The sequence below is a fragment of the Anguilla anguilla genome, chromosome 4 (assembly GCF_013347855.1).
Source record: "Anguilla anguilla isolate fAngAng1 chromosome 4, fAngAng1.pri, whole genome shotgun sequence".
NCBI classification, from domain to species: domain Eukaryota; kingdom Metazoa; phylum Chordata; class Actinopteri; order Anguilliformes; family Anguillidae; genus Anguilla; species Anguilla anguilla.
In genome coordinates, this window is record NC_049204.1 from 2,203,801 (window position 1) to 2,274,658 (window position 70,858).

Here is a 70,858-nt window from a genome sequence, read left to right on the forward strand (position 1 = left end):
TCAGGGGATCCTCCGGTTGCTTGTCGGCCAGGCGCCCCATTCGTGCTTGGCCCCGCCATTGCTGCTCGCAGCTATATTTATTATCGTTATTGTTATTGTTATTATTCATTTCATTTATTGTGCTTTCCTCACACTCAAAGCACTGTACAGTGAGGAAGGGAAAACTCGCCTCAACCACCACCATTGTGTAGCACCCACCTGGGTGATGGCCGGCAGCCATTTTGCACCAGAACGCTCAGCACACATCAGTGGAGAGGGAGATAATGATTATTAGCCACTTAAGTCAGGGGATGATTAGGTGGCAAGGTTGAGAGCGCCAGGTTGGAAATTTAGCCAGGACACCGGGAAACCCTCTACTCTTTGTGATGAGTGTCATGGGGTCTTTCATGACCACAATGAGTATGGATGAATCGGTTTAACGTCTGATCTGAAACACTACTGCACAGTGTCCCCATCACTGCACTGGGGAATTGGGGATTATTTGACCAGAGGGAAGATTTTCCCCTACTAGCCCACCAACACCACGTATTATACGTATTATAAGCTTTTTACATTATACACGCACACGCACACACGCACACACACATATATGTATATTTTACAAATTGGAGGGAAAGGGTTAAAATGCAAAATACAGGTTTTTCCATGGATTTGACTCCATACATTTTGCACTTACATACTTCATGCCAGCACTTTTCTCTTTTTTTTTAGGCGAACAAACTACTGCTGAAACATTTGAACGGAACCATTAAGATTACAGTGAAATCCATCAGGAAAAAATGTGAGTAACCTATGCCAAACCAAAACCACAGTGAATGACCAGTAACAGAACTGTTCAGCAACCTTGCCAATTGGGGGAAGGTGGACACAAAGTTAATAAGCCAATTAACATTTCAAATCAATGTTGAAAGTGCAGGTGTATCACTTTATAACTGTAAGAATTTGGGTACTGACACAATTTTTGTTGTTTTGGCTCTGTACTACAGTACAATGGATTTGAAATGAAACAGTGGTGCTAAATTGGGGGAACTATTTATAAAAAGGGCTGTAATTCCTACACTGTTCCCCCGATACGGATGTAAATACCCTCAGAAGACATCCGACAGTCTGCACTCTGACCTCATATTTATTGCTTTATTTCAAATCCAATGTGCTGGAGTACAGAGCCAAAGCAATAATAAATTGTGTCACTTTTCAAATACTTACAGACTGCACTGTATTATTTATGGCTTCCCTTGCAATTCATTCAATCATTAATTGACTGAAATATGTGCGAATGCTGGATTTTTCTCTCATTTTAAAGAACAGCCCCACTGACTACAAAAACCACTCCCACTGCAACAACCCCTCCTGCTACAACATCTGCTCCTACTACAGCAACCACTGCAACTACAACAGATCCTCTCATAACAACAACCACTCCAACCAACAACAACAAGCCCTGGAACAACAACAACCGTCACTCCAAATACTACAACAGCTGCTCATACTGAAACCTCTCCAATGAAATGGCCGCTTCTTCAACAACAACCACAGCTGCTGTGTTGTTGTAGGTTTTTTGCAGATCAACTTTATTATAGATCAACAAGATTATAATCACTCATAACTCTGTTACCTTTAATTTTGGGTGAACTTTGTGTATATGTATATCTATAAGTTTAGAGCTGGAAAGGACCTGTATGTTGTTTAATAAAAATGAAGGACATTTAAAAACTATGAACTTTACAACATCCATCATTTAATATAAAATTGGAATATGTTTTGTCCTGAATTTTTCATTTTCCTGTGGTAGGTACCTGGTTGTGTCATTAAGTATATTGCAGAAAGAGGACACAATTGTGTGAGAACTTAAAGAAATAAATAGTCCTTTATATGCAGCACGTTTATTTTTGACATGTGACTTAATCCTGATATAGGGGGCAGATCTTAATGTTAAGGAAAGCAATAAACAACCCACTACATTTGAGGGACTGTGAATTAGGGAGGTCTGGAAACACAGGACCGTGTTTGTCCTGCCCTGTAGGAAAAGGCATTTATTGTGGTCCAACGATTTCTTATTTCCTGTAATCCTGTGGACAATCCTCAAGACAACCACGTACACAACCACTAAGTCCTCAGTACAGCCACACAACCACTGAATCCTCAGTACAACCTCACAACCACTGAGTCCTCAGGACATTCATGTACACAACCACTGAGTCCTTAGGACATTCATGTACATAACCACTGAGTCCTTAGGACAACCTCACAACCAGAGTCCTCAGTACAGCCATACAACCATTGAGTCCTCAGAACAACCCTACAAGCACAGAGTCCTCATGATAACTATACAAGCAATCCTCAGACACAAGAAGATGCAAACCACTAGTTAGCTGCAAAAACAGTATGGCCAGGTTATTATAGTATAGTTTGCTATGAAGTACCTGAAAGAGCCTACCGAGTGTGAGGTTTTTTTATTAACACAATTTACAATACACAACAACGAGGAACAAGAATAATTGACAATACAGAACGTTACATTATGCACAACTGAACGTAATTAACAGTCTAATGGTATATATAGAATAACCAGTACACAAGACATATGGTGCAAAGAAAATGAAAGAAAAAGAGAGTATGAAAGGTACGTTGCATAAGTCTCAAGAAAGGAAGTTTAGCGCAATATGGTCTGTACGAGGCACCGTGACTGAAAGGGAAGGCGCTCGGCTCTCAGTCGCAGGCACGGTTGATTTGGGCGCGGGAGATAAAAAAAAAAAAGATAATGCCAGCTTAGAACATGTAATGTATTTTTCATTTCCTGGAAAAAACATACGCATATACAATATATAATTTTCTTTTTAATACGGTTTTTAAGTTTGTGATCACATATATTGTTAAATATATTAATTATTTTAACAAGTGACTTGAAAAACAATCAGGCGTATAATGGACAGCCCTAACACACTGAAAGGGCCCTAGACGCCGGGGGCTTTCTTTATGAAACAAAAATTTAGGTGGAATCGAGGTGCAGCGTTATTGTGTTGGTGAGACAAAAATCGCGTTTGAGAGGGTTGTTTTTTTTGCATTTCTTGTCAGGAAACACGTTTGGTACGTGTGGTGGTTGTGTGGAATAAAAAGCGGCTGATCTGCATCTAAACATGATAACTTCTGCGGGTAAGTGTTGAGCGAGTGTGAAAGAGACGAACCGGCTGATTTAGCTGAGTCACAGAGAATTAGCAATTGTCCTGTGAAATGACTGTAGCTGACAGTTTTTGTTCATGTAGGCTTAGAAACACTAATCGGTTAAATTAAAGTTAATGCACATTAGGATGTGCAATCGCTTTTACTGTTTGCCTTCTACATTAGCTACAGCGATGTCTTTTTTCGCACTGCGCTAACATTAGCCGGTTAGCTAATGAAAGTCGCTGGCTAACTTGCTACATTAGCACAATCCGACGTTTATTTCACATCACTTGTCAACTTCGAAATAAAATTTTATTGCGACGTTGAATTACGATTTTTGTTGGAAAACTGTTATTGCCAGTCACTAGTTGTAGCTATATTCGACATGCTCATTTGGATGTTAAGCTAGCAAGTTTGCCTACTGGCGTTGTACCCAACCTCAGCGAACTTGTGTATGGTGTAGCTTTAACCTTTTACCTGCTATAGCCCCTTACTTTACTAGACTAACGACTTCTGCATTTGGGCAGAAGTTTTAGTGCCCCAGTTATTAGCAGTCGAAGTGTGATACATTGGTGTTGTAACTTACACAGTGTAGCTAATACGTTTTGGGAATCACAACATGCCTTAGTGAAGTGCAAGTCATTGCAAATCAAGTGTCAAGTGCTGTTTACATGGGTCCAACTGGGTACGTAGCTCGCTAAAGCTAACGAGGTCCCTGCTATTGTGACTCAGCGACCACGCGTCCGTGTTTTGGTTGCAGCAGTAAAGCAATTATACTTGTTATGTTTTACAGCTGGGATCATTTCCCTGTTGGACGAAGAAGAACCTCAACTTAAGGTGAGCTCCTTTCCTGGTGATTTATGTTTTCATTTGGGCCGGCAGTGTAGGATGATGTTCAAGTAATTGGGCTCAAAAAGCCAAGTAGCGGGTTGGAGCGAGGAACATAACCTGAATTTGCTCACTAAATATGCTGCTCTAAATACTGATTGGTCAACGCTGTAAGTTCTAAGTCGTGCTGGATAAGTGTCTGTTAGATACCTAAATGTAAATCTTTTCATCCGTGCAGTTGACTACTGTAACTGCGTTCATAGTTAATTTTACCTAATGGTGTCTGTGTGTATTTTACTTTCTTGCCGCAGGAATTTGCGCTACATAAGCTGAACTCCATAGTCAATGACTTCTGGGCTGAGATTTCAGAATCGGTTGATAAAATGTAAGTGAAAAAAACTGTTTTTATTGTCCAAGGAAAATATAAGAAATTGTAAAAGCATTCAAATTGAAGTCTATAAAAAACAAGTCAAGCTATATTTATGAGAGCATTTTCTTACAGTGTCTGGTGAATGACTGAAATGAAAAATATTGTGTGCATATTATCACAACACTAAAATGAAGTAACAACACGTTTTGCGGGATAAGGGATACCCTTTCCCTTTAATTCAGGGTTTTGTAAATTTTCTCTTATTTTACTGTAATTGTAGCTTTTATTTAAACGTTGAAATGAAACATTGATAGTTTCCAATATCATTGTATTTAAACATATTCTTCTACATTGGCAGCTGTTGATGGGTTATAACGTAAGTGGTTATACTTTTTATGTTGCAAGCCACAAACAGGTGCAGTATGGAAGAATTGGTTTGCGTCATTGCGTGTAATGATATTGAACCAGGCCTCACACACAAGGAAAAGCTCATTTTTGTTTTTACTGTGCAATGTGGAGAGCAGTAGACTAATTAATTTGAAGAAAAATAAAGTGCAATTGCTAATTCCGACTCCTCTTTCGTTTCATCGACGATCGCTTGCTTTCCCGTTTAGTGAGGTCCTGTACGAGGATGAGACGTTCCGGAGCCGGGAGTTTGCGGCGTTGGTCGCCTCCAAAGTCTTCTACCACCTGGGCGCGTTTGAGGAGTCTCTGAACTACGCTCTCGGCGCCGGAGACCTGTTCAACGTGGCTGACGACTCGGAGTATGTGGAGACCATAATAGGTGAGTGGGAGGGAGAGTGGTGGGACCTCAAGAGGTTCCCGGCGATCGGGGGGTGGGGGGTGGGGGGGGTCTTGTGAATATCCTGAGGAGATGTGTCTGCACACTTGAGGAGGATTTAGCAAATGAGGCAGAACACTTTTCTGTTTAAAAAAAAGTGAGGGAACAGTAAAAAAAAAAAAAAAAAAAGTCTTTGTTTTCAGTAGTTGAGGGGGGGTTCAAATTGACATTTGATGCCCCAACCCTGATGGATTGATTCCCCAATCCTCTGAGCTTGCTTAATTTGGAATTCATCTGCATTTTAATGAGAAACCGTGCAGTGAACGTAAAAAAAATTTCCCCCGACAGCGAAATGCATCGACCACTACACCAAGCAGCGCGTGGAGAACACGGAGCTGCAGGAGGGGGAGGAGAGGAAGGTCATCGACCCCCGCCTGGAGGGCATCGTCAACAAAATGTTCCTGCGTTGCCTGGGCGACCACAAGTACAAGCAGGCCATTGGCATCGCCTTGGAGACGCGACGCTTGGACATCTTTGAGAAGACCATCCTGGAGTCTGTAAGTATTCGCTGAAATCCTTTTGACACCACGCCGTTCCATAAAGGCTCCCTCGCTGGGTCGCACCTCCTCTGTGGAATGAGCTCCTCGCTGCAGTCAGGACAGCGGAGTCACTGCCTGTTCTCTACCGCAGACAGAGGAGTCACTGCCTGTTCTCTACCGCAGACAGAGGAGTCACTGCCTGTTCTCTACCGCAGACAGAGGAGTCACTGCCTGTTCTCTACCGCAGACAGAGGAGTCACTGCCTGTTCTCTACCGCAGACAGAGGAGTCACTGCCTGTTCTCTATCGCAGACTGCAGAGTCACTGCCTGTTCTGTACCGCAGACAGCAGAGTCACTGCCTGTTCTCTACCGCAGACAGCAGAGTCACTGCCTGTTCTCTACCGCAGACAGGAGTCACTGCCTGTTCTCTACCGCAGACAGCGGAGTCACTGCCTTTTCTCTACCGCAGACTGCAGAGTCACTGCCTGTTCTCTACCGCATACAGAGGAGTCACTGCCTGTTCTCTACCGCAGACAGAGGAGTCACTGCCTGTTCTGCACCGCAGACAGAGGAGTCACTGCCTGTTCTCTACCGCAGACAGCGGAGTCACTGCCTGTTCTGTACCGCAGACAGCGGAGTCACTGCCTGTTCTGTACCGCAGACAGCGGAGTCACTGCCTGTTCTGCACCGCAGACAGTGGAGTCACTGCCTGTTCTCTACCGCAGACTGCAGAGTCACTGCCTGTTCTCTACCGCAGACAGCGGAGTCACTGCCTGTTCTCTACCGCAGACAGAGGAGTCACTGCCTGTTCTCTACCGCAGACAGCGGAGTCACTGCCTGTTCTCTACCGCATACAGCGGAGTCACTGCCTGTTCTCTACCGCATACAGAGGAGTCACTGCCTGTTCTGTACCGCAGACAGCGGAGTCACTGCCTGTTCTGCACCGCAGACAGTGGAGTCACTGCCTGTTCTCTACCGCAGACTGCAGAGTCACTGCCTGTTCTCTACCGCAGACAGCGGAGTCACTGCCTGTTTTCTATCGCAGACGGCAGACGGCAGACGCACCGGGTTACACCGTGTCATGACTCAACCCGTACTCAGCTCTGCCCAGTTTCAGTTGTTTACCGGCCTTACCCACGTTCCTGTGTTCACGTCTGACACTTCATTCTGAAATGCATTTGCTGCTTAAAGCAAAATATCTTCGACCCTTTATGGTGTGAGATCACAAATATGTAATTAGAATGTTCTCAACTGAACATTCCAATGTTGATGGAACATTGATAGTTGAAAGCAATGGAGTTCTAGAACACTTATAATTTTGAAGAAGAAAAAAAAACATTCCAAAAAACCTGTTTATCGAAGGGTTGCTCTCTCTTGCACCTTCTGTGGCTCTTGGCGTTATGTGATACGACTGCTTCTGTTGGCTGTGATGCCACTGACTTTATGCTTGTTTTTTCCCCGAAACCTTTGTGCACACTTTAGCCTGCAGCTCTTTACACATTATTCTGCTGAACTTAAATGTAGCACTAATTGCAGTAATTACTGAAGAGCAAACTCAATTCCAGATATTAAATTATTTCCCCGTCAATGCAGTATATGACTGTAATCAGCCATGCCGACTCCCTGTCTGGTAGTTGAAGCTATGCAGGTATGGGCTTGGTTAACCCCTGAGATGGTGAACTTCTCTGGGATAACAAGGCTGCAGCCGGACGTGTAGTGTAGTGGGTTGAGCCTGTGCTTGGAATTGATTAGTTGCGGGTTCGATCCCCAGGTAGGGCTGTGCAATATACCACAGCGATAATTATCAAATGCACCAGTGATCTTTGCCACTGTATGTTGTATTACTATTCTTTTTATTGTACACTGTTGGTCCATTGGGCGTTGATAACATGGCCAATCAGCAGCAAGGTCGTACAGCTTCCATGTGATCATGTGATGCGTTTTTGTCAATCGCGTGGAAGCTGCAAGGTCTTGCTGTTGGTTGGCTGTCTTATGGTCACCCAGTAGATAACACAGATGGATAATTTGTTCTGTAGGCCGTGACTTTCATCTATTAAACGCTCGTATGTGAAGTGTGTGGTGACGAGGTGAAGTGTGTGAATTTGTCGCTATCTTTCTTCTTCGCTCGCGCAGAACGACGTTAGCGGACTGCTGGCCTACAGCCTGAAGGTGTGCATGTCACTCATGCAGAACAAGCAGTTCAGGAACGAGGTCCTCAGGGTGCTGGTCAAGCTCTACATGAACCTGGAGAAGCCGGACTTCATCAACGTGTGCCAGGTACTGCCGCGCGCGCGTTTCAGAGAGCGCTAGCCTGACCGTGAGCTGTCACGCTTCAGCGTTTCGCTCTGATGTTTACGGAAGTTAGAACCCGCTCGGGTAGTGTTGCATTAGAACCTTCACACATTAACCCAGTGACATGCAACCAATTCTGACACCAAGCCATGATGCGTGATGATCAGTTGAATGTGGAGTAACAAGAAGACCCTGTGGCTCTCTGGGACCAGGGCTGGGGACCCCAGCAGACCCTGTGGCTCTTTGGGACCAGGGCTGGGGACCCCAGCAGAACCTGTGGCTCTTTGAGACCAGGGCTGGGGACCCCAGCAGAACCTGTGGCTCTTTGGGACCAGGGCTGGGGACCCCAGCAGAACCTGTGGCTCTTTGGGACCAGGGCTGGGGACCCCAGCAGACCCTGTGGCTCTTCGGGACCAGGGTTGGGGACCCCAGCAGACCCTGCGGTTCTCCAGAACCAGTGTTGCAGAGCTCCAATTTACCACTTTCTGCCAGTGGAGAATCTGCGGGTTCCAAAAATGTCTGACCTGGACCAAACTCCTCGGGGCTGTGAACGCTGATGTTGACCCCCCTCCTCCTCCTCTCTCTTTCTCTCTCTCTCTCTGTCTGTCCCGCACAGTGCCTGATCTTCCTGGACGACCCCCAGGCGGTGAGCGACATCCTGGAGAAGCTGATGAAGGAGGGCAACCTGCTGATGGCCTACCAGATCTGCTTCGACCTGTACCAGAGCGCCAGCCAGCAGTTCCTCTCGTCTGTCATCCAGAACCTGCACACCGTGGGCAGCCCCATCCCCGCCGTGCCCGGCTCCACCAACACCGGCACCGTCCCCACGCCGGACAAGGACAGGTGGGTGCGGCCCGGTCCGCTTCTCATTCCGGTGCAGGCGCAGAAAACCTGGCGTGCAGGAATACTGTGTTTTTATCACAGAGGACCCTAAATGCTTCTTCAGACCCTAAATGTCTCTCTTTTGAAACTCTAAATGGGCTGCTAGTATTTGACTTTCATTACTTTATGCTCTGCTGCTCTCAGCTGTCAGAGAGCTTAATCTGTGTGTGTGTGCGCTTGTGAGTGTGTGTGTGGGTGTGTGCGCGTGCGCGTGCGTGGGGGGGGGGGTGATTTCAGGGTGAAAGACCAAGGTTGTAAAGTCCATTCTGAATTAAAGGTATTGGATAATCAACTTACCGGACACGGTGAGCATAATTAGATTATCTAACGCTGTGGCGTCTCTTTAATTTTAGCGATGCCATGGAAACGGATGATAAAGCTGGCAGCTCCCCGACAGGAAAGTCCTCAGAGGTGGTGAGTTTGCTGATTACACTCCTCCAACTGGCCTTTCTCTGTGGACCACTGTTACAGTGGGTCCTTCCATCTTCCATACTATTCAAACATGGCTCTGCTTTTCTGTTTAAATACTGCCATTCTAGTTTTGTACATAACTAATGGCATGCATTAGTTTTGTGCTGACGTTTTTTCTGAATTATAGTTTTTATTGAAGCTGCGCATGATATGTAGGCATGTCGTGTGTATGTAGGACTTTTTTGCTAACCACTGTCATTCTTCTCTTCCCTGTAGAAAGAGGAACCAAAAGACCAGAACTCTAAGATGATTATGATACTCAGTGGAGAAATGGCCATAGAACTGCATCTGCAGTTCCTCATCCGAAACAACAACACAGACCTGATGATTCTCAAGAACACAAAGGTTAGCCCTGTCTGAGGCCCGAGCTCATGTTGCTTCCAGAAGTTTCCTGTGATTTTTGAAGTTCATTATTTGGCAGGATTAAACATGTAAAACATATTTGCCTGTTGGGGACCTCTGTACTGTTATGAGCCTATATCTAAAGTTTAAAATGTAACACATCTAAAGTTTAAAATGTCCACAGAGCGGTGTGTAATTGGCGGTTGCGTTGCCCAGGGTGTGGGAGGGTTCAGTCAGTTAGGGGGTGTGCATTTCACCGCAACCCCTACTGCTCGATTGGGCGCCCCTTGGGCTGCATGTGAAAAGCCGCATGTGAAAGGTCTTCCTCCTGCTCCGCTCTGTGTGAGCTTGGCTGTAGACTGCGGACGCCTACACTCTCCCGAGTCAGCGGTGGGGTTGGGGCATGAACACAGCTGCGCTGGCGGATAATGGGCGTTCCGAATTTGGCCGGGAATAAGGGATGGTTAAGGTCCTCGTCGGCCGCCAGATTTCTCGCTCTGTGCGCGTGTGAGAAGTGATCTTGATTGACGCGTTTCTCCTCCCACCCTTTCACCCGTTCGGCAGGATGCGGTTCGGAACTCCGTGTGCCACACGGCGACGGTCATAGCCAACTCCTTCATGCATACCGGGACCACCAGCGACCAGTTCCTCAGGTATGACCCGGCCTTTACCTGCTCAGGAGTTTCACCTGTGTGTCGCCATGGAGGTGTTCTGGTCCATCCTGCTTCCTCCAGACGCCGTGTTGTAGAACCTCAGAGATTCTGGTTAACCGAACTGTTCAAAACCTCTAGTAGCTTAGGCAATTGTGCGTTTATCAAACTCTACTCTCGCTGAGGCAAGAAGTCTAACATTCAAAACAAATACAAAAAAGTCTGTCAATTTTACTGCTATCAAACTCAGAATGCTGTAAATATTGGACCTAGGGGCTTGGCATTAGTGCTGAATGATGCCGTGTTTCATTGGGAGAAGTGAAAGCTGTATATACTCTGTCCCCACTGATCCGTCACTTGTGGATTATGGGACAGCAGAACTTTCTTAAGATCGTGTTCCAATGTTATATTGTGAGTAACTCAGTGATTCATATACAGCCTGGAATCTCTGGGTTGGTTTCTCGCTGATTGTTCTCCGTCACTGTGGAAAGAACTGAGGGGAAACGATGACTGTTACCCAGGCCGGAACAAACCCCCCGGAAGCTTCAACGCTGACTTGATTTTTGTGTTTGTCCTTCTGTGGTTATGTGATGAAACGCAGGTTGGTCTATAATGCCTTCTGTCTTTGAGCAGAGAGAATTTGGAGTGGTTAGCAAGAGCCACGAACTGGGCCAAGTTCACTGCCACAGCGAGTCTGGGAGTCATTCACAAGGCAAGATGAGTGTGTGCGTGTGTGTGTGTGTGTCTGTGTTTTTGTGTATGTGTGTGTGTGCGTGTATGTGTGTGCACGTGTGTCTTGTGCATTGTTTATTGTGTGTCTGTGTGTGTGCGTACATGTGAATTGTATTCGGGATAATCTCTGTGTGCGTCCGTGGGTCTGTGTGTGCACGTGGGTCTGTGTGTGCCTGTGTGCCTGTGTGCCTGTGTGTGTGTGTGTGTGTGTGTGTGTGTGTGTGTGTGTGTGTGTGTGTGTGTGTGTGTGTGTGTGTGTGTGTGTGTGTGTGTGTGTGTGTGTGTGTGTGTGTGTGTGTGTGTGTGTGTGTGTGTGTGTGTGTGTGTGTGCGCGTGTATGTGTGTGCACGGGGGTCTGTGTGTGCGTGTGTGTGTGCGTGTGTGCGCTGTGTTTTAGAGAAAGCCGCTGTGTAAAGTTAGTGTTCGCGTTCTGTCTTCAGGGTCATGAGAAGGAGGCATTGCAGCTGATGGCCACCTACCTGCCCAAAGACACCTCGCCCGGGTCGGCCTACCAGGAAGGGGGGGGTCTGTACGCCCTCGGACTGATCCATGCCAACCACGGGGGGGACATCATCGACTATCTGCTCAACCAGCTCAAAAACGCCAGCAATGACGTGAGTGGCTGACTGTGATGCACTGGCCGTGTTGAGGTGCTCACTGTGTGGAGCTACTAGCGCTGTGTTGAGGCCCTAGCTGTGTTAAACTGCATACTGTGTTGAGGCGCTCCCGTGTTGAGGCGCTCGCCATGTTGAGGCTCTTGCTGTGTTGAGGCGCTCGCTGTGTTACACTGAGCGCTGTGTGAAGGTGCCCGCCGCGTTAAACCGTGTGCTGTGTTGAGGCCCTAGCCATGTTGAGGCGCTCCCGTGTTGAGGCGCTCACCGCGTTGAGGCGCTCGCCGCGTTGAGGCTCTTGCCGTGTTGAGGCTCTTGCCGTGTTAAGCCGCTTGCCGTGTTTTCCTCCCCTCAGATTGTGCGTCACGGCGGGGCGCTGGGCCTGGGGCTGGCCGCTTTGGGCACCGCCCGGCAGGACGTCTACGACCTCCTCAAATCCAACCTGTACCAGGACGACGCCGTCACAGGTAACAACGCACCTGTGCACACCTGCTGCTCCTCACACCGCCATCTCCGCTGCCATTTCAGCCCCTCTCCTCCTCCCCTTCCTCTCTGCCTGTCTGTGTGATTGGCTCTGGGGTGGGGACGTGTCTCTGCCTGTCTGTGTGATTGGCTCTGGGGTGGGGGGGCTTCTTTACCGGTCTGTGTGATTGGTGCAGGGTTGTGGGCGTGTCTTTGCCGCTCTCTGTGATTGGTGCAGGGTTAGGGGCGTGTCTTTACCGCTCTCTGTGATTGGTGCAGGTGAGGCCGCCGGCCTGGCTCTGGGGCTGGTGATGCTGGGCTCTAAGTCTGCTCAGGCCATAGAGGACATGGTGGGCTACGCCCAGGAGACGCAGCACGAGAAGATCCTGCGTGGGCTGGCCGTGGGGATCGCGCTCGTCATGTACGGCAGGATGGAGGAGGCCGACACCCTCATCGAGAGCCTCTGCAGGGACAAGGTACGGCCGGCGCTGCCCTAGGCCCCTCCCACAAAGCACAGGCCCCTCCCACGCCCCACAGACTCCTCCCCCATCCCACAGGCCCCTCCCACATCCAACAGGCCCCTCTCACATCCTACAGACCCCTCCGCTGTCCTGTAGGCCCCTCCCATGTCCCACAGACCCCTCCCACATCCTACAGGCTTCTCCCATGTCCTGTAGGCCCCTCCCATGTCCCACAGACTCCTCCCCCATCCCACAGGTCCCTCCCACATCCAACAGGCTTCTCCCATGTCCTGTAGGCCCCTCCCATGTCCCACAGACTCCTCCCCCATCCCACAGGCCCCTCCCACATCCAACAGGCCCCTCTCACATCCTACAGACCCCTCTCACATCCTACAGACCCCTCCGCTGTCCTGTAGGCCCCTCCCATGTCCCACAGACCCCTCCCACAATCTACAGGCCCCTCCTGCAATCGACAGGCCCCTCCCACGTCTCACAGGCCCAGGAGCGTCACGTATGCCTCCAGGCCCCACCCACATCACCATAAGTTGATTGTACTCCTGTGATGTATGAGAGTATATCTATGTCAGGAATCTCACAATTAAGAACTTCTGTTCATAACTTCCCCTGCCCTCACAGTATAAACAAGCACATATTTGTTGAAATCCCCTGAAGTGTTTTGCTGTGGCCTGATACAGGAGTATGGCTGTATTGGCACAGCTGGCTGTTTAGACCGTTATGGCAGAACGGTCAGTTGGGATAGGTCAGCTGCCAGGCTCTTAAATCCGGGGCCTGGCAGCCTGTTCCTGCTCTTCCCGTTATGATCCATTCTCTCTGCCTGTTGAGCTGCTGGAATCGAGCCTGTTTAGTGGATCTCAACCACAGTGGCACGGGCAGGAAGTCCTGCTTGGCAGTCCTTTGATGCAGGTGACAGGGTTTATAAACGAACCGTATCTCTTCTCCCTGACGGTGAGCGGAAGGGGTCTGTGTGGTGCTGCCGCGCAGCGTGAAGTGAGACGTATTCCCCGACGGTCTGTTTGTTTCTCTTGCCCGTCGGCGTCGGCGGCTCCAGGACCCCATCCTGCGCCGGTCGGGGATGTACACGGTGGGGATGGCGTACTGCGGCTCCGGGAACAACAAGGCCATCCGGCGCCTGCTGCACGTGGCCGTGAGTATCCCTACGCCGCCCGCCCCAATCCGGGCGGGTCACGCGCCGCCCACTACTACAGGGCCCGCCCACTCTACAGACTCCTCCCACTCCAGGGCACAGGCACCACCCATTACCACAGACTCCTCCCACTCCAGGGCACAGGCACCACCCATTACCAGAGACTCCTCCCACTACTACAGTGCCCACCCACTCTACAGACTCCTCCTACTCCAGGGCACAGGCACCACCCATTACCACAGACTCCTCCCACTACTACAGTGCCCACCCACTCTACAGACTCCTCCCACTCTAAGGCACAGACTCCTCCTACTCCAGGGCACAGGCACCACCCATTACCACACACTCCTCCCACTCCAGGGCACAGACTCCTCCCACTACTACATGGACTGCCTACTCCTTTCTTTAGGAGCCGCCCACCCCACGGCATGTTGGCGTTGATCTTTATGAACAGGTACAGGAGAGTGGAGGTGATCTTTATGAACAGGTACAGGAGAGTGGAGGTGGTCTTTATGAACAGGTACAGGAGAGCGGAGGTGGTCTTTATGAACAGGTACAGGAGAGTGGAGGTGATCTTTATGAACAGGTACAGGAGAGCGGAGGTGGTCTTTATGAACAGGTACAGGAGAGTGGAGGTGGTCTTTATGAACAGGTACAGGAGAGTGGAGGTGATCTTTATGAACAGGTACAGGAGAGTGGAGGTGATCTTTATGAACAGGTACAGGAGAGTGGAGGTGGTCTTTATGAACAGGCACAGGAGAGTGGAGGTGGTCTTTATGAACAGGTACAGGAGAGTGGGGGTGGTCTTAGACATAAACAGATTTATGTCCCTCTTTCACTCTGGTGCTTCATTAACCACTAATATTCACATCAGTCCAGTGAACCACTGCTCCAGGTAACGTTGCATGTTCTGCAGTGGTTGCCATTCAGAAGCATATTTTAATATATTTGGTACATTTTAAGTGGTGGGAATGTAGTCACAAAGTGGGTACCAGGCTCTGTAACCATGGGAACCATATCCGTGTAATAGGCAGTCTGTGCGTAATTCTGCTGTGTCCCAGCAGGGGGCAGCATCTGCTCACCAGAGTACGGTTTAAACTGCTGGTGTGAATCACACTGAAGGATTTCCCAGAAGGCCATGGTTCTCACACTGAACAACCCTAAACATACCTATGGCAGAGTTTAGGAGATTTTTAAAATTATGGGGACAAAATTATGCAAGTCTTAAGCGACATTTGAGAGATGTGTGGCAAGCTGACTAGAGAACAGGTGATTTCTGTGCTCAGTGATTGTACTTTTCTGTGGAATGAGCAGGTACTCGTATTTTTTACCGGTTGCACTGTGCATCCTATGGCTTTTGTCTGTGTGGTCACGCAGTTGTATGGACCTGTATGTTTCAGCGTAAGCAGGGCATTTTCTCAAATTGACCTGTGTTCGGGGTGTCTCGTGGTGTAGCCCGTGGAGCGCTTTCCATATGCTCGTTGCAAGCCGCAACGTCGGTGGCTTGAGTCCGGCCGCCGACCTTTGTCGCATGTCTCTCCCTCTCTCTCTTCCTAGTTCTTCCTGTCTGTCTACACCGATCTGTCAAATAAAACTGAAAAAGCCCAAAAAAAAAATTAAAAATTGACCTGTGTTAGTCGACCGGTACTGTCTGCGTAATTCAGGATCGTTGGGTTGTACCAGCTGTAATGAGCCGTTGTAGCACAAGTGGTTTCTCAGATCTTTTATTTGTTTGGCATCATATCACAGAACAGTAAGCCCTTGACCTGGATTGGGTGTTTTTGTTTTTGACATGAACACATCTGTGAATTCCTGGGAGTCGTTGAGGCAGCATGTTACTAACTGAAACACACAATATCACCTGGAAGAGTTTGCTTCTGTTGTTGTGGGAGTTTGCGTCACTGCTACTCACCACAGTCCTGCTCGCCCGAACAGGAGGGACAGGCAGATCTGTGGGCACCTAACGACCAGGTGGGGTGGGGGGGTCCTTTTGTTGTGGCCGACTAAACCTTCTCAGTGTCCCTCCTGACCTTCTCAGTGTTTCTCTGCTGCTTTGCTGACAGCATTCCTCTTCCTCTTCATCTCTGCAGGTGAGTGATGTGAACGATGATGTCAGAAGGGCTGCCGTGGAGTCCATCGGGTTCATTATGTTCAGGTATGTTCCCCTTCTCTCTCATTGGCTGGGCATCTCCACGGAGACGCCATGTCCCTGTAATCCCCCTCTCTCTCATTGGCTGGGCATTTCTTCGGAGACGCCATGTCCCTGTAATCCCCCTCTCTCATTGGCTGGGCATCTCTACGGAGACGCCATGTCCCTGTAATCCCCCTCTCTCTCATTGGCTGGGCATCTCCACGGAGACGCCATGTCCCTGTTATCCCCCTCTCCCTCATTGGCTGAGCATCTCCACGGAGACGCCATGTCCCTGTAATCCCCCTCTCCCTCATTGGCTAGGCATCTCCATGGAGACCCCATGCCCCCACATGCTCTCTCGGACTCTCCTCAATCTCTCTGCTGTGATTAACTGGCTCGTGCGTGTTTACACAAAGAGGGGGCGGGGGAGAATTCCTGCGATAGTTTTGGGAGAGTGTGCGTTCCATGTGCGCCCCCCCCCCCCCCTCCCCTCCCCCATTAGAACTGGCCTGCGGTTTCTTTGCCTTGTTCTTCACCTTGTCTGTGGTTTGTGCTCTGGCCTCCTTGTTTAAACTCCCGAAACGGCAGCAGATCAATCTGGTTTCCCTGGTGCTGTCACTAGCTGTGGTTCGATTCTCCATCCGTCACCCTAAGCATGCTGGGAACTGTGCGCGGGACCGTTTGCTTTTAGCGCAACAGTGTTAAATGCCCTGGAATACCCGTGTTTAGTCAAGGTAAATTCCGGTCTTTGAAACGTATAGGTTTTAGTACGCTGTGTGCCAGGATCAGTTGAGCATGTTGCTTTGCCATGGAATTGAATATTTTTGGCATCGTGGGAAAAAAGAGGAGAAACTCATCTGTAGAAAGGTCGCTGTTCTGGTATTGTGACATTAATCTACATCCTGCTTAGTTTTAGTCACATGGTGTTTTAGTCACATGGCATTTTAGTCACATAATGTTTTAGTCACATGGTGTTTTGAGTCGATGTTTTATTGGTCACAGAGCCCTGACACATTGACCATACATAACTGATGGAAGACATGGAGATGCAAGTTTGTTTTTGTTTTTAAGCAAACCCACTGCTAATTGTGTTGTTTATGAACCTGCTGTGGTGTCCAGACCAGGTGCCTTTTCCATGCTCTGCGTATTCAGGGGTTTTCTGCGGGGGGATCAGACATGCACAAATGGAGAAATGACTTCACCGTGCTTTATGGCGTCCAGCGACGTCTCCGCGGAGAACGGCGTTCCGATTCCGGAATCGCCTCGGTGGAAAACGCGCCGTGGCGCTTTTGAAGGAGCGAAGCTGAGAAATGACGTCGGCTGTCAGCCTCAATCGTGTGGAGTCAAATTCGGCCAGAAAGGAGACAGCGGTGGTGTCCTGGACCGAGTTAACATGGGCTACGGCGTTTGTTATTCTACATTACTGCGTTTCGGATGTGAGATTTATCCTGCCACTGGTGAGGGTGAGGTGTTTTATGAGTGAAGTATTCAGTGGAAAGTTTCTAATTGCAGCCTGTATCAGACTGCAGAGAGTGGTGCCCCTGGCTGCATCTAGGTTCTAGACCAACCACAAAAGCATTAAATAATATTTTATTTTTTAATTTGATTAAAACATTGGCCTAGAGAAAGGGGATCTCTTTCTCCATTTCTGGGGACTTGAGTCTGGCCTCCCCACAGGGCTGTCTAGTGCCCACTGGTTTCAGAACTGGGTGAAAGGACAGAATACTCTTATTATCGGCACTGAAGTGCTTACATAAGTCTGCGTATGTTTACAGCGCGTTGGCCGGTGTCTTCATTTAATTTATTTTCCCAGGGACCGTTTTTCCAGTTCTTTTGTTTATGCGTTAGGCCCTGACCCCCCCCCCCCAGACTCACACACCATCCCATAAAAAATTCTCTCTCTCTCAGACTCTCCATTGCAATGCGTATCGTGCATACCCACTCCTGGTGTTGTGAGTGTGTGGTGTCAGTGGTGGGGCGGCAGTGTAGTGTAATGGGTAAGGAACTGGTCTAGTGACCTAAAGGTCGCTGGTTCGATTCCCAGGTAAGACACTGCCATTGCACCCTTGAGCAAGGTACCTAACCTGCAGTCTTCAGTGTATATCCAGCTGTATAAATGGATGCCGTGTAAATGCTATGTCAAATGTTGTGTAAGTCGCTCTGGATAAGAGTGTCTGCTGAATGACTGTAATGTAAGGTGCTGCAGTCTGTTATGTTCCTTTATCTCATCTCCATGTCAACGCTTTGGAATCGCCGAACGTTCTGTTCAGTTTAATTTCAGAGCATTCTGATTTTTGCGGAACAGGCTACGGAATGACCCTGCGTGCTGCATCCCTCGCTCGAGTTTCCTGTGCGTGCTGGATCCCTCGCTCGAGTTTCCTGTGCGTGCTGGATCCCTCGCTCGAGTTTCCTGCGTTGCCGTGGTTCTCGTTCTCTCGGGTGTGGGACGGCAGGTTCGTCCCCAGGAATATCGGCGGCGAGGTTTTATACTGACGATTCCGGGCATTCCTCTGTCTGAGGTACTGCGGGTGGAATGTCTGTCGGAGAAAATAGAAATGTTTCCAAGCAGCCCTGCGTTTAAAAAAAAAAAACGCTCTTATAATCCCAGTGTGACCGATGGCAGATATTGTTACTGTTATTGAACGGGATTGTTAACGCCGTTGAAATGCGTCGCTAATTTTAATTGAGGCGTAACCGATCGGGGCGTCCCGCCTGTGTGTCTAGCGCACAGCGGAACGTCTGCCACGCCCGCTCACACAGAGCAGGGGGGCACAGCCCGTTCACACAGAGCAGGGGGGCACAGCCCGTTCACACAGAGCAGGGGGGCACAACTCGCTCACACAGAGCAGGGGGGACAACTCGCTCACACAGAGCAGGGGGGCACAAGTCGTTCACACAGAGCAGGGGGGCGCAGCCCGCTCACACAGAGCAGGGGGCACAACTCGTTCACACAGAGCAGGGGGGCACAACTCGTTCACACAGAGCAGGGGGGCACAACTTGTTCACACAGAGCAGGGGGGCACAACTCGCTCACACAGAGCAGGGGGGCACAAGTCGTTCACACAGAGCAGGGGGCACAGCTCATTCACACAGAGCAGGGGGGCACAACTCGCTCACACAGAGCAGGGGGGGACAGCCCGTTCACACAGAGCAGGGGGGCACAACTCGCTCACACAGAGCAGGGGGGCACAACTCGCTCACACAGAGCAGGGGGGCACAACTCGTTCACACAGAGCAGGGGGGCACAACTCGTTCACACAGAGCAGGGGGGCACAACTCGCTCACACAGAGCAGGGGGGCACAACTCGCTCACACAGAGCAGGGGGGCACACCTCATTCACAATGGGCAGGGGGCACAACTCGCTCACACAGAGCAGGGGGGCACAACTCGCTCACACAGAGCAGGGGGGCACACCTCATTCACAATGGGCAGGGGGCACAACTCGTTCACATTGGGCAGGGGGGCACAACTCCGGTCCCGGACGGCCGGTCTGCCTGCTGGTTTTCGCTCCAACCCGTTACCTTGGTTTTAGTTTTCTGAAGCTCTGTAAGCTAGGCTGGCTCTCTCCTGTACTTGCTCAGTAAAATCTTTAGGATGCACTTGCAGCTATGAAAACTAACACAGATGCAGCACAAGCCTTAGCTGTGATTCGGGACTGGGAAATTGTGAGGCTTTATCTCAGATAGACTATGCTGATAGAAATCCGTAGTTGTAAATTGTTGGGATTGCTGACTGCCTAGCAAATGAGGCGTGCAGTGTGTGTCTGTCTGTGCAGGTGTGTGCCGGCTAGCGCCTCTGTGTCTGTGTGCAGGTGTGTGTATGTATGTGTGTGTGTGTCTGTGTGCAGGTGTGTGTGTGTGTGTGTGTGTGTGTGTGTCTGTGTGCAGGTGTGTGTGTATAGGGAGAGCACTTTGGAACGACAGGTTATGACTCACGCAGTGTACTCTGCACGGCCAAGAGAAAGTTCTGGAAGCTAGCGCATTGACGGCTGAGTGCTTCTGGGTAGCCTCTGGGTTGTGCGTTTCTTCTTATTCATTTGCTTTGTATTTGTTCTTGTTTTGCTGTGAGTGTACCCTTTGGTCAGGCCAGTAAGGTTAATCACAGCAGCAGGCCCAGCAGATGGACTGGGGTGCGAGCCCAAAAAAGGCTGTCCCTGCGGCTGATTGGCTGTGGGGTGACATCACATGACCACGAACAGAAGGCTGCTTTTAGTTTGGGGTCAGGATCAGCCCTCCCCCCTCCTCCTCCCATACATACTGAGGGAAATGTTCCCCTGTGAATCATTGATTTAACAGGTTATTTGATTGTAACCGAGAGGTTGCAGTTTCCAATCCCAGGTTGGACACTGCTGCTGTGCCCCTGAGCTAAAGGTACTCAACCTGAACAGCTTCAGAAAATATCCAGCTGTAGAAATGGACTGTATGTAAAGAATGGGAGTCACCCTGGATAAGAGCGTCTCCTAAATGCAGTAAAGGTATTCAATACCTCCGGGCTGTGGCACTTTCGGTTACTGTCCGTAACCCTCTCCGCTCTCCCAAAATATTTTACGGTGAGCATCCCCTTTAACACGCTCACTGAACCATGCCTGTGAAGCTACAAGCTCATGTACTGTATAAACCTGCATGAAGACCCCAATGAGTCAGCACCGGAATCAAGGCTGTGTGTTTTTTTTATGGTGCAGTGAAGTAATGACTCCCAGTGTAGGAGACGACAACGGAACTGACACACACTCTTTGTAAACCAAGCAGCGCTTTGTGTTTATTCTTTAAACCAAAGCCATTCTTGCACAGGATATATTTGTCTGTATATACTTCCATTTGTAAAAAAAAAAAAAAAAAAAAAGTCCCCAAAGCTTCCCATTGGCAGATGTGTTGTCTCTGTTAAGCTGCAGAGTTGTTTAAGTTCAGATATTTTGGGGGGGGGGGGCCTGTGTATGGCACCCCAAGACTGCTGGGGAGTTGACGAGACTAAATGATTCTGCCCGATTTCACCGGGAAGTTTGGTGTACGGAGAGTATGGCGGTCAGGAGAGCTCGTTGTATGGGAGCGTGTGAAGACGTGGAGCGGGCGGTACATCTGTGATCTGTGATTGGTGGGTGCTGTTTGATACCCTTTCCCGGCTGTCGTCCCGCCGCAGATTCAGGTGGGCCGGGGCGATGCCGCCGCGTAGCCAGGCGTGAGTTGTCTGAACGCACAAACGCGCTCTTATTCCACACCCTCTCGTCTGGGATCCCGTCTGAATGAGAGACCCACGCCCCCATTCTGTACTCCGCGGGCCTAGTCTTTTCTTGGCTTTCTTTCATAATACTTTTTTTTGTTTGTTTGATGTATCCATTTATTTCAGTTCCCTTTTTTAAAGAAAAATCTGAATTTCTTTCTTCAGCACTGGAGCTCCCTCATTTGGTTAAATTACTGTCGCCTTGTCTTGTGTGCAGGTGAAAGTTTGAGTTTGTGCTGTGATTCGTCTGCATGTGCAGTTCTGGAAAAGGTCAGTTTTTCCCTTTAGCACCCTCACCTGGAAGCTGACGGTAGTGTACTGAGGGAGTTTTAAAGCTACAGGTAGCTCAAGTGCTCCTTGTGTGTGCAGGGTGTGTTTAGAGCTACACGTAGCTGACACGCTTCTGGTGTGTGCAGGGCGTGTTTAAAGCTACACGTAGCTGACTCGCTCCTGGTGTGTGCAGGGCGTGTTTAGAGCTACACGTAGCTGACATGCTCCTGGTGTGTGCAGGGCATGTTTAAAGCTACACGTAGCTGACAAGCTCCTGGTGTGTGCAGGGCGTGTTTAAAGCTACACGTAGCTGACACGCTCCTGGAGTGTGCAGGGCGGGTTTAGAGCTACACGTAGCTGACTCGCTCCTGGTGTGTGCAGGGCGTGTTTAGAGCTACACGTAGCTGACACGCTCCTGGTGTGTGCAGGGCGTGTTTAAAGCTACACGTAGCTGACTCGCTCCTGGTGTGTGCAGGGCGTGTTTAGAGCTACACGTAGCTGACTCGCTCCTGGTGTGTGCAGGGCGTGTTTAAAGCTACACGTAGCTGACTCGCTCCTGGTGTGTGCAGGGCGTGTTTAAAGCTACACGTAGCTCACACGCTCCTCCCGTGTGCAGTTTTGGTTCTCGGTGAGGAGCGAGGCGTCCAGCAGGACGCAGGCGGACGGGGGGGCGGGGGGGACGTTCGTGGGGTTTGGGCGCCGGCGGAGGGGGCTCTGGCACCCCGCCGGGCCGATGCCGTTGCTCACGCCCCTCTTCATGAAGAGCTTGGAGTTCTCGGCGACGGAGGAGCGGAAGGACGCCGGCACGGCGATGGCGGTGGCGGTGTTCTTGCGCTGCAGCTCCGCGGGCGGCGCCGCCGCGACCCCGCCGTAGCTGCAGGTGATGTAGCGGGCGAAGGCCTCGCGGAAGGTCCTGTTGAACAGCGTGTAGACCAGCGGGTTGATGCCCGAGGACACGTAGCCCACCCAGACGAAGATCTCCATCAGCCGGGCGACGGCGGCCCCGTCGCAGGCCGTGTCGCACAGCGCCGACGTCACGTTGGTGATGAAGAACGGGCACCACATCACCACGAACAGGAGGAAGACTATGCCCAGCACCTTGGAGGCCCGCTGCTCATTGCTGAGGTTCTGCATGGACCGCTTGCCCATGGTGGACATCCTGCGCAGGGGGACGTCCTCCAGCGAGGGCGGGGCCGGGTGCGGGTGCGGGCCGGGCGCAGGGGGGGCGGCGGGCCGGGCGGTCCGGCGGAAGGCGCGGGAGCGGAGCAGGCAGGCCTTGCGGCGCAGCGCGCGGATGGTCAGCAGGTAGATGACCATCATGATGGTGAGCGGGATGAAGAAGGCCACCAGCGAGCCGAACTTGATGAAATCCCGGAAGCTCTCCGGCTTCAGCACGCAGGCGTCGTTGACGAAGGTGACGTTGTTGGGGAAGTGGAAGTTTCGCAGGCCTTTGATGGGGATGGGCGTGGCGATGCCTGCAGGAGAGAAGGGAGCAGAGAGGGCCGGTTATTAGCCCGGAATGTTCCGGATGTTCATCTCAGATGAACTGCCTGAATTAGCTGATTGTTTCCATGCATCAGTGCCAGGTCATTCATAGATTAGACGGATCACATTTATATGTCAGGGACACAATAAACTCATCAATAAATGATAAAGGTGATAAGGCCCTGCAGGACGAGGCTTGGAACATTCAGTCTGTTTACTGTAAACTTGGCCGATGGGAAAAGCGGCAGGACAGCTGGCACTGTTTTAATCAGGCTTTTTGTTTAGCCGCCTGTTGTGGGCCTGCGGCACACACCTGCCAGTTCTTTTATATGCTTTTATATTGAGCTGCTGTTCTTAAGGAAGGGAAGGATGATGTCACAGTAGCAGAGCCAGCGGCTGCTGTTCTTAAGGAAGAGGAGGGCTAACTGGATGATGTCACAGTAGCACAGCCAGCGGCTGCTGTTCTTAAGGAAGGGGAGGGCTGACTGGATGATGTCACAGTAGCAGAGCCAGCGGCTGCTGTTCTTAAGGAAGGGGAGGGCTGACTGGATGATGTCACAGTAGCAGAGCCAGCGGCTGCTGCTCTTAAGGAAGGGGAGGGCTGACTGGATGATGTCACAGTAGCAGAGCCAGCGGCTGCTGTTCTTAAGGAAGGGGAGGGCTGACTGGATGATGTCACAGTAGCAGAGCCAGCGGCTGCTGTTCTTAAGGAAGGGGAGGGCTGACTGGATGATGTCACAGTAGCAGAGCCAGCGGCTGCTGTTCTTAAGGAAGGGGAGGGCTGACGGGATGATGTCACAGTAGCAGAGCCAGCGGCTGCTGTTCTTAAGGAAGGGGAGGGCTGACTGGATGATGTCACAGTAGCAGAGCCAGCGGTTCTAACGGGAAACCGCACGGAATTGCACTCCTGGAAAATGTCTGATCAAAACAGTTTAAGTTCAATAAATGAACCGTTAATCACGGCCGACGGTAGTTATGACAGCGCAGTGAACTTGGAAGCCCGGCCTTCTGGAAGAATCTTAAGAGTCCGTGTGCCGATCTCGTAAATCCTAAATGTCCCTCATCTGGCTACACTCACATTAAAAACCGCTGGGTCAAGAGAGATGGTGTGTTACGTCCGACCTCAAGCAATAGCAGGAATATCCTGGCGTGCCATAAAAACGGGAATATCTTGGGGTGCCATTAAAAATGGGAATATTCTGGGATGGCGTTAAAAACGGGAATATTCTGGGATGGCATTAAAAACAGGAATGTTCTGGTGTGCCAGTGAAAATGGGAATATTCTGGGGTGCCGTTGAGGTTGTCTGGGGCTGTGAATCCCGGACTGGGAGCAGCGACCGAACAGCCGAATCTGCCGCCTTCCCAAACCAAGCCAGAGCAGTAGTCTTCAGTTCATACCAACAGGCCCGGCTTGCAGAGTGTTTAATTTCCCCGAAAGCTGAAGAACAAAGCTCAGGCGCTGGTTCAGGCTGACCGCTGTGTTTGTGTAACAGACTGTGGGTCAGCTGACCGCTATGTGTGTGTGTGTGTGTGTGTGTGTGTGTTTGTGTAACGGGCACTGGTTCAGGCTGACCGCTGTGTGTGTGTTACAGACTGTGGGTCAGCTGACCGGTCATTTTTTACGTTTGCATTTTGGGGGATTTAGCCGATGCTCTTTTCCAGAGCGTCATGCACAGCTTGCGCTCTTTTGCACACGTTCCATTTATGCAGCTGGGTATTTTACTGAGGCAATTCAGGTTAAGTACCTTACTCTAGGGTACAACGGCTGTGCTCCACCTGGGAATCAAACCTGCAACCCACTCCCTGGCCGTTATACTACACTGCTGGTTAACTTTTTTCTTTACCCATAATGCGGTTCTCCAGTTAAGAGTATGCAAGACTCCCTCAAGGCTGTTGTGGGACTTTTAAAGCGCTTATCTCTGATTTGAAGTTCAGCATGGCTAAATAATCTGATGCCCTTAAGCTAACTGTCCTGCCTCAGGCTTTACATAGATTATGATCCTTAGATGGCGAGTCTGATCTTCAGGCGCTCATCTCTCCAGCTCTTTTGATTCAGAGTTGGGCAGCAGCTTTGCCAGCTCAAATCTTTTGTAATCGCAAAGCTTGACAAAGCGATCATGGGTTAGTATTTATGTAAAAAATTAGCTTTCTGACTAATTTATAGCGCATTTTATGTTTAGACAAGAAGCAGTTTGAATAATTTGTGTCCGGCCGGTCTGAAAAGTGTGCGCTGGCAGTAAAAGGCTCTGGACCGGTGACTCAGGAGAAGACCGCTGACGGTGAACAGTGGCCGCTGGCGACTGAACGGTAGGCTTTATGAGCGATGAGCAAACGAACGCGGCCGTTTTAATTGTATTTGCTGATTTAAGACGGTGGGGCGTGTTTGGCAGTCCCAGGGGTCTGTTCTCTTGGCTTCCATCGCCGCGCGTCTAAGCACCGCAAATAACAGCCCTGCTTTACTCCCGATCGAGCGGCTTAAAGCTGTGGAACGGGGCGAATCGGGGGGGGGGGTCGAGCGACGTCCACCATTTCGCCTGTCGTCTGTAGTTCATGCCTGATAAATGTTTTTTGCACACGTCTAATGGGCTGTAAGCAGTGTATGTGGCAAATTTGAGGGAGCTTCGGAAGTGGTGTCAAGAGTTAAACCTGGAAAAGCAGGAAGTAATGAGAAAAATAAAATGGGGGGGGAAAAAAACGTTAAATTGAGTAAATAAACGGAAGGGTTCTTACTGCAGATTTATCAGCCTGGACAGGATTCATTTGTCTGTTTGTTTTTATATAGCCTCAGCTCAATTAATGGCATTTTTCATCCAAGAACTGCTTACACAATACTTAATGAGCCTGGTGACTGTGCAGTTGTGTACAGGGAGTGTTTAGCAGCTGTGTGAGCCAACTTTGCTCTGGGCTTTTATTTTATACTTTTATTACATATCCCTTTAGTTACATGACACATTACATATGGTCTAATACTCATTGTAGTCTCTGAGTAATTTATTTAGGTGAAATTGGGATTGTTAGAAACCAGAGGTTTTCGGAGGCTTGGAGAATTGTTTCCAGAATGTTCCGTGATAAAAAATAGCCCCCCCCGTTCTCCTTGGCCCTGTGTTCCGCATCGTGCGTTGTGTAACGCTGTTCATAAGGGCGTTGGTGTGAAACGAGGTACTGATTGATCTGCAGCAGAGGCCTCTCGGTGGTGCGGTCTGCGGGAAACCTTGTCTCCTTCTCGGCACTCTTCGGTGTGAACCTGTCTCGGGACGGACGGCTGGTCTTCTGCACGCCGGTCACCTCGGAGGTCTGGTGCAGTGCAGCCCAGTGAAGTACCGCTGGTCCCCTACTGTCTATGTCGTCTGCTTTTAAAAATGTGGGTCTGAGTTATCGGCGTGTATGGTCTTGGATCATTTCACGTTCTCTTTCACGTTTTGTTCAGGTATTAACTAAAGGCAGATTTACGTCTGTTCTTTTAGTTTTTTTTTTTTGTTTTTTTTTTTTTCAGACCAATCGTGTTCATATTTATTTCTCGTAAGAGTCAGGAGGGTAGAACAGTGTGATGTGATGTCTCCTCCTGCCCTCCGGTATCCTCTGTACCCAGAGGAAGGGAGATTTCTCTGCCCCTCCTCCCTGGTGAGGATGTTTGAGCCTGGCAGAGTCGATGTGTTCCGGTGAGATGTGACTTACCGATGGATATGAGCCAGACCACGGTGATCTTGGCCAGCGCTTTCGACCGGGACTTGTACTGGCTGTGCTGGATGGGCCTCTTGATGGCGATGTAGCGGTCCAGCGAGATGGCACACAGGTGCATGATGGAGGCCGTGGAGAACAGCACGTCCAGGAAGAGCCAGATTGGACAGAGGTATCCGGGCAACGGCCAACCAGAGTCTGAGATACAGGGAGAGAGGATGGCATCACAGTTTTTTTGTTTTTTTTTGTTTGTTTGTTATTTGGTAGACCCAACAGATACTCAACTCCATGTTCTTAACATTGAAAATTCTGTCTCTCCACTGCTGAAGCCAAAAATTCTATTTACATTATATTACATTTATTTGGCAGATGCTTTTATCCAAAGTGACGTACAAAAGTGCATATCATGGTCATTGGACAACTACAAAACACAAGTTCAATAAGGTACGATACTCATTTTGTACAGCTATTTCTAGCCAAGAACACAGTTCAGTTCACACAGCGAACACTATTCAGACCTAACTTATGCCAAGCCAAACTAGGGAGAAGAACATGCTACAATATTAGGACAAATACAAATGACAAAAAGTGCTGGAGGGTTACATGCAACATGAGTGTCATGAAAGGGGGATGCATCTTCTGGAAAAGTGGTGACCAACCCTGTTCCTGCAGAGCTACCATCCTGTAGATTTTCACTCCTGTCCTCACAAAGCACACCTCATTCAACAGCTGCTAATTAGTGGAGTCAGATGTTAGTTCTGCTAATTAGTGGAGTCAGATGTTAGTGTTGCTGATTAGTGGAGTGAGGTGTGCCAAATTAGAGTTGAAAGGAAAGCGGACAGGATGGTAGATCTCCAGGTCCAGGTTGATTTCCGCTCCTCTAGAAGTTCATGCATGAAATTCATTAAGGGTCTGCACTGTGATATAGCGCCTTAAGTTCCTGCCACCGATCGTAAACCTCCTCTAGTGAAGAAGGTGAGAAGGGATGCGAGAGCTGATCTCTCCTGGGTCTGTAGAATCAGACATTTTAGTGAACATGACCAAGGTCCTGCAAGTCCATTGACCGCATTGACGAGGTTTGCCTTTAACCGGTACAGTAGACCAGAGGTCTGCATGACATTACAGGACGAGGAATTTGCTCTGAGCACTTTCTCGACATGTTTTTATGCGCTTCAATGATGGCGGTGAATTTTTTTTCCTCTCTTTTCCAACTCCCCCCCCCAAAGAAATAGTTTTGTCTTGGGAGTGGAAATGTCATTTGTAGAAACGTCTGTCATTTTTTGAGCCTTTTGAAGATTTACGTTTGAAGGTTGAATGTTCATCGGCTCTTCGGTAGCTCGTTGACGTCGTTGCCGCCTGACGTCGTTGCCGCCTGACTGTTCCGTCTCATGTAGGGTTCGGTTTCAGATGTAATGTCTACCTCCTTCCAAAAAAAAAAAAAAAAACAGGAACATGGTGGATGGTTGCGGCTGTGTGTGCTGACGTTTGTCTCCTGGCTATTGTTGACTGTTGTTTAATATTGATTTGCAGGGGGTTTTAAAAATATGTACTTGGCCGTACTCTAAGACCGCTGACTCACAACACGCAACCCTCGTGCGAAAGAAACGGCTTTGAAGTGCATGCAGACATTCTGTTAAGACCAGGCTTGTGCTGGAGTCGTGTTTTAAAAACTCCTTTTTATCAAGTCACGGCAGCAGTAGAAAATGTGTTAAAATATGACTTCATTTGTCTTTTCACCTGTTTGAAAATTGCAAGTTAACTTCTGTTTACTGCATCACATTGCAATTGTTATATTTTTCTGTCCTTGTACGTTTACAGCATATGAATAACATATTGAGAAGGCCTTGCATACGGTTTTGCCAGGAAGCACTAAATCTATCCTTAATTTCTGCTGTTTACTTTCCTTGTCTTTAACAGACCTTTGCTTCATATAACAAGATTGATTGTAGTGCATGCCAACAACATGACAGGCCTAGCTTCAAACGCGAGAAATGAAAACTCCCGATGTTGAGGTTGAGTTTATTTTTTAAGTGGTGTGTGCGAGGAATGAATTTGCTGGAAAATGGGTCTCGTGTCCCTGCAAGGAGCTGAAGGTCGGTGATCTCCATTTTTGTTTTGGTCAGGTTCCTCCCGGAACTTTGTTTGTTTTGGATCCCAGACGTGAAATATGGCGGGAAATGGGGTGGGATTGATCGACTCCTAAAAAGAGGTTTACATTCGGGGTGCTTTGGTTGGAAAGGTTGTGCCATCGTCTGAACGTTCTGCGTTATGCTTGTTTGCTGATTTCAGTGAAGTTGTGAAATGTGTTAAGTGATCCTTCATGGAAGCGGAGATCATTTCTGTTTGTCCCTAATTCACTCCAAAGGTCAGTCTGTGTAGAGTTGGTAATTGGTCGGTTTGACTTTATACATTTCTAATGTAAGTTTGAAATGGAACTGAATTGAACGGTACACTTGGTTCATTATAGCTTTTGGTGGGGTTATGTACCTTTGTGTGTCTGTTCTTTTTGATTGCGGTCTGGATTTGTCCATGCAGGTTAGTTTCCTGTCTTCTCAGCATTATTTTGCGTGTGTTTATTATATTTTGGAAATCCATATTTTGGAAATCCATAACAAATAACCGCTGTTATTTTATTTATTTATTTTTTGCTGATGACTTGGGATTTTGTCCCCACAGAAATCATTCCCCTCTGAAAACTGAAACACATCTCTGCTGTTTATCAGTGCTAATGCTAGTCTCCCCCCCCCCCCCAAAGCAGGCTCTACTAAACGCTGCAGAGCTCCTGAGTTCATAAGCGATCTGCCCTTGAACCGGTGCGTTGTGGCACTCTGTGGTGGCGTGTTCCGTGTTCCGTGTTCCGTGTTGCTAAGCGGAGCGCTGGGTACTGAACGCTTCGCTGAACACCGGTCAGCACAGGCGGGAGTCTGAGGTTGCGGCCGTCTATACAAGCCCCGCCCCTTTCCCCTGCTCGTGGTGGGGACAGTCTTTTAGGGAGGTCCTCTTTATTAATAAACATGTTTTGTACTTATAAGTCATGTTCTTGGCTTTAAAAAAAAAAAACAATTTTAAATAAAAAAAATCCTCCCAGACTTTGAAATACGATTTTGTTTGAAGCTCAGGGAACTCGCTGCACAAAATGGCTTTTTTAAAATGATTTATTTAATGGCTTTGGACAGAGAAACGGTCGCTGTGATATTATTACAGACTGTCTGGACCTCTCTGCACCTGTCAGACTCCTTGGCCTCAGATCTCCGATCTCACTTCGTTCTTCTGTTCTGCAGTTATTTTGGGTCAGTGGAGACGGTGGCCCGGGACGTTTCTGTGGTCAGTGACAGGGCTCGTTTTGCAGTGATTCATTTTTTTAAAAACACTCAGCCCATCAATCTTTAGGTACATAAAATAATTAAAATGTGCAGGGATGGTTGTCTTGCTTGTTTTTTAAGGAGATTTGCGAGATTGCTCTCGAACTCCCCGCAAGAAAAGTGCCAGATTTCTGCTAAGACTCAGCGCAGTAGATGTTGCAACTTCGGGTTTTGGACAGGTCACCCGTTCTCTCTCTGCTGATTTTGTATGGTCCAGGTCCCTGATGGGTGGCCAGTTCTCCCGCTGGTTTTTAAAATATTTTCTACACTGTTCTCAGGGGCTTCAATCGCTATATTTCATTTTAAATTCATACGTTCATGTTTGGCTACTCTGTAAATCACACAAGATCGCATATGAAACGATGGGGAGAACTGTGGGGAATGTTGACTATCAGTTAGCAAATAAAGGAAGGAACGATCTGTAGCCTCTTCTGTGAAAGTATATATTTTTGCATTTTGCCAAATGCAAAAATATGTTTTAAAATTAAGAAATAAAAAAACTGTTTTTATTGCTACAGTGCAGAATGTTTGACGTGTGTGATTTATACGGCAGTGGGTGACCGTTGTGTCTCACATTGTTACTCTAATCTTCCTCTAAACATTTCTGATGTGGGCTTGGGTGTGGAACTGGGCGTAGATAGACCCCGCCCACATTCTCTCAGGTGTGTGTGGCACAGGAGCGGAACGGGGGGGGGGTGTCACCAGTGAGACGGGTAAAGTCTGGTGGCCAGGTGCGTTCCCATAATCCACGGCGGTACTTGTCCGTTACAGGCTGTCCTGCCAGCTTATTATTTCATTGGCTGTGTTGCTTCTTGATCCCTGAAACTGCGCTGTTGATGATAATGAGCTGTTGAGTGACTGTGCCCGTGAGCCAGACCTGTAATAAGCTGGAATAAGTGTAAGTGCGTAATTCTGTTAGAAACTAAAGGCATGTTTTCAACAGAACTAAGTGATGAAGATGTTGGATGTGACCGAGACCGGTGTAGGCAGTTAGGGTGACTGCCCTAAAACGGTCTGTTTTTTCTCTACCGGGGGCCGTCAGCTCTCCTCTCGTGTGATTGGACGGTGGTTTCCCTGTAGATTTCTAGCAGTGGTGTAAAGCTGTAAAATTAGACGCACTAGCACACTGACAGACACTCAGAGACGCACGCGCAGACGCACACGCACACACACACACACACACACACACACACCCTTCTGTACAGCCACGCTCCACCAAAATAATGAGCAGCACTGGACTGCTGAAGGCAGTGCAGACCGCAGCAGAGGAAACTGATTGGCTGTTGGGATTAGCGCCACTACTGGCTGATTGGCTGTTGGGATTAGCTCCACTACCAGCTGGTTGGCTGTTGGGATTAGCTCCGCTACTGGCTAATTAACTGTTGGAATTATCTCTACTGCCTGATGGTTGGCTGTTGGAATTATCTCTGCTACCTGCTGGTTGGCTGTTGGAATTATCTCTGCTACCTGCTGGTTGGCTGTTTGAATTATCTCTACTGCCTGCTGGTTGGCTGTTGGAATTATATGTGCTATCCACAGAGAAGTACAGCTCTGCGATTTATGTTGGCTTCAGTAGAGTAGATCTTTAGATTTTTTTGTCGTGCTGTAAAAACAGAGGAAGTGTGATTTGGACAGAGAGATGTTTGCGTATGTCAGCGTGGCTGAAAGGCTGCTCCTCAGGGGAGTGAACAGCGAACACCAGGCCGTCTGTCCTAACCGCTGCTCCGCAACACACTCACACAGCTCTGAGAGAGAGACCGCTCTTCTGCTCTGAGAGAGAGACCACTCTGAGAGAGACCGCTCTTCTGCTCTGAGAGAGAGACCACTCTGAGAGAGACCGCTCTTCTGCTCTGAGAGACCGCTCTGAGAGAGAGACCGCTCTTCTACTCTGAGAGAGAGACCACTCTGAGAGAGACCGCTCTTCTGCTCTGAGAGACCGCTCTGAGAGAGAGACCGCTCTTCTACTCTGAGAGACCGCTCTTCTGCTCTGAGCGAGAGACCGCTCTGAGAGAGACCGCTCTTCTACTCTGAGAGAGAGACCGCTCTACCGCTCTGAGAGAGAGAGAAAGAGAGACACGCCGCACTGAGAGAGACTGCTCTTCCGCTCAGAGAGAGAGAGAGAGAGAGAGAGAGAGAGGGAGAGAGAGACACCGCACAGAGAGGAGCCTGCTAAGTTTTGCGCAGGCACACTGAGGACGATCCGTTAGACCCCGGAAGTAGCGGGCAGGAAGTGACGGGCTGTTGGATGCGCAGGGCGTACTTACTGAAGAGCACGGTTACCAGGGCGATGGGCATGACGAGCAGCCCCACCAGGAGGTCGGCCACGGCCAGCGACATCAGGAAGTAGTTCGTGGCGTTCTGCAGCTTCCTCTCCAGCGCCACGGCCAGGATGACCAGGATGTTGCCCCCGATGGTGGGGACGATCACCGCGACCATGAGCAGCGACGCCCAGCGCAGCTCGCCCCCGCCGCCGCCGTCGCCGCCGGCGATGGGGTTGTCCGGAGAAGAGCCGTTGCCTGGCAACGGGGACATCTCTGGCGGGGGTGCGAAGGGGACGCTGGCCTGCGTGTGCTGGGGGGCTGTGCTGTGAGTGCCTCCGTGGGCGAGGCCAGCATGGTCACACAGGGGTCCCACGGGCGGGGCCAGAGAGGGCGGAGCCAAAGTGGGCGGGGTTGTTGAAGGTCCGACTCACCGGAGGGGCATTCCCCTTTTGACTTCCTCTCCCTCGCCCCTCAGAAAAAACGCCCCTTCTCCTAAACCACCTCTGCCTCTGGCTGCAGTTTTCAACACACTATTCCCTCTTCAAACGCAACAGTAATCCGCCAGTTGGCTGTACTTCCCGGAGGAACCCAAAGGGGGTGCTGTTCAGCGGGTAAGAGTTGTAGTCCTGACTCCTGCAGTCTCTGTTCGGGGCCAGAAGTCCTTCCTGATCCCCTATTTAAAAAAATAAAAATTAAAAATTAACACGAACAAGATAACAGCCTTTTCAGCAACACAAAAAAGGACACTCCCAATAGTTCTCCATCTCTCTGTAGTGAAGTCTTTAACAGTAACTGGCCTGGAAGTCTGTTACTGTTGCTGTTTTATGAGGAGTTCATGAAGCACAGTGACTCATGTGATGTCATCAATCCTCTCATCGTTTGCAAGTGTGTGTTGCGTGATTTTTAAGTTCCGGCTCTGTTAATAATCTCCGATTTTAATTTTTCAACTCTGTTAATAATCTCAGGACATGCGTGTATTTAAATTAATCTTTGGGCAAGATGGCCGCAAGTGGAAATTGATAAACCAAAACAAATTACTGCAGGCAATTTGTATAATTAATGTAATTTCCCTTCTAACCATATGGTGCTCAGTTGTGCATGTTTTGTTTTGTTTTTCGACAGATGTAATTCAATTCAGAGCCACTCTGAATGATATTTATCATTTTCAGATGTGCAGTTTAAATTGTTTTTTTTTTTTTGGAAAACAAATTCCTTCCCGTCATTACATTTGCACTCAAAAATAACAGGTACACAGGAAAATCACCCAGACTAATTGTGAATTTCTGTTCAGTATGTGAGCAGACATCTTAAATGTGCAAAAAAAAAAAGGTGAAATATTTCTTTGCTTTTTAGTTGTGCATTTTTCGCAGATTTCTGCTGTATTGTGGATATTACCCATCTTACGGAAAACATTTTCTGTTCTTTATATACCCTTTACGCATTTAGTATTCTTTACATTGTGTCTGTTGTTATAGTTTCTCCTCAGTATTTTAAGTTCTGACTCGAGACCTGCAGTTCTCTTGGTGTCTTTGAAGGGCTGGGAAGCTATTTGACCCTGCTTAGCCCTTGTCCCTCTGGTTCAAGCTGTTCACTTAAAATATGTTTTTAGTTCTCTCCCGTACGCTTTCATGGGTCTAAATTTTGTTTTCCGTAACTTTTTTAGGCACTTAGCAGATGGTTGAATGACTTGCGCAGCTTATTTTTTATTTTTCTATTATTTTTTTTTTAGTGCAGTCCATTTATGCAGCTGGATATTTCCTGAAGCAATTCGGGTCAGGTACCTTGCACAAGAGTGCAGCAGTAGCACCCTACTTGGGAATAAAACCTGCAACCCTAGAGCTGCAAGATAAGTTTGCTGACCGTTACACTGCTGTTTCATAAGTCATAGAATACCTGGTCATCAAAATATTCACACACTGCCAAATCAACTCTAAAACCCTTTCTAAATTACTAAATGATAATTTTTGACACGAGTATAGGACTTAATAAACTGAAATAACGCATCATTAGTATTAATCGTTATATTGCAATGAGAGCGGTCTTGTAAAGATGGATTCTGATGCTAAGCTGTACTGAAAGGTGTTTATTATTAATCATCGGAGAACATTTTGCCCTGCTGTACACATGCATTATAACTGAGATACAATCTGTCCTCCCCTTTTTTTAGAATCCATTTTATTTGAAGACTTTTAGAAAAACTAATAGTGCACATAGATAACTGAGGTGTGGTATAAATCCCCGGTTTTTGGGTTTAAATGTGTGACAGCGTGCTGTGCGGGTTATTTTCAGTCGGGCGTTTTTTTCCGTAGCGAATGTGAAAGTTTAATTTGGGCTGCGGCGTGTGAGCGGCAGCGGCGCTCTCTCTCCGGCTCCTTACCGTGCTGGAACTCCGCTGTCGCTCCGCGGCGTGGCGTGAGCGTGTGCGCGGCTGCGAGCGGCGCTGTTCCCCTCGGGTGAGCGTTCCCTGGGGCGACCGTACGGAGCGGCGGGGGTCTCCGCTGAAACTCGGCCGAACCGCGCGGCGGGATGTCCTCCTCCTCCTCTTCGTCTTCCTCACTGAAGCCGCGGTCTTCCTCTCCTCCGACGCACAGACGGCCTCTTTCAGCCCCTCTGACGCGTCTGCGCTTTTATTTTATTTCTTTTAAATAGCGGCGCGCGCCCGACGGCCCCTTCCGTCGCAACGAGTCGTAAATATTTAAATATCGCCTCGCAGGAATCTGGAGAATTGTCTTCCTTCCAAAGTGTCGGAAAAGCACCCATTCCAGTTACGCATCATATACTGCGATCACAGGTTTAGAGCTCTCTGTCTGAGTCTGTTTCTCTTTCTCTCTCTCTCTCTTTCTCTGTTTCTCCCTGTCTCCCCCTCTCCCTCCCCCTCCCTCTTTCTATCCCTTTTGCTCTCCTTCTCTGTGTTTCTCTCGTTCTCCATCTCACTCTCTCTCTCCCTCCTCCCCCCCCTCCTCTCTAGCTTCCCTGTGGGTGGGTCTGGGGGTTTGGGTGGTGGGCGGGGTCAGCAGATGAATATCTCTGCTCTGGCTCTGTTCCAGCAGCCATGGGGGGTAATTTGGGTGGGGCTGGGGGTTTGGGGTGGGCGGGGTCAGCTCTGGCTCTGTTCCAGCGGTAGTCGTGGGGGGGGGGGGGGGAATTCCTTCCGCTCAGCCGACCTGCTGTTAGTGCGTGTCACTCTTCCTCAGTCCGCTGATCTGCCGCGGCAAAGGGGCTGTTTCCAGGGGCTCCCCCCCCTCCCCAGAAACCCTCAGTCTACTGCAACCCTGGTGTTCCCAAAATCTCAGAGCCCCCAGTTACCTGCACTGCCCTGATACCTGCCCTGATACCTGCCCTGTTACCTGCCCACTTACCTGCACTGCCCTGATACCTGCCCGGTTACCTTCACTGCCCTGATACCTGCCCTGTTACCTGCACTGCCCAGTTACCTGCACTGCCCTGATACCTGCCCAGTTACCTGCACTGCCCTGATACCTGCCCAGTTACCTGCACTGCCCTGATACCTGCCCAGTTACCTGCACTGCCCTGATACCTGCCCTGTTACCTGCACTGCCCTGATACCTGCCCAGTTACCTGCATTGCCCTGATACCTGCCCACTTACCTGCACTGCCCTGATACCTGCCCACTTACCTGCACTGCCCTGATACCTGCCCAGTTACCTGCACTGCCCTGATACCTGCCCTGTTACCTGCACTGCCCTGATACCTGCCCGGTTACCTGCACTGCCCTGATACCTGCCCGGTTACCTGCACTGGCCTGATACCTGCCCTGTTACCTGCACTGCCCTGATACCTGCCCTGTTACCTGCACTGCCCTGATACCTGCCCAGTTACCTGCACTGCCCTGATACCTGCCCAGTTACCTGCACTGGCCTGATACCTGCCCTGTTACCTGCACTGCCCTGATACCTGCCCTGTTACCTGCACTGCCCTGATACCTGCCCAGTTACCTGCACTGCCCTGATACCTGCCCAGTTACCTGCACTGCCCTGATACCTGCCCTGTTACCTGCACTGCCCTGATACCTGCCCAGTTACCTGCATTGCCCTGATACCTGCCCACTTACCTGCACTGCCCTGATACCTGCCCACTTACCTGCACTGCCCTGATACCTGCCCAGTTACCTGCACTGCCCTGATACCTGCCCTGTTACCTGCACTGCCCTGATACCTGCCCGGTTACCTGCACTGCCCTGATACCTGCCCGGTTACCTGCACTGCCCTGATACCTGCCCTGTTACCTGCACTGCCCTGATACCTGCCCGGTTACCTGCACTGCCCTGATACCTGCCCTGTTACCTGCACTGCCCTGATACCTGCCCAGTTACCTGCACTGCCCTGATACCTGCCCTGTTACCTGCACTGCCCTGATACCTGCCCAGTTACCTGCCCTGCCCTGTCCTGTCAGCAGTAGGAAGGACCTCCTCCGGGCTCGGTTCAGACGCACACCTTGTCTCTCAGATCACATGCAGGTACTGTCAGGACTGCAAGCCAAGCAGCTGCTGGTTTTATTCTCTTAAGTTGTTTCTGATACGTGAAGGCTGCTGTAAGCAAGCCGTCGTCCTGTCAGGGTCCTGGCTCGGTCCGTACGGTTTTAAACGTGTGTGTTTGTGTGTGTGTGTGTGTGTGTGTGTGTGTCTCTGTGTGTGTGTGTGTGTGTGTGTGTGTGTGTGTGTGTGTGTGTGTGTGTGTGTGTGTGTGTGTGTGTGTGTGTGTGTGTGTGTGTGTGTGTGTGTGTGTGTGTGTTTGTGTGTGTGTGTGTGTGTGTGTCTCTGTGTGTGTGTGTGGAGCGCACCTTTATGGAAATGGATCATTTGGCAATATGTTGAATTAAAATGTGAAGATCAGAAATCTTTATTGGCACGGTCAGATTTCGGGTTTCGTGCTCTGGTGAGGACTGAACACACTCACGCACTCGTGCGCGTGTGGGGTTCATATTCCAGCCCAAGAGCTCCGTTTGAAGTGACTGTGAGAGAATTCCGATGTAGCTTTCCAGCGCACATGGCTCATGAAAATGGTGGTGCACTGTGCATGGCTACGGCGTAAAAACTTTTTGTTCACTTTTATAAGTTGTGTGTGAGAGAGTGTGTGTGTGTGTTTAAAATACATGGTTGTGAATTGTATTTCTTAAATTTTTCCAAGAGGTCCACATATTTACCATATATTGTAATATGTTCCATTTCCACCATGGTCAGAGTAGGGGGGGGTGGGGGTGTGCAGTCATTCTGGGCACCCCCAGTACCCCCCTGCCCCCCACCCAAATTTGCCACGCTGAAGCACTTCCTGACCCTCAGATGTAGCGCTGACATGGCTGGAATGCATTTGTGCTCAGATGTTCCAGAGTGCTTTCCTCTCCCCTTTCCCCGTGCCCGGGGATGCCCTAACACAGGAAGTGATGTCAGCGACCGCGTTCTGCTTTGACTTCGCTTCTCCTTAGCGCTCCTGATCCGGTCTTCAGCCTGGCAGTCCCAGAGTGCACTGTGCTTCACAGTGCACGTGAAACCTGGAAAATACCCCCTGACTGTCACCGGATCCACTTCCGATTGGCTGTTTTGATAGCCAATAGAATAAGAGGACGAGTGCATGTGCGTGTGCTTGTGACGTACCCAAGTCCTTTGCCTCTGGCTGAAGCATTGACTTATCTGATAATCTACATTTGCGTTCATTCCGAAAATCCACACCCCTGCCCCGGGTCCTGCCCGCCTCCGTTTACCTCTGTTCTTCAGCGGGTCATGGTGACGCACCCCCGGCAGGTTGGGCGGAGTTGTTTGTGTGTGGGGGGGGGGGATCGGGGAGGGGGGCCGGTCCTGGAGAGCGTCAGGCCCTCAGCCTGTTTATGGAAGGCTGTGAGCAGAAAGGCTGAAGCAGACCAAAACAAGCTGCCCCGGGGGAGAGTGCTGCTGAGACTGTCCAGATACGCCGTCCGTTTGGGAGCTGGAGGTGGCCCGGGGAGGCGGGGCGGGGGGGGGGTGACAGGCTGTCCCGTCCTCGGGGCCTCTGGGGCTGGGCACCCGGGTCTGTCCCATGTGCAGAGGCCGTTGTGACGCCCCTGGGATTCTCTAGTGTACAATATCAGTAAGTGAAACGGAGCAGGGTTGATGAGGGACACTGATGTGTGGTGACCCGTGGGGGTTCAGGGTCAGATTTGGACTCTGGGGACTTCAGAGCCCTGTCCCGTCTTCGCCACTGTGTCTCAGAACACCAGGGAGTTTAGCAATGGATCGCAGCTGGCGTTTCCGGATTTGTCAGCATTCCCACATCCCAGTTGGCATTCCCTTATCCCAGTACACATTCCCAGATTACTTGGCATTCCCAGATCCCAGTCAGCATTCCCAGATCCCAGTCGGCATTCCCAGATCCCAGTCGGCATTCCCAGATCCCAGTCGGCATTCCCAGATCACGGTCGGAATTCTTGGGCTAATGCGGCTCATGGTGTGTTTCCCCCACACTGGTGTTACAAGTGAATTCCTCTGCAAAGTGGATTAAACAGCAAAGATCGGCCCGCCTGTTCCTAACCACAGAGTCCTCGCGTGCGTTTTCGGGGTACGCCCCAAACGTGAGGTCCAGGCTCAGACAATGGACCCTTGTTTCCAGCCCCGACCCTCCAGCCTGAGCCGCGTGCCGTGGCCAGTCTCAGAGAGCATTATTACCAACAGAGGGTTTGCCACACATAAACAAAGCGTGCTCCAGCATCGCGTGTTAAAGTGTCCTGTTTTATAACTCTCATTTATTCTCCCGCCCCTCTTCCCCCGGCCTGAATGCCGTCTGCCCGTTTATTTTACACCGTATATTTGAGTCATCGGGGGCAATATTAATATCGTCTTGTTCTCCTTATTTATTAATTATTTTTTTACGAGGAAGGACTGCCGTTCGCTACCGTTCGTCCTTTTTGACGGGGCTCGTGTCTGAGATTCCGAGGCGTGTGGAGGACCTCTCGCGCGCGTTTACGAGCGCCTTCGCCCTGATTTACTCTCAGGGTGCGCCTCCGGAGCCCGTTAGCCCGTTAGCCCGTTAGCCTCGGTCTGAAAGCGGAGAGTCCTTCCGCTCCCATGGGGCCGTTCATATAAGAAAATGGAACATTTTTCAGTGGAATGGGCCCCCAGGTGCTAAAATCACGGTCGCATTACCTCTCTGTGTAAGATGGCCACCCGCGCTGCCGCTTCTGTCCTCGCGGCAGGCTGAAGGAGGAAGTGCTGTGTTACTGTGAGTGTGTGCCAGCGTGCCACACCCCTACCTCTGGTCTGCTCTAAATGCAGCGATAATTAGTTTGTCTTTGTACCGTTTTATTTTCGCCTTTTGCGAAAAGCAGAAATCACTTCTTTTTTAAAAATAGATCTTAGCCTGTAAATGTGTCCGCGTGGTGTTTTAAAAAAAAAAAAAAAAATTTTTTTATAAACCCTGCTGTGTAAGATCAGACACAAGTTTGACTTCTGCAATGGATTCAATGATTTGAGAATGTTCTGCTGCCGATGAGTGTTCTGACCGATTTCTGAAATTGGTTTAATGTTAACTTGAAATATTTCAGATTTGCTTCCGTTTTTTGTCCATAGGCAAGACCAGTGAGATTTCATTTATGACTGATTTGTCAGCTAGCACCGCAGATTACCGGCTTCATGGCTAGGAAGCATGGAATTATGGGTAGGAGAAACGGACTTTGAGGTAAAGGTTTGCACACTTTCTGTAGATAGACCCTGACTAGTAGGGTGGTTTTTGTCAGAAAGTGATTCAGATAATTTCCTGCTGCCAGTCCTGGTCGTCCTTGGCCCCAGAACTTGGGCTTGGCGGGCCTCACCCAGTTACCATGGTAACTTTAGCATTTTAAACCCCAGCAGCGATCTCCCAGCAGGCTTCTCTGCGTAATCAAACAGGGCAGCGTGTGTGGGGGGGGGGGGGGGTTAAAGCTCTGGGGTTTAATTTTATTTACACGCCGTCGTCTCTCCTTATCTGGGGCCGAAACGGCACGGCAGACTCGGGCCGGTCCCGTCCGGTTCGGGCTCTGAGTTAGCAGGGATTCCACGCATTGTTAAACCCCAGCGGTGTGCCAGAGTCTTTATTTCGCCGCTGTGTTTGTGTTGGGCAAACGTGAGGCCCAGGGCTTTAATTGGGTGTTAAATCGTGGGTGGGCTCTTCGAGGTTAAAGCACTAGAGAAGATTTTTTTTTTTCCTTCGGTTGTTCCTGCTGCCAGAAGTTCTGACCGGTTCAGTGTCCAGTTCACTCCACTTCCCACGGTCACCGGCTGCAGTGTGTGTGCAACCCCAGGTCACACATGATGCTCAGAAATGTGACTTAAACATCTGAATTTATTACTTTTTTTGCACTCTTGCACTTTCTAAATGGACAGTAGAAAATGAAAGAGAAGCATAAAACTTTGGAGAGACAATGTGCTTAAGTTCTTGGGGCAAAAAAAACCGTCCTCCTCCCTCCTCCTCCTCAGTGTTTTTGTGATGGATTGGCTTGTTTATCTGGCTCTTCCACACTTGCCATATTAAGTTGACTTGGACCTGATTGGGTTTCTGGCTGCTGTGAGAAACGCATTTAACGCCCGGAACAGAAAGGGAGACCTGCACTGTCTGCCAACAGAACTGCGCTTTTAAAACGAGCTCCTGAATTTAAACGAAGTTCTGACAAACTGCTGCTCTCAGATTCTGCGCTCAAGCTGGTCTGTTTAAAAGAAATTCAGTGTCAGCTGACAGGAGACTAACCAATTAAACTGCAGAATGGAGGCACCCTGAAATGTAGTCTTGTTTGGCACAGGAGAGAAAATTGATAGATGAATGTATATTAAATGTGTTCACAACCTTTGCAGCATCACACATTTAGATCACTGAGCCAAGCTGAACAATTTGTGCAAATTTACCCGCATAATGTGCACACACACATGCATGCACACTCACACACGCACACACAAGCCCTTTTACTAGATGCATTCATAGGGAAAATGCTAAACTTTTTATGAGTTTAGCAGATGCTAAATCCAGAGTGACTTGCACAGGTTACATTCTTTACATACAGTCCATTCGCACAGTTGGATATCGACTGAAATGATTCAGGCCCTACAGGACTGCAGCTACAGCTACAGCTCGGTAGGGTTTACTGGCTCATATACATGTCATAGCCAGCCCCCCCCACCCCTGTTGTGACCATTCCTCCATACATCATCTGAGCCACCCCCCCCCCCCCCCCCCAGCCCGAGTTAAGGGGGGTGAACAACCTGCTGCCCGTCTTCCCAGTTTTTAATTTCATGGAACACCTGAAATCTTTTCTTTTTGGCTCAGTCTTTAGTGCAGTCTGCAAAAAAAAAAAAAAAAAGAAAAGAAGTACTACTCTGCATTAAAGTTCACTTTTCAGCCCAGACCAATCCGCTCCCCCATCGTGCCGAGGGTTTGTGTAAAACTGTCGGCGCTGGTTCGTTATTTACTTCACTTCTGCGCTGAACTCGTGACCGTGAGCGATCTGCCTGCCCGGACCGCGCTTCTGCCCCATTAATCACCTTCCTCCCATCTCATTGGCTGTGGCGTATAAGGATGGCTGAGGTGACTTACCTGGGGCGGTGTGGACACCTTGCTGGACCTGCGCGTGTGGGGTGTGATCCTGCTGTTTAGTGGCTGTGAGAGAGAGAGAGAGAGAGCCCTGGTGTGATAAAATGCAGGATATCGGGGGTGGGGGGGGTGGCGGGGGGGTGTTTTCCATCCACTGTGGCTCGCTAACGAGATGAAGGCCTGTGAAACTGTGCTAATTAGATTCGTTTCCTCTCTGACAAAAAAGCCCATCAGTCCTGCGTTCTGTTCTTCCAGCATCATTAGATTAACCTGTTCTCTTGTCAACGTTCCAAATATTTGCCAAGCGAGTGCATCTGCTTTGGCTGTGATTTCGGGAGGGGGGGGGATGTTGCTTACCTGGTTAATTGTTATTGCAGGGCAGCTGGTGTCTTGTGTTACCAGGGGCTTGGTGGCACTGATTGAATATTGAATATCTCTCTCTCTCTCCCCTCTCCCCTCTCCCCTCTCTCTCCCCCCTCTCTCTCTCTCTCCCCCCCCCTCCCTCTCTGTAGGACCCCAGAGCAGTGCCCCAGTGTGGTCTCCCTCCTGTCAGAGAGCTATAACCCCCACGTGCGCTGTGGAGCCGCCATGGCGCTGGGCATCTGCTGCGCTGGGACGGGGAACAAGGTGAGGCTCCGCCCCTTCACCTGAGCTGCACACGCACACACACACACACGCACCCACACACACACCCTCCCCAAGGTGAGGCTCCGCCCCCTCAGCTTTTCAGCAGCACTCCTGATGGCGCTCCGGTGTTCTGAGCCCAGAGGCATGATGGGACAGAAGAACGCAGACAGGAGCAGAGCACGGGAGCGGATCTGGCGCTCTTAGTGTTCAGCTCAGGCCCTTCTGCAGCTCATACACCTCAGCTCTGATGTACACACCTGGGGATTCTGTTATTATTACTGTGCTGTTATTTCTCTTATTTGGGTGCGGTTATAGGAAAAGCTTATTCAATGAGGTCTTTTTAGCACTCAGTCTGTCAGCGCAGTAAGATTATCTCCCTTGAAGCTTAAACTTTTCCAGTCTAGCTTGTTGTGCAGTCCGGGTATTTATTTATGTTTTTCCCCTAAAGAGTATGGGAATGTTCAGCCAACTCTGTACCGCAAGATGGTCCAGCTGGCATCTGGAGTCTGCTTTAGGAGACTTTCAGTAGCACCGCGGGCCAACAACGGTTCTACTATCCAAGCACTGAACTGCTGGCTTGGGAGCTCCACCAATCACAATGCATGTTGGTAATGACCTGCAGAACAAAGCCGCAGGTGATTGGTGGACATACTTTTGTGTGTGCGCCGAATCAGCATTGGTTTTATTGGTAATTATTAACACTCAGTGGTTGGTGGAGTTCCTGTCCTGATTTGAGATTCATGGATACAGGCCCAGGTGTGCAGGTGGTCTTTGTTTTATTGTCTGTTTTTATGCCCTGTGTAGCACAGAAAGGCGTGGGCATGGCTGTGGGCATGCCGCGGGCATGATGTGGGCATGCTGCGGGCATGGTGTGGGCATGGCTGCCCGCTTGGCAGGCGGTTTTCTGAAAGGCCCGCCAGTGTGTTTGCGCTCCTGCTGAGCGGTTGGTCAGCTGTCGGACGCTGGCATTCGGCCGTAATGCCCGAGAGTACAGTAACACAGACATGGCCTCTACAGAGAGCGCCTGTCTTCCTGCATGCCAGGGGGCGGGGCTTACAGCCGCTCAAGCGATGCCATTGGGCTTCTTCTCCCTGACGGACTGGGCTCTGGTCCTACCATCATTTTACATTTCCCTGTCACTCCCTCCTTTTGCCAGGGGTTTTACTGAGCTTCATGTCCTGGATTTTCAAATGATTAAAAAAATGAATTTCAAATTTTGTCTTCTGCAGGAAGCGATCAACCTGCTGGAGCCCATGACCAACGACCCAGTGAACTATGTGCGACAGGGGGCGCTGATCGCCTCCGCCCTCATCATGATCCAGCAGACCGAGGTCACCTGTCCCAAGGTGAGTCACAGACACGCCCACCCAACTCACCTGTCCCCTGGTGAGTCACAGACACGCCCACCCAACTCACCTGTCCCCTGGTGAGTCTCAGACGCTCACCCGGACTGCATTATTTACCACAGTGGAACAACAATCACTGTGAGTCAGGGCTGACTCCGCCCCCTTTCTGTACCCGCCGTTTATGAGACTTGCTAAGAGTGCTGGGAACCACACGTTGTCAAGGTGACAAAGAGCATCAGTGCTTTGATTGCCCCCTGAAAATGACTCCGCCACCTCGGAGCCTGATGTGCTGTTCATGTAAATCTCAGTCCTGATTCCACTCAGAATACCCTCACTTAGAGCCTGGCATACGGGACCTGAGTGTGTGTATAGGCTGGCTGAAATCAGGGCTGTGTGTGTGTGTGTGTGTGTGTGTGTGTGTGTGTGTGTTTCTGTGTGTGTGAGAGTGAGAGAGCGCGTGTGCGTGTGTGTGAGGAGGGTAATTGCCTGCTCTGTGTAACTGCTTCTCATTTGTCCAGAGCAACCTAGCGTCACAATATTTTGAACAATCCGGATGCTTTTTCGACAGCTCTTGATCTGCACCACTAATACATTTTCCCCCGTTGATACCCAGTACTCATCCTCTCTTTTTAGTTGCTCCAGAATTCCGGCAGCGTGCGTCTCTGATAGTTTTACCAGTCGTGCTCGTTAATTTTCATCTTCGGGAAGGATTCGGGTCGATCGCTGGCAGGGAAACGCATGTGGTTATATTGACCTACTCGGCACTTTCTGCGAAGTAGATTAAAATTCTGCTCTCACACACGTCTTTCTCAGACCTTAATCGGTGCCTGACATTCATATGTGTAGCTTGCATGTCTGTTCGGAGTGTAGCACAGTGGGTAAGGAACTGGGCTTGTAACCGAAAGGTCGCAGGTTTGATTCCCGGGTAAGGACACTGCCGTTGTACCCTTGAGCAAGGTACTTAACCTGCATTGCTTCAGTATATATCCAGCTGTATAAATGGATACAATGTAAAATGCTATCTAAAAAGTTGTGTGAGTCGCTCTGGATAAGAGCGTCTGCTAAATGCCTGTAAAGTAAAAAAAGTTAAGTAATGTTCGCACATCCGAGCGCTTTTTGATTGGCGCTCTTCTCCGTTAGCTTGAGGATGGGTGAGCGCGCTCTTCTCCGTTAGCTTGAGGATGGGTGAACGCGCTCTTCTCCGTTAGCTTGAGGATGGGTGAGCGCGCTCTTCTCCGTTAGCTTGAGGATGGGTGAACGCGCTCTTCTCCGTTAGCTTGAGGATGGGTGAGCGCGCTCTTTATCGCTGGAGGCCGATGCGTCTGTTCAGCATGCAGTTCAGTGACCGAGGAGCGGCTTGTGGAGTAAATCTTTAGGAGCACAGAATGAATCCTTGATCATCAAAGCTTTTTTTTCTTCTTCTTCTTTTTCTCCTCCTTTATTTATTTATCTTGCTTTGATGTGCTGGGTTTCGAGTGCTTTTGTTCATTTCAGAACCGATAAAGCGTCACACTGCCCCAGTTTCACAAATCATGCGAAGAAGTTTGGTGTGTAGAACCAAAAATAATAATAACGGGAACCTGAAATACGATGTTTGAAGTTTTAAACAAAAATAATTATAAAAATGCTTTTTTTTTTTTCCTTCATTAAAATAATAAATGAGGTCATACCTACACTTGACACAGTATTACTCTTGTAATTTTTTGAGGAATGGAAGCAGAGGTACTGGACACCAGGGACTCTGTAAACAGGAGCATTTGGCCTGTTTGTTTCCTTCAGTGTGTTGCCGTTTGGCCCAGTTTAAACCTGTGTCTGATGCAGCAGGTTTCTGAGATCTCATTGTCTGGGTACACTTAATACTGCCCGTGTTATTATTCTGCAAATTTAGTATGAGGTCGCATTTCTCCCAAGTTGCTGCGCTCAGTTTTTTCCTGACCAGCAACCACAGCCGAGTGCCTTGGAACTTCCGCACGCTTATTATGGGATGTTATTAGTACAGTGGTGATGACTGGAGAGGACGCGTGCTGTTGTTTTTACAGTCGTGTCTGATATCAATGGAATCTGAGTCTGGCCACTTCTAGGTGAGACTCGAGTTGTATTTGGACAAATCAGACGTGTGTCCTGGTCTCTTGTGTTAAGACTACAGTTATCAAATGGTACGTGTAATGGGTTTGTTAGGAAATGGCATGAGTGTAAGAAGTGGAGTTTTTAAAGGGTGATTTTATGTCTTTACCCCTCCCCCCGCAGGTTAACCAGTTTCGGCAGCTGTACGCCAAGGTGATCAATGACAAGCACGATGACGTCATGGCCAAGTTTGGTGCCATCCTGGCGCAGGGCATCCTGGACGCAGGTGAGTGGGGGTGCTTTCCGGAGACCTGCGGAAGGCTGTGAATAATCCATCATCACAGCGTCTGAAAATTTAATGTGCGTGGGTGTGTCCGTGTGTGTGTCCATGTTTGTGGATTCAAGTGTTTTCTGATGTCCAAGACAACAGCTACACAAAAATAATGCCTGGCCTTTGGTATTCACTCAAACACACACACACACACACACACTCACCTCACACTCACACTCACACTCACACTCACACATACGCACGCGCACATACACACACACGCACATGCTCTCTCTCTCACACACACACACACACACACAGATGTGCATACACAAATGCTTTCAAGTTCCAACGAAAAAATCACGTAGCCGAAGTACTAAAGCCAGAAAGTATGCAGAAAATAACTGTCCTTCCCACAAAGGTTTTCATATCTTATATAGTCACAGTGTGTCAAATATTACAGAGAATCCCAGTAACGATGAATGCATGAATTTAAAAAATCGATTCCCCTTGAAGTACGGTCACAGCTTTAAAAGGAATACCTCATCCTCTTTTGCCTTCATCTAATCAGTTTTACAGCTGAGGGGGGAATAAAAAAAACCTTTGTCATGTGGAGATTGAGCCACTCTCTGTCCCTCCCAGACAGGAAGACAGAAGGACCAGATCCTAAGTTATGATCCCTGTTTGACTGGAGCCTGTATTCCACTCGAACCCTCAGAAACACTTTGGCTGGAATTCATATTTATATATATATATTTATATATATTTATATATGTATACGTTCATATATTCTGAGGGGAAAAGTTCATACAGTGTCGGTACTTCGCCGCGCCGGTGGACCGTTCTGTCACGCAAACCAGTGGAAAACGGCTTGTCCCTCTTCAACCAAAAAAAAACCCCACTCTGCACAGAGCCCTTCTGGTAATGCGGTTATGTTTAAAAAGCCTCTTCCGACATGTGGATCAGTTTAACGCCGGCCTGAATGCTCGGGAGGCACAGCGTTAGGCTGCCTTTTCAAAGCGCGGTGGAGGCTGTGTGTAGATTTCCTGATAAGCAGCGCACTCGTTTCCCTGGTGACCGTGAACCGCCCTCCTCTCTCTCTCTCTCCTCAGCAAAACTCCAATTCCAATGCTTCTTATTGGTATTTAATGAAAAACCCACCATGAAGAAAGTTTTTTGATTCAGTTTTTCAGTGTAAAAGTTTTGATGTAGTGCAGGGTTTGTTTAGTCCGCACACTAAACCACTGTGGATCTGGTGAGGTTATTGAGTGAGAGCCCATTCTCTAAATAACCAGTCCTGTTCCTGGAGATCTACCGTCCTGTAGGTTTTCACTCCAACCCTTATAAAACACACCTCATTCAACAACTAGAGAGTGAAAACCTACAGGATGGTATATCTCCTGGAACAGGGCTGGTTACCACTTTTCTTAGGCATTGGTACAGGTCTGGATTTGGGGTGTGAGCAGATCGTTCCTGGTGCTCAGCTTCTATTTCAGGGGTCTGCAGTCCTGGTCCCAGAGATCCCCAGAGTCTGCTTGTGTTCGCTGTTGTCCAGCACATAATTGACCAATTAAAAGTGTCTGATTACAGTGAACTCGCCTCTACCAGTTTTTTGGGTCTGAATCAGCTGCAGATTTTAACGTGGAACTGAAAACAAGCTTGGGGGAGGCCCCTGTAGGTGTCCAGGACCGGGGTCACGCACCCCTGATTGGGTAAAAGCCCTGTACCGGGCCTGAGAAATCACTCAATGTTCCTGGGCTGCTGCCATTGGCCAGATCCGCGTGGCTGGTCTTCAGCTGGACTGAATAGAAACGTATTTTCAAAGGGAAGAGTTCGTGACTTTTTTTTTTTTATTGGGAATATTTTCGTTTTTTCTGTCTCTCATCAGTAACCTCCCCATCTGAGTTTGCCCCCCCCCCCCCATCCCCCCACCTCAAAATGTTCTTTTCCTCTTCAGGTTTTGAAATAATAGATTTTGGCCTGTGGGACACAGTGTTAGTATCCTGTGTTGTGATTGGGCGGTTAATTCTTCCCCCCCCGAGGCTGTTCTAAATGCAATTTGCTGACCGAAGCAGAAACAGCTGATGAAGCGTAATTTTAGTTCTCATCACTTAAGACACCGCAAACCCCCGCAGGTTTAAAATAGAATCGAGGCACGCCCCTGTGATTGCCCCTGTGACTGCCTGTGAATTGTTGGGAGTGCGAATGTACGCGCTCGGGATCCAGCCAAGTAATCTCCGCGGCCGGATAAAGGGACTCAGACCGCCGGTAATCCGTCCGCGTAATGCTGGTGAGAATAAAGTCCGGGCGCAGATTTAACCGCCATGACTGAAGCTTCGCCGCTCGTTGTCTCGCGAGCTGGGACCGTTTGTCTGTAATCATAAGTTTTTTAGCAGGAGTTAAAATCGGTAAAAACAAATAAAATAAAATTTAAAAAAATAAAAGATTTTTTAAAGGGTACGGGGTTTCCCTCCCCCTTCGCCAGGGGAACTCCTCAGTACTTGTTTTGTACTCCCCGTTTCTGCGCAGCTGAGCGGCTTTCGCTGAGAGGGAGCTCATGCATTACTTTCTCTTAAGCTGTTAGTTCAGAAATATGTGATTAGGATGTTCTTCGGCTGAACATTCTAATGCTGATGTCACAGGCGTGTCAGTCTGTTGCCCTCAGCAGTGTTTCTGAACTCCTGGCCTGTGCTTCCTGCTGTTTCAGCCTCAGTGGTGTTGAGTCTGAGCCCTGCTGTCTGTCCCCTCTGTCTGTGCAGGCGGCCGCAACGTCACCATATCCCTGCAGTCCCGCACGGGCCACACCCACATGCCCTCGGTGGTGGGCCTCCTGGTCTTCACCCAGTTCTGGTTCTGGTTCCCCCTCTCCCACTTCCTGTCTCTGGCCTTCACCCCCACCGCCATCATCGGCCTCAACAAGGACCTGAAGGTAGGGAAGAGTTACAGCGACCCGCTCTGGGGGCTGGATCTGTGTCTGGGGCGCCAGCGCACCTGGAGCTAGCTCACCTGGTGTTAGCGCACCTATCACTAGCTAACGTGAGGTTGAATACCTAGCACTAGCTCACGTGACAGTAGCCCACCTGGTGTTAGCACACCTGAGACTAGCTCATCTGGTGTTAGCGCACCTGAGAGTAGCTCACCTGACATTAGCACATCTGACAGTATGCTCACCTGGTGTTGGCGCACCTGACGGTAGCTCACCTGGCGTTGGTGCACCTGTGGAAATGCAGTTAGTGACTCTGACCGTGTTCTGTCTCCAGATGCCCAAGGTGCAGTACCGCTCCAACTGCAAGCCCTCCACCTTCGCCTACCCCCCTGCCCTGGAGGTGCCCAAGGAGAAGGAGAAGGAGAAGGTGGGACACACAGATGCACACGCACACACACACACACACACACACACACACAACATTCCTGATGCTGGTGTTCATTGGGCTCGGTGCTGTAGTTTCGGATCAAGACTTCAGTTCAGATAGCAAGCTCCTTGGGAAGGATGGAGAATATTTCAAGAGAGAATTCTCAAACATTTCAACCATTTACTGATTGGAATCATATGCTTAACTGGTATTATTTACTGTAAGTGATGTAAGGTAAGATGAGGCCATTTTGTAGCTATTAAACTTTCTTTATGATGGCTAGTATCTTGTTAGAACTTAATCAAACGAGATCGGCATTCTGAGTACCTTCTTAGTGGCCTGGTTTAGCCTCACTTACAGACCTTTAATTACATTCTGGTCCTCTTCTATATCGAACGCAGTTACGTTTCTAACTCTCTTTGTCCTGTTCGGATGAAGGGTCGGTCCATAACAGAGGATCTGCTGTAGTAAAAATAATAATTAAAAAGTCACTTGAGCTGAAGGAGAAGACAGACCCAGTTTGTGGTTTCACTTTGTGGTTTTATGAGGGCGCGCTGAACTTCATTTCCGTAGCGCTGACTCTCTGGAACTTTCTTTCTCTCCCCCGCCGCTGCGTCAGGTTTCCACCGCCGTTCTGTCCATCACAGCCAAGGCCAAGAAGAAGGAGAAAGAGAAGGAGAAGAAGGAGAAGGAGGAGGAGAAGATGGAAGTGGTGAGTTCAGGGCCGGTGGCGAACCCTCGCGTGTGCGGAGACTGCTCTATTCAGACTCCGCGGTCATGTGATCCGCGGCGTGTTCATGTTCCGCTGTGTTCCGTTACTGCTGATGATGCTTTTCCTCCGTCTCGGCTGCCATCTTGAACTTTTCAGAAATGAGTCCTTTTCAGGAGCACAGCTGTCAAATGTTGTGTGAAATGTGCTCCACAAGGTGCTGTGTAAGTTTATCTGCTTATTATTGCTAGCAGTAAGTTTTATTGTTATGATGATGATGATGGTTGTTATTGTTATTATCGTGATTATTGTGTTGCGTTGGCTGTGCTAAAGAGCCAGGCTCTGTGATCTCTCACACTCCTGTTGTGATACTGCAGGAGACTGAAGAGAAGGAGAAGGAGAAAGAGAAAAAAGAGGAAGAGAAGGAGAAGGAAAAAGAAAAGGAGAAGGAAAAGGAGAAGGAGAAGGAGAAAGAAAAGGAGAAAGAAAAGGAGAAAGAGAAGGAGAAGGAGAAAGAGAAGGAGAAGAGGAAGGAGCCGGAGCCCAGCTTCCAGCTGCTGGAGAACCCGGCTCGGGTGATGCCTGCGCAGCTCAAAGTGCTCAACATGCCCGACACCTGCCGCTACCAGCCCTTCAAACCGGTGAGGCTCCCTGCGCTGTGCACCTGCGCTCAAACTGCGCTCCACACCTGAGCCCCACACACCTGAGCCTGAGCTCCACACCTGAGCCCCACACACCTGAGCCTGAGCTCCACACCTGAGCCCCACACACCTGAGCCTGAGCTCCACACACACCTGAGCCTGAGCTTCACACCTGAGCCCCACACACCTGAGCCTGAGCCCCACACACCTGAGCCTGAGCTCCACACCTGAGCCTGAGCTTCACACCTGAGCCCCACACCTGTGCTCCACACACCTGAGCCTGAGCTCCGCACACACCTGAGCCCCACACACCTGAGCCTGAGCCCCACACCTGCGCTCCACACCTGAGCCTGAGCTTCACACCTGTGCTCCACACACACCTGAGCCCCACACCTGAGCCTGAGCTTCACACCTGAGCCCCACACACCTGAGCCTGAGCCCCACACACCTGAGCCTGAGCTCCACACCTGAGCCTGAGCTTCACACCTGAGCCCCACACCTGTGCTCCACACACCTGAGCCTGAGCTCCGCACACACCTGAGCCCCACACACCTGAGCCTGAGCCCCACACCTGCGCTCCACACCTGAGCCTGAGCTTCACACCTGTGCTCCACACACACCTGAGCCCCACACCTGAGCTCCACACACACCTGAGCCCCACACACCTGAGCCCCACACCTGAGCCTGAGCTCCTCACACACCTGAGCCCCACACACCTGAGCCTGAGCTCCACACACACCTGAGCCCCACACCTGTAGTCGCCCACACACATTAGAGAAGGTTTTCAGTTCCTCATTTTCAGGGATTTCTGCATGTATGCAGACCACTTTTTCACTTGAGCCTCATCCCAGTCCCTCTCCTCAGGTGTGTCACACATCTCTCCCTCTCCTCAGGTGTGTCACACACCTCTCCCTTTCTGCCCAAACGCTGCTCCGCTGGGCTTTTGTTCATTATCTGTAAACAGAGCGTTCTTTGAGCCGGCGCAGTCTGGCTGCCTTCTCCGCGGTAAACAGAGCGGTTCCCCGCGGCAACGTGATTTGGCTGCTGTGAGCCTGTGTGCGTTGCATGAGAAGAGGAGTTTTTTTTTTTTTTGCGTCCCGATGACGTCAGCACTTCAAGGTTTGGCGAACTGAGGGGTGTTCCGAACTGGGGCGTCCTGTGTAATGCCAGACGTCCCGCACACGAAACGCCTTCGTTTCGACGCACGGAATGCAGGTCCCGCCAATTATCGCGTCCGCGTCGGATTCTGACCCCCCCCCCGAAATGGACTCGGACGGGGGGGGGGGGGAGGTCCACAGAGACGACCCCGCCCGTGCGCTGTAATGAGGCCCCCCAGCCCCTCCCTGCCAGGCGCATTTCAGCACCAACCAAAACCAAACACAGCTGCTGCAAACCAGTTAACCCCCGAGCCAGGCGCAGCCGGGGGGGGGGGGGGGTTAGGGAACGAGGGAGAGCAGAGAAACCACGCGTGTACACTCTGCCCCGCCCTGCTTAGCTTCTCCCCGCCCCAACCCACCGAGCCCCGTCCTACTCACAGGCCCTCAGATGGGCACTTTAAGCCGTTTAAATGTGTGTTTACAAGTATTCACTTTCTTTGCAATATCAGTTTGATTGTGGTTTATAGGTACAATTCTGGTGGAGGGACAGAAGACGGGAGAAGGGGGGAAGGACTATTTTATTATTTGTCATAAAATTTGGCATTTTAGTTTCTTAATTCCCATCACTGCCTGTGCACCTGATCTGCCTATGGCACATCATGTATTGTATTTTGTAATGGGGAAGGAAAGTTTATGGGAAAAAATTATTGCAGAAGTTAAAACGCAAACGTTTTCAGCAATCGGCAATTACCAGGAAGCATCCGACACAGCGGGTTTCCCGGACCGAGTTTGGGAGCCCCTGCCCTGGGGGGTGTCTGCAGGCTGGGGAGGGGAGGGGGGGGCGTCTCTAAAGACCACAGAAATATCTCACTACTGCTTGGCTGCAGCCACCAAATTGGTGGAAATGTGTTTTTCTGTGAAAAGAGCCTCAGTTTGAGGACAGTTTGTTTCAGTGAAGTAGCTCAGCGCTGTGAGACGCTGTGCACTGCTCTCGCTGGGTTTTAACACAGGCCGGGCGCGCTGTGACTGTTAAACAGGCCTGGGACGCTGTGACTGTTAAACAGGCCTGGGGGGCTGTTGCGTAAGAACTCGCTCAGGGAAAGAACTGCACTCCGGGTCACGGCTGTGAGAGTGATGCGTTTTTAATTTATCTGGGGCGTGATTGGGTCCTTAAACCCGTCCTGAGAGGCTCTCTCTCTGGCATTCACTCGTGGCTCGTTCGCCCCCCGCCCTCCCCCCCCACCAACTCGCAGGCTTCCATTAGCCGTGGGGGGAGTGGGGGGGATTGAGGGGGCGGTTCAGCCTGCCGGCCCAGATTTGGGGTTTATATGTACCGATCAGAGACCTGCAGCCTGCCCGCCTGCCTGCCTGAGGGGCTCTGCTTTGCTTTAGTGTGGAAGTTCTGCGCTAGAACGGTGTAGGGTGGGGGATTTCACATGATTTGCTGAAGTTCCTGTGTGACGTACCTGTGAGAGGTACAGATTGGTGCTAGCGTGGGATGCTAAAATGTGTGTGATCTGGCCTGGGGGAATGTGTGGCTAGCGCTGAAGGCTAACGTGTCTGTGGTCTTGCCTGGGGGAATGTGTGGCTAGCGCTAAAGGCTAACGTGTCTGTGGTCTTGCCTGGGGAATGTGTAGCTAGCGCTAAAGGCTAACGTGTCTGTGGTCTTGCCTGGGGGAATGTGTAGCTAGCGCTAAAGGCTAACGTGTCTGTGGTCTTGCCTGGGGGAATGTGTAGCTAGCACTAAAGGCTAACGTGTCTGTGGTCTTGCCTGGGGGAATGTGTAGCTAGCGCTAAAGGCTAACGTGTCTGTGGTCTTGCCTGGGGGAATGTGTGGCTAGCGCTAAAGGCTAACGTGTCTGTGGTCTTGCCTGGGGGAATGTGTAGCTAGCGCTGAAGGCTAACGTGTCTGTGGTCTTGCCTGGGGGAATGTGTGGCTAGCGCTAAAGGCTAACGTGTCTGTGGTCTTGCCTGGGGAAATGTGTAGCTAGCGCTAAAGGCTAACGTGTCTGTGGTCTTGCCTGGGGGAATGTGTGGCTAGCGCTAAAGGCTAACGTGTCTGTGGTCTTGCCTGGGGGAATGTGTGGCTAGCGCTAAAGGCTAACGTGTCTGTGGTCTTGCCTGGGGGAATGTGTGGCTAGCGCTAAAGGCTAACGTGTCTGTGGTCTTGCCTGGGGGAATGTGTAGCTAGCGCTAAAGGCTAACATGTCTGTGGTCTTGCCTGGGGGAATGTGTAGCTAGCGCTAAAGGATAACGTGTCTGTGGTCTGGCCTGGGGGAATGTGTAGCTAGCGCTGAAGGCTAACGTGTCTGTGGTCTTGCCTGGGGGAATGTGTAGCTAGCACTAAAGGCTAACGTGTCTGTGGTCTTGCCTGGGGGAATGTGTAGCTAGCGCTAAAGGCTAACGTGTCTGTGGTCTTGCCTGGGGGAATGTGTAGCTAGCGCTGAAGGCTAACGTGTCTGTGGTCTTGCCTGGGGGAATGTGTAGCTAGCGCTAAAGGCTAACGTGTCTGTGGTCTTGCCTGGGGGAATGTGTAGCTAGCGCTGAAGGCTAACGTGTCTGTGGTCTTGCCTGGGGGAATGTGTAGCTAGCACTAAAGGCTAACGTGTCTGTGGTCTTGCCTGGGGGAATGTGTAGCTAGCACTAAAGGCTAACGTGTCTGTGGTCTTGCCTGGGGGAATGTGTAGCTAGCGCTAAAGGCTAACGTGTCTGTGGTCTTGCCTGGGGGAATGTGTGGCTAGCGCTAAAGGCTAACGTGTCTGTGGTCTTGCCTGGGGGAATGTGTGGCTAGCGCTGAAGGCTAACGTGTCTGTGGTCTTGCCTGGGGAATGTGTAGCTAGCGCTAAAGGCTAACGTGTCTGTGGTCTTGCCTGGGGGAATGTGTAGCTAGCGCTAAAGGCTAACGTGTCTGTGGTCTTGCCTGGGGGAATGTGTGGCTAGCGCTAACGGCTAACACGTCCGCGTTTACCCCCCACAGCTGCACACCGGCGGGATCATCATCCTGAAGGACACCAGTGAGGAAGAGGAGGAGCTGGTGGAGCCCGTTTCCGCCCACGGCCCCAAGATCGAGGAGGAAGAGCAGGAGCCGGAGGCCCCAGAGCCGTTCGAGTACATCGACGAGTAACCCCTCCCCCCCCATTCTCCACCCCCCCCCCCACCCCCCGGCCAAGGTAGGCTACAGCCCCATACTGCCCCCCTCACACCCTCACACCCTCTCAAGTGATGCTTTCTACCCCCATGATGCTGTGGGGCCTGTGCAGACGCCTGGCCAGTCATCCTGCTTCTCGTCTGACACATTAATTAGACACTTACTGGCAAAGCTACTTCAGCTTGGATGCAGCTGCAATAACGCCAGAGCTGTTGATTTATTAATAATGTTATAAATAAACGGATATAAAAAAAAAAAAATTAAAAAAAGAAAACGCAGCCATTGCCGTCCTTCGATCGCCCACCCACCTCGCCCCCTCCCTCCCTCCCTCCTCAGGCTCGCTCTGTCCCAGTACCCTGCTCCTGGCTCCGAGCTCCAGGCTCTGTGTACTTGAGGTGCTCAGTGCTTTTAACATGGCATATTAATGGCGTCCGATCGCCAGGAACGCGCCGCGGTCCGCTACGCACACGCGCCTCACAGAGCCGCGTAGCGTGGCGCTCGGTCGCCGCGGGAAACGCCGGCTTTGCCCTTAGATGGCGCTGCGATAGCGGCCCGTCCGCGCGCCTGTCCTCTGTTCCCGCCGTTCGCCCTCATCGCCGGCCGCGGGGTGTAAACGCCGAGCGGGCGCTACGCGGGGTTCGGCCCGGGGGGGCAGAGGGGCGGGGTTTGAGGGGGGCTGAGGGGCGGGGTTGGAGGGGGGGCTGAGGGGCGGGGTTGGAGGGGGGGCTGAGGGTCGGGGTTTGAGGGGGGCTTAGGGGCGGGGTTTGAGGGGGCGCTGAGGGTCGGGGTTTGAGGGGGGCTGAGGGGCGGGGTTTGAGGGGGGGCTGAGGGTCGGGGTTTGAGGGGGCGCTGAGGGTCGGGGTTTGAGGGGGCGCTGAGGGTCGGGGTTTGAGGGGGGCTGAGGGGCGGGGTTGGAGGGGGGGCTGAGGGTCGGGGTTTGAAGCTCCCCTCTGCTGGGCCAGGGGGAGGTTAGGGGCGGGCAGGGAAAGGACAGTCTGGCAGAACGTAGTGGATAGACACCGAGCTGCTCCTCTGCTCATTTTAAACTCATTTTCATTTGTTCCACTTCTTTGCTCACCGTTTATTCTTTGAGCCTGTAATTACTCCAGTAGTGGCCGTATGTAGAGCAGATATTTATATTTTAAAATGGGATGTGTTGCTTCTGGGTTGAAGCGTCTGTTCTGATGTTTCCGTCTTTGTTTGTTTGTTTTTTCTCTCAGGCAGATATTAGGAGCCTCTCCAGAGGACCCCGGAGTCTTAGCATGCACCTCTTCCTCCTCCTCCTCCTCCTCCTCCTCCTCATTTTACACGTTCCCTCCTGAGCTTGGCTGCTGCTCCGAGCTCGGAATGTTTTACACTCTTGTTAAATGGTATCTTTTTTTTTTGTCCGTAAAAACATAAAATAAAAAAAGATATATATATGTATTGGGGATCTTTTGGTGTCTGCATATTTGTTCTGGGTGATTGCGCTGTGTGTTTGTGCTTTATGAGTGTGTGTGTGTGTGTGTTAGTGTGCTCGTGTGCATGCTTCCCAATCTCATAATTCAATAGTGTTATGTACCTCCTGCTGTGTTTGTGTTGCTTGCACAAATCTGTCCACAGTCCACACATAGCCAACCGCCCAGCCTGCCTTCTACCATCTTTCTGTTCATATGCAGTATTTTCATTATGACATCACATACCACAGGACATAATTCATTATGGCATCACACACCACAGTGCATAATTTCCATTATGATGTCACAACATACCAGAGCGTTTTTTTTCCGTCTGGAACTCTGGGACAGGGAACACAAATTCTACAGGTTTTTGTGGTTTCCTTTGAACAGCCAGTTTGATCATTGGAAATAAGGTGTGTGGGACTCTTTAGCCAATCAGTGACTTAAGCAGTTTAGTTCAGAAATAGCAAAAACCCCCAGATCCTACAGCCCTGCAGGACTGTAGTTTGAGATTCCTGAGCGACAGGAACACTATACCCCAGCCTAAATGCAGAGCCAGGAGCCTGGACTCTTTCTCATTTCAAAGTCACGGTTTGATCTGGAAACACATTCAATGCAAAGTCACGGCTTGCACTGGAAACACATTCTTTTCAAAGTCACGGTGTGGATGGATGGTTTTGTGGGCGCGGTCTCAGGGCTGTGAGTCTGTAGCGCAGGGCTGTGCTGCAGGTGTGTTTGCAGGTTTTTATTTTCACCTGTTATCCCGAGGCTCACCTGGCTAATTCGCTCTGGCCATCAATGCCAGTTCATTCCTAGATTAGACTTAGATTCATATTGGTGCACAAAAACATGAACTTGAACTGTGAATCGTGAACTTTGCCAATAAATTTGACTGATGAGGGTGAAGTCCAGGTCTTAGGGACTAAAGTTGAACACCAACTCTCCTGCCAGTGTCCAGTGGGTCTGTAGTCAGGAAGGGGAGAATGCTCAGACTGTAGAAAGTGGAGGACCAATATTAAGCAGCAGAACGTATCAGGTATACCTTTTGTTCAGTCCTCTCCTGCACCTGTCCCATCTGGAGATGAGGTGTGCCTCTTCTAACATTACGCCTTGAGAATGTGCCGGGTTTGTCGAAGGCCCTACTGCAGACCAACGGTTGGCCTTCCGTTTACGGCATTCCACAGTGGTGCCAGAGATGATGGATTTATGATTTTCATAGACCGGGTGTGGCACAGACAGCTTGGCAGAGAACATGGAGACTTGTGGTAATGCGAAAATGTGCTGGGATCCGTCAGGATGTGAAGTCGATGAAGAGAACCTGATTTTCGTGCGGTGATTGAAGACGCCCTGAGTACTTCCTTAAGGGAATTGTGCACCATCCTTTCTGAGTTCAGCTTTCATAAGATTTTCAGCTGTGCCTCACACTTTTACATGAATGCTTCTCTTTTTCACATTCCTTGTAAATACTTGAAATCCCTAAAAAAATAAAATAAAAAAATAACTTTTTTTTTAACTTTGAACTCATTCTTGCCATTTTGCTGAATTGCTGTAATAAATCTGAACTGATTTAAGTGTGCTAATAATTGCTCTTCAAGCTCATAATGAGAAGACTTGTATGATGTGTAACAAAACGCCTTTTACACCACCCAGTTTGGTTAGCATTCTGAGGCAACAAATGTTTATCTCCTGCATTTTCACTCACATTGTCCCTGTGTGTTCTGTACTCTGGGAAAAAAGTAGTAGTACTTGGGTGCCCATTTTGTTATTACATTTCGTCTTTCTGCCCTCTCATTTCAGTTAGGATGATGTGCTTCTCTCTCTATCCCTCTCCCTCCCTCTCTCTCTCTCCCTCTCCCTCCCTCTCTCTCTCCCCCTCTCTCTATCTCTCCCACCCCCCCCTTGCTGCCCCCCCCTCTCTCTCTCCCTCTATCTGTCGCACTCTGTTACTGTCTCTTTGTCTCTCTCTCCCTCTCTCTATCTCCCCCTTTCTCTCTCTCTCCCTCTCCCTCCCTCTCTCTCTCTCGGGTAATTAAGGATAAGGGAATCTCTTTTTTAAACTGCTCTTCGCAGGGTTGCCGCTTCAGCGGACGCAGCACAGCGAGAGGTGATGCGAGGTCTCGCACTCGGCCTTGTCCCCCCCAGTGGCGTGGGGAGAGAGGCATTGTGGGACAGGGCCTGGCTGTGCTCTGGAGGACCCGCGTGGCGGTCCTCAGCTGACCCACTGACTGCAGGTGTACGCATTTCACGGCTCAGAGTTCGCCTGGAATCCCCGAAATGCGCCCTGTCGCACGCACCTACAGGAACGCTGCGATCTGTTCCCTCCGCTCTGCCCTAATCCATCTCCTACTCGCTCTGAAATGGCTCTTTATTCATGATCGCATTATGTGTATTCCAGGCTTTTGAAGTTGTTTTGTCTATTTTCAGTCCTTTTGAATGTTTACCAAAGCAATTTAGGTGAAGTATCTTCCTCACGGGTGCAATGGCAGTGTCCCACCCGGGAATCATACCTGCAACCTCTGAGTCATAAGCCCATCAATATACTTTGCTATTGCCAGCACATGTGCTGTAATTTTTTTAAATCTTTCCTGCAAGAACCTTAGTCGTATTTGCAGATGTTACTCTATTAAATGGAGGTCAGGTTTGGTCTGTCACTGCTAGGGTAATGTCAGCTGAGGATTTCGAACTGCAGTAGCAGTCTGCATGGGAGACGTCACATTCTGTAATATACGCTCAAGGTCTGTGAACTCTGTTACACTCGCGCAGTTGAGTCCAGAGCCTCTCACATCACGCCCGCTCGAGGGGACTGGGAAGGCGATGCTCTCCGTGTCCCGATCGGACCCTGCCTTTAACGCCGCCCTCCTCATCGCTCCGACAGATGAGCCCAAGGTCCGCATTTTCCCTCCGTTTGTTTTAGCGGAGAGACCGAGCGGCTGAGATGCGGATCAAAGCGGGAAAGCGCTCTTACCGCACGCGTGCAGTGTGACACGCTGACACCACTTAAACAGAGGAGCTGGGGGGAGAGGGTGGGGCGCGCGGGGTTTTTACAGCCCCCAGGCGTTTCGGCAGCTTTATGTTCTCTCCCCTGAGAGAGAGGGAGAGTTCATCAGGGCCCACGCTTGGCCCGGGTCAGAACGATGTGTTCCAGCAATAACGGAGGAGGGTAACCTTATACAGTGTGGGTTATGGCGGATGGCCACAAGGGGGCGTGTTCCACGAGGGGGCCTATCACACACACATTAGCTCAGAGGTTTCCAAACTTTGAAGCTGAAGCATTAGCTAAACCTAAATAGAATACTGCATTAAGGAATAATGGGGGGGGGGGGGAATTGTTTGGGCAAACTCTTTAGCTTGCATTCACATTCCCCCAACCCCCAAGTACCTCCACGCGTGTGTGTGTGTGTGTGTGTGTCTGTGTCTGTGTCTGTGTGTGCGTGTGTGTGTGAGAGAGAGTAGCCTTGTCTGGGTGCCAGATTGGAGTGAAATTGGGAGATTTCACCGGTGTGAGTCATTTTTATTGTTTCCAAATTTCTTCACCCCTCCTGTCCCCCATCCTCTCCTCCCCCCAATTTCCTATCCACACTCTCCATCTTCTCTGAAGTGTGAATTCCTAAATGGGCCACACGACGAGGCTGGTACTGACCGGTAGGCCCTGACAAATTACCTGCGCTGCTTTCAACAGCGCCTCTCATTTCTCTGGTTTATTGTCTGGAGGCAACACACTGTGAGGCAGTAATTTAGAGCTCATTTCTAACTGAATTTTAAATCCCTGAATTGTTTTATATTATACATTGCTGACTGTACACTAGAAACTGAATGTAATTTACTGAATGTATAGTTTCATGAACCTTCTTCAAAACCTACATGTAAGTTTTTTTAACACATTTAGCAAAATTTTGTGTCTTGTGTTCATACATGTTTTGATTGTATTATCTGGAGACGATTGTATAAACAATAATCAACCACAAGTGGAAATTAAATGGAATTCGAAATTAAATTGCTCTGCACACTGTGGTGTGAACTTTGAGTCTGCTAAAATTACCACATTACCACATTTCGAGACTATTTTAATATCTGAATAAAGATCTGAGGTCTGAATACTCCATGAAGTAGGCCAACAGAACTTCCAGTAAAAAATAACAGTGACTTATTTCAAAAGAAAATAAAGAAAAACGGTATAAAAAAAGTGTGATGTTTAAAAAAAACATTTTGATCATGCTGTAGTTTTCATCAGTGCAGTGGTTTAGTCTGAAAAATCATATTTCAGTGGAATGAGCCAAAAAGGGAATTATGGGGGATTTGGAGACTGGCTGGAGCGTGGAGCCGGTGGCCAAAGAGCAGAGGAGTGAAAAAGAACAGAGGAGAACAAAGAGGAGCGAAAAAGAACAAAGAGGAGCAGAGAGGAGTGAAGAGGAGCAGAAAAGGATTGGAGAGGAGCAGAGGGGGAGGTGTGGAATTCAGTTCTGCGTGAGGCCAGTCTGCCTCAAGTCCAAAACCAGGAGAGCACCAGGGCCTGGACAGGGCTCACAGGAGATACTCCCCTACTGCACAGCCAGGGATGGGCAGCATTTTAAATATGGAACTAGTAAAGCGTATTTTCAGATGTGTTTTTCATTTCTCACCTTGTTTTTATCTACTTCTGTGCCACCTGTGCTTACACTGCTGCCCTTCAGGTGTATATTATAGATACGATTATTTGGCAGATATTTTGTAACAAGATGTATTTCTGCATTTTATTCCCCCCCCCCTAACCCTAACCCTAGCCCTAACCCTAACCCTAACCCTAACCCTAGCCCTAGCCCTAACCCTAACCCTAGCTCTAACCCTAGCCCTAACCCTAACCTTAACCCTAACCCTACCCTGGCCCTAACCCTGGCACTAACCCTTTCCTTTAACCTAACCCCAACCTTATACATAATATAACAAATCCATAATTTAAGCTTAAAAAACCGTTTGAATAGTCAAAATAAAATAAACCCCCTTCCCGCTCGCCCTCCAAATCCATAGACTGTAGTATGGAGATTGAACATGTGAGTACAATGCCCAGTCAGGCATTGAGAATGACCAGCACAATCTCGCGGTAATCATTCGCTGTTTACTCGGTTCATGTTCATCCTCCCGTTAAACGATTAATTAAACCATAGAATTTAACAGTTTTTTATAAACAATAAACTTACAAATAATATAATAAACCAATAATTTAATGTTAATAAAATCGTTTTTAATAGTTAACAGAGAACAAACCCCCTACCAGCTCGCCCTCCAACTCCATAGACTATAGTATGGAAGTTGAACATGTGAGTATAATGCCCAGTCAGGCATTGAGAATGACCAGCGCAATCTCGCGGTAATCACTCGCTGTTTACTCTGTCCATGTTCATCCTCCCGTTAAATGAATAATTAAACCATGATATTTAACGAAGTATTTATCAGTAATTTAGCAAATTAATATAAAGGGTTTAGAAAATCTACTTCATAAAGTTAATGAAAAAACATTTTCACCCGCTCGCCCTCCAACTACTTAGGCTGTAGCATGGAGGTTGAACGGGTGAGTATGATGCCCAGACAGGCATCTAGCGTGACCAGCGCAATCTCGCTGCTCATTCTCTTTACTCTCCCTATGTTCATTCTCCTAACCCTAACCCTAACCCTAACCCTAACCCTAACCCTAACCCTAACCCTAACCCTAACCCTAACCCTAACCCTAACCCTAACCCTAACCCTAACCCTAACCCTAACCCTAACCCTAACCCTAACCCTAACCCTAACCCTAACCCTAACCCTAACCCTAACCCTAACCCTAACCCTAACCCTAACCCTAACCCTAACCCTAACCCTAACCCTAACCCTAACCCTAACCCTAACCCTAACCCTAACCCTAACCCTAACCCTAACCCTAACCCTAACCCTAACCCTAACCCTAACCCTAACCCTAACCCTAACCCTAACCCTAACCCTAACCCTAACCCTAACCCTAACCCTAACCCTAACCCTAACCCTAACCCTAACCCTAACCCTAACCCTAACCCTAACCCTAACCCTAACCCTAACCCTAACCCTAACCCTAACCCTAACCCTAACCCTAACCCTAACCCTAACCCTAACCCTAACCCTAACCCTAACCCTAACCCTAACCCTAACCCTAACCCTAACCCTAACCCTAACCCTAACCCTAACCCTAACCCTAACCCTAACCCTAACCCTAACCCTAACCCTAACCCTAACCCTAACCCTAACCCTAACCCTAACCCTAACCCTAACCCTAACCCTAACCCTAACCCTAACCCTAACCCTAACCCTAACCCTAACCCTAACCCTAACCCTAACCCTAACCCTAACCCTAACCCTAACCCTAACCCTAACCCTAACCCTAACCCTAACCCTAACCCTAACCCTAACCCTAACCCTAACCCTAACCCTAACCCTAACCCTAACCCTAACCCTAACCCTAACCCTAACCCTAACCCTAACCCTAACCCTAACCCTAACCCTAACCCTAACCCTAACCCTAACCCTAACCCTAACCCTAACCCTAACCCTAACCCTAACCCTAACCCTAACCCTAACCCTAACCCTAACCCTAACCCTAACCCTAACCCTAACCCTAACCCTAACCCTAACCCTAACCCTAACCCTAACCCTAACCCTAACCCTAACCCTAACCCTAACCCTAACCCCCCCAGTCCCTGAGTATAGCAAGAATTAGAAAGCCTAAGGGGCTGACACACTGTTCTGAGAGAGTATCAGTCAGAATAATGGAAAAAAAAATGTTTTATATTGTTCAAATTGTTTATTGACTTCCACCCCCAGTCTGACAGGTGGTTCCCTGTGCTGGTGAATGCAGTCAATGGAAAAGGCAGGAGCACTGCACAGAGCCCAATCCAGCGGTTCTGCTCCAGCAAGCTCCTGACTGCTGGCTTCCACTCCACCGGGCCCCGGGACTCAAACGAGAGCCAAACCCCTCAAACACAGTCCTTCACCCGGCAACAGCACCAATTCACATCTCCCAGCTACCCATGCTCACGCGGCTACACAGCCACTCCACTCAGTAACCGTCTCGCGTTGACCTGCTAAAGCCAAGAAGCCCTACCACTCAGTAACAAGGTTCTGAATCATTGTGGTCATTATAACCAGATTGTATCTCGTCTGGTTTCCTGGTCAAATTCCCACAAAGACTGTCTCTCCACATCTACCCACCTAGTCATCCCCTAGACCAACAAAGACGAAAGTAAGTGGAGGAATAATAAGTAAATAAGACTTGTTCTTAACATTTCCAGTTCAGTTAATGTTGTACATGCCCTCCTAAAACCAGACAAATTCATTTTTGTCCCTTGTAGGGAATGAGTCTCTACTCTTAATCTAAAAAAAAAAAAACATATTCTGCTATGCAGAAACCTACACTGCAAGGGACTTTGAAAGAATATTTTTGAAAATATTTTCACTGCAACTTGTTGTCATCCACGACACTTGTGTAATGCAAAAAAAATAAGTACATTTCCTGTCAGGTTTCAGGAGATGACATCGCTTCAAATGGCACTAATTCAAGACAGTTTGCTTTAATCTGATTAAATTAAATTAATTAATCTGATTAAGGCCACCACGCCCGTCTGTGTGTCTGCACAGACACATTCTGGTGCTCTCCTCCCCTACACAGCTTCTCTCACCATGGAAACCACCAGACAAGCAGGAAGACCAGACACCTGCCTCTCATCTGCCCTCTCCCACGATGTTACAGTGACCCCTGCTGCCCCGGAGGTGTCGCTGCGGTCGACGCGGCCCCTTTCTCGATCCGTTTCCCCGCCAGCGCACTGTCCCGCTGTGCGGTCCGCCCGACCCTTTTAGCTGGAGCGCCGGGGGAGCGAAGGAGCGGCGTGACCCCCAAGGTCCAGGGGCGGGGTCACTGGGGAAAGACCCGGAGGGTCTGCAGGAGGGTTTTTTGGAAGCGGCAGAGGGTCACTGAGCTCCTCTCAGAAAGGGCAGAGGGACACGGGACCATAAAAGGGATGATGACCGGGGTCTGGGGTCTGGGGTCTGGGGTCTGGGTGGGGGGGTCGGGAGGGGGGGCTATTTTCAGACCGCAGCACGGCTCGACCCCAGAGTGCTGTCAGGACGTCCCATCTCAGGAACAGCGCCTTCTGCGTCTGTCATCGTGTGAGCGCGTGCGGTGGGGGGGTGCGGGGGAGGTTTGGGGAGATGGGGGGGGGGGGGGGACACGCACATTCCTCCGCCGTTCTCTCCCGTGTCCTCACAGTCTACTGAAACCAGAGGGTAACCGTCGACGACAGGTCCGGAGCGCAGCGTTCCGTGGTTTCCCTCCCGGTGAAGTCATCGCCGGGCTCGCCGCGCCGGGGAGCTGCGATTGGCCCGCTGGTCCGGAGCAGACGGGCGGAGTGTGTCAGGGCGGGGGCGGGTGCGGGGGCGGGGGACTGGAGCGGGGGGGATAGGGTGCGGGGGCGAGGATAGGGGGGATGTGGGGCAGGGACGGGGGTGGAGGATGGGGGGGTTGGTGGGGGATGAGGTGCGGGGGCGAGGGATGGGCTGCGGGGGCGAGGGTGGGGGGGGTGACAGTGTGGGCCAATGACTGCTCTGACTCACGGGGCATTGAGTGACGAGCGCCGCGGTTCGCTGGACTCAGGTTCGGGCGGAATGCGGGGAGGAGGTCTCCTTCAGCGGCGCTCAGGGTTTAGAGCTGTGGATCTTGGCTGGCGTGTGAGGCTCTTTGTAAATCTGAGCACAGAGCACACACACACACACGCACACACACACACAGAGACGAGGCCGCCCGCGGCGTCCGCTAACGGGAAAACAACAAACGACAACAAAAACCACGCTGTGAAAAGGCTGCTGTAACGTTGCCCTAACGTTGTGAGAATGCTGCACGGGCGTTGTCTAATGTGTCATATCCTCATCTGATAGGATCTCATATAGGGGGTTTGAATGGTCTGCTTTGTGTTTTTTTCTCTTCCTAATATTAAAATTTCAGCCAGGGGTCAAGGCCCCTTTGGAAAAGTGATGTCAACTGCAAACGGATGAGAAGGACGGGAAAATAAAGGACAAATAATGTTACAAAAAGATGATTTTTATTCAAGTGCCGATAACACAACCCTCACCTTCTCTTTAATTTTACTTGGTTCCATCTTCAGATCTTCAAAAAAAAAAAAATGTTTGTCTTGATTTCTATTTGCATCAAGACACCAAATGGAAGTGCTGGTCACCCTCCAACTACCAAACACAATAATGACACAAACATTTATTACAACACATGGAACATTATCAGACATCAGGTCTCAGCCTATTGCCTGCTAATGGCACATGGCTGCTCTACCCAATGTTGCATTTAAAAAATTACCTCGAAGCAAGACTTACATTGTTTTGTTTTACATAAATTAATTATCCACATGCACTACACACGGTTGAAAATTTTCTTCTTTTTTTTTACAATTATTTTGAAAAAAGCATTTCACTGAAAAATATGTAAATATATATGGCTGTAAAATATTCATTATAAAATTAATTTTTGTATGAAAAAGATAAAAATTAAAAATCAGTCATTTCTTTTGTAAAATTTCTACTCATTTAATCCTCTGTGGTTCTTAACAGGAATTATTGTCAATCTGAATAAAATAAAGGGCATGTTAAAAATGTTTATTGTATGTTTTGTGTGCTTTTTTGACATTCATTTTTATAGTTCTTTTATAGTCTTGTGTTTTTCTGTTTTCAACCAAAACACGTCTCATATTTTCTTCAAACAAATAATTATTCATTTTTTCACAGTGGTTCTTAAATTAAGAAATTGAAAATGACATTATTAATTTTTTTTCTTCACTTTTTAGAAATAAAGCTATAGTCTTATGAATATATTTTACACTGAAACACATTTATGATAATACATTTCTTCAAATAAATAGCTATTCATTTATTTCACCGTGGTTGTTAAATTAGGACAGTTTCCTATCCATTTGAATAAAAAAATGACATTAAAAATCTGTTAAGCATTTTTTTACTTTTTGGACATAAGACTATATATAGTCTTATAAATTTTCTGGTTTTCCACTGAAATACATTTATGATCATAAATTTCTTCAAATAAATATCTATTCATTTATTTCACCGTGGTTGTTAAATTAGGACAATTTCCTATCCATTTGAATAAAAAAATGACATAAAAAGTCTTTTAAAGCATTTTCTCACTTTTTGGACATAAGACTATAATCTTATCAATTTTGTGGTTTTCCACTGAAATACATTCATAGTCATACATTTCATCAAACACTTTGCTATTCACTTATTTCTCCATGTTTAAGTTAAGGTTTCTTGTCCATCTGAATAAGAAAACCTACAAACCTAAACTGAACCCTGAACCACACCCTAACCCTAACCCCCCAACAGAACAGGTTTAACAGAATTTGTACATAATGCACACAGATCATGAAGAGGCCACCAACCACTCCTCAATGAATTAAAACCAAAGGGGTACCCCAGATCCTCCCTTAGACAGATCCTAAGGACCTTCTAGGCTGCACGACAACAGGACACAAGAAACATAATCCCACTGATCACCACTTATCCAGCATTATGCCAATTAGCAAACAGAAACACCAAACAGAACCTAGCCAGGACCCTACAGAACACCAACCTACTCCACGACTACATGATTATCTCTGTTCACAAAAACATAAAAAAATATTTTAAAAAGCCTCAGGGACCATCTTGTAAGTAGCAAACTATGGCACACACACGAGGCCATGTATTTTACCTTTACAAACAGGCCACAACATTCAAGAATAACACTACGAACACAACTTACGTGATTAAACAAACATTTACAGTCACAGAAAACTTCATATATGTCATGAAGAGAAGACACTGCGACATAAAATATGTAGAGGAAACAGCAAATAAGATTTAGAATAGATTAGCACAACATGCTGTAATATAACATTATAAATAATAGGGACACACACCTAGTGACTCATTTCCTTCACAAAGGACTTGGAGCACTATAAATACGGGGCTTGCAAACGAACTGGACACCAGAAGACAGATGTAAGGCAGAAAAACACAGGATCATAAAATTAAACACAACATTCCCAGGAGGACTAAACGAACACACATAAAACTTCAACACACGAGGGACCAAATTCTCCTACTCAAAAGCTACTCAAAAACTCAAAAGTGCAAACTTTTTTCCCCAAGGGGGCCCTGATAAAGAAAGATGTTTTCCTAATCTAACTCTCACCTATCCCTAACCCTATCCTAATTATAGGCCTGTGAGTCATCTCGAATATAGTGTTTTTCTATTAAAATGGATGAAAAACAAATTAAATATCAAGTCAACAAAAGTAACATGGATGTCACAAAGTAATTTATTGTGAAATAATTCAAAAATACATAAAACAACAAAGTCTGGTCACCCTAACCCTAACCTTATCTCCTGATCATAACCCTAACTTTAAAAATACATTGGCATCCACCAAAAAGTGAAGAAAACTGAGTTCTTTTACACAAGTGATTATTTCACGACCGATGAGAAACATTCTAAAATAAATCAACATGGCAAGATATGTACAAGAAAATGTTTCCGTTGTCATTTTATCATTGGAAATAATTATAACCAGAACCATAAGCCTTTATCCTGACCAAAACTCTACCCCTAAAAATAAACGTTAATCTTAACCCAAACTCTAATACTGCCCCTAAAGATAAAACCTAACCCAAACTCTAACACTACCCCTAAAGATAAAAAACCAAACCCATACTCTAACACTACCCCTAAAGATAAAACCTACCCCTAACCATAAGTGCAGCCCTAAACTCTAAACTCTGATTGGTCCACGAGTTTTCCCATGGTGGAGAGTACAGAGCAGTTCACATGCCCAGGCGCTCACACTGACGGCTGATTAGTTTCAGAATTTTACACGCCTGCTCTTCATTTTTACACAAAACCCAGTCCTGTATTTTATCTATTTTTCTCTCTTTATTGAAGTCAGAAGCTACGGTAGTGCAGTGGAGTGAACGTGTCCTTTCAGTGGCCTCTTACAGGAATGATTCTGAGGTGTAACGGCTGTTTAGAACATTAATAATTAGTTGGAACTTAGACGAGCTCACACCAATACACACACCGGCCCCGTGGTCACTGATTTGTTGGGGTGTTGAAACAATGTAGGATACCTCTGGTTTGGCTATGGATAACTTTGAAATGTCAACACATGCCACATCAGCCTACAAATATTAGGATTGAAAATAGCTTGATAGCTTGTGGACGTGCTGACATAAAGTGAATTTTAAATTTTGTCCTGTTACACCTGTGAATATGACTGCAGTGAAATATTTTAAGAGTATTTTTTTGGTCCATATATATATGTTAACCCTTTAAGGGGTAAGATTATAAATATGTGATTAGAATTTTCTTAACATTCTAATGCTGATGTAACAATCACTGCCATTAACAGGACACAGTGGAGATCTAGAACACTGACTTTGAATTTTGAAGAGAACAAAAAAATAAATAAACCTTTCAAAAAAAAAAAAACCCTACTCTTCAAAGGATCAATGTGAACTGCACTCCCTCTTCCTTTCTTTTTTCTTTCCTCCCTCCTTCCATCCTTCCAGCAGAGTCCACTTCTTCTCACAGCTGGAGGCCAGACCTGTGGCCTGGGCTCCTGTGTTTTTCTGGGCCGGGGTGTCCTGCCCCAAACCCTGCAAACCCTGCTGCTGGCTCCCCACCGGAGGGTGAAAGCTGAAGGAGGGGTGGGGGGTGGCGGGGTGGGGGTTCCTCAGCCTTAAAGAGTGTCCTGTCCTGGACAGGGAGGCGTGAGCCAGCCCCTTCTGGGAACTACAGGCTGGAGAAATAAACAACCAGGGCCCAGAAGCTGGGAGTGTGGGGTGGGGGGGGGGGGGTGGTGGGGTGCAGATGACACAGTGGTGTGTAAGGGTTTTCCCTCTCCAGTTGGTCATGGGATGGTGGAGATCTGGGCAGGGTGAAGGTGGGGGTGAGGGTGTGGGGGGGGGTTTTAACCCAGAACACTAGAGCGATTCACCGGCCGCCCCAACCCTCCCCTCATATCCATCATCATCATTTAGAAAATACTTCAGGACTGTTTAAATACATTCAAAATGGAGAGAAACTATGAAAAGCTCAGCGATTCTTTCTTCAACTGGCTCTAAAAGCAGGTCTTCCCTCAAACCACCCCCCCCCCCCAACCCCCCAACAACCCCTCCTTGTTTAAAGTGCCCAGTTTCAGGAGTCTCATTGTCATCGTTATTTATGGGGGAAAGAATAGAGTGGGAGACGCTAACAAGCTAACACCTGGGAGAGGCTAGGTAGGGCTATGACTAATGACTATGACTGACATCACCACCAGCCAGCAGGTGTCCAATGCAATTCATGTAACTGTAGATGGGGAAAGCGATTAGCTAATTTGAAAAGCTCTTTCAACCTTAACCATTAACTGTATAGAGTGAAGTCTACGTTGTCTGTTTATGTTTTCAATGATAATTCTGGTCAGAAAACTGAAAACAAGATAATACAGTATTCACTCTGGAAAACACTGCCACACATGCAGGCCCTAGAAGAAAGTAACCAGGTTAATGAGAAAAATCACAAATAAGAACTGAAATTATGTCCATATTTAACCGTAATCAGTGCTACATTTTAGCATATTATGTTGAATACAGAGCAAAATATCTAACCATGTACATATAGAGCAGAGGTAAAAACACTCCAAATCCCACAAATATAATTGTATGTCTGAAATTTTCATCTCTGTCAAACACTGGGTCTGTAACCAATGAGAACATGTCTACATGGAGGTGCAGTCTGTGTTTTACGTACAGAACCCTGAGACTGCAGAGCTTTTCTTGTGGAACCCTGAGACTGCAGAACTTTTCTTTACAGAACCCTAAGACTGCAGAACTTTTCTTTACGAAACCCTAAGACTGCAGAACTTTTCTTTACGGAACCCTAAGACTGCAGAACTTTTCTTTACGGAACCCTAAGACTGCAGAACTTTTCTTTACGGAACCCTAAGACTGCAGAACTTTTCTTTATGAAACCCTAAGACTGCAGAACTTTTCTTTACGAAACCCTAAGACTGCAGAACTTTTCTTGTGGAACCCTGAGACTGCAGAGCTTTTCTCATGGAACCCTAAGACTCAGGAATGTAAAGACGCGGCTGTATGTTTTGAGCCTAGCGGAGTCAGCCGCTGATGAAACCCAGCGATTCCTGAGCATGATCTCAGGCACAGAGCACACCCCATATGTAAATATGAATGACTGGATGGCATTTGGCCACGTCGGATGCGATCTGTGGAAGATAATAAATCCATCTTCTGCCTAATAAACTCATAGATTTCCGAAGTCTCCACCCTTTTTTTTTTTTTTTTTTTTTTTGAGGTTTCCCCGTCTGCTGTCTGTTTGGATTAAGCGGTGATTCACGTTTCTTGGAATTATGGAAACAGAGAAAGAA

General features: G+C 49.0%; 2 protein-coding genes across 2 annotated transcripts; one reads left to right on the forward strand and one right to left on the reverse strand.

The window, feature by feature from the left end:
- The first annotated feature begins 2,960 nt into the window (after positions 1–2,960).
- On the forward strand, positions 2,961–56,384 carry psmd1 (proteasome 26S subunit, non-ATPase 1). The gene is made up of 25 exons (XM_035412349.1): positions 2,961–3,153; positions 3,956–3,999; positions 4,302–4,375; positions 4,975–5,144; positions 5,490–5,698; positions 7,814–7,957; positions 8,589–8,815; positions 9,208–9,268; positions 9,542–9,670; positions 10,232–10,320; positions 10,951–11,029; positions 11,490–11,663; positions 12,016–12,127; positions 12,402–12,598; positions 13,653–13,748; positions 15,839–15,903; positions 42,211–42,325; positions 43,555–43,671; positions 45,919–46,021; positions 48,766–48,935; positions 49,267–49,359; positions 49,979–50,071; positions 50,446–50,709; positions 54,784–54,976; positions 56,175–56,384. Exons 1-24 carry the CDS (start codon positions 3,138–3,140, stop codon positions 54,928–54,930), a joined length of 2,988 nt encoding a protein of 995 aa, XP_035268240.1. The 5' UTR covers positions 2,961–3,137; the 3' UTR covers positions 54,931–54,976; positions 56,175–56,384.
- Positions 20,617–35,023, reverse strand: htr2b (5-hydroxytryptamine (serotonin) receptor 2B, G protein-coupled). Its single transcript, XM_035412367.1, has 4 exons — positions 34,531–35,023; positions 32,157–32,826; positions 26,528–26,728; positions 20,617–22,842 (listed from the first exon to the last, which is right to left on the reverse strand). The coding sequence occupies exons 2-4, from the start codon at positions 32,422–32,424 to the stop codon at positions 21,950–21,952; spliced, it is 1,362 nt and encodes a 453-aa protein (XP_035268258.1). The 5' UTR covers positions 32,425–32,826; positions 34,531–35,023; the 3' UTR covers positions 20,617–21,949.
- Positions 56,385–70,858: the final 14,474 nt, after the last annotated feature.

Coding starts and splice junctions, on each gene's coding strand:
- psmd1 (XM_035412349.1), top strand. Junction 11,030..11,489: donor GTCTGGGAGTCATTCACAAG/GCAAGATGAGTG, acceptor TTCTGTCTTCAG/GGTCATGAGAAGGAGGCATT. Junction 13,749..15,838: donor GGCGCCTGCTGCACGTGGCC/GTGAGTATCCCT, acceptor TCATCTCTGCAG/GTGAGTGATGTGAACGATGA.
- htr2b (XM_035412367.1), bottom strand. CDS start 32,424: ATGTCCCCGTTGCCAGGCAACGGCTCTTCTCCGGACAACCCCATCGCC. Junction 26,729..32,156: donor CCTGGTAACCGTGCTCTTCA/GTAAGTACGCCC, acceptor CCTGTATCTCAG/ACTCTGGTTGGCCGTTGCCC. Junction 22,843..26,527: donor GGTCTGGCTCATATCCATCG/GTAAGTCACATC, acceptor TCTCTCCTGCAG/GCATCGCCACGCCCATCCCC.